The sequence below is a fragment of the Lathyrus oleraceus genome, chromosome 4 (genome assembly GCF_024323335.1).
Source record: "Lathyrus oleraceus cultivar Zhongwan6 chromosome 4, CAAS_Psat_ZW6_1.0, whole genome shotgun sequence".
NCBI classification, from domain to species: domain Eukaryota; kingdom Viridiplantae; phylum Streptophyta; class Magnoliopsida; order Fabales; family Fabaceae; genus Lathyrus; species Lathyrus oleraceus.
In genome coordinates this window covers 186,136,838-186,208,926 of record NC_066582.1, presented here as the reverse complement: position 1 = coordinate 186,208,926, position 72,089 = coordinate 186,136,838, and the positions used below count along the sequence as shown (strand labels likewise).

General features: G+C 41.5%; 2 long non-coding RNA genes across 2 annotated transcripts; one reads left to right on the top strand and one right to left on the bottom strand.

The window, feature by feature from the left end:
* The first annotated feature begins 14,336 nt into the window (after nucleotides 1-14,336).
* Nucleotides 14,337-14,950, top strand: LOC127135330 (uncharacterized). The gene is made up of 4 exons (XR_007808516.1): nucleotides 14,337-14,441; nucleotides 14,561-14,655; nucleotides 14,752-14,839; nucleotides 14,933-14,950. It is a non-coding gene; the product is annotated as an uncharacterized LOC127135330 (long non-coding RNA).
* Nucleotides 14,951-44,051: 29,101 nt separating this feature from the next.
* On the bottom strand, nucleotides 44,052-45,481 carry LOC127074444 (uncharacterized). The gene is made up of 3 exons (XR_007786003.1): nucleotides 44,843-45,481; nucleotides 44,546-44,739; nucleotides 44,052-44,427 (listed from the first exon to the last, which is right to left on the bottom strand). It is a non-coding gene; the product is annotated as an uncharacterized LOC127074444 (long non-coding RNA).
* Nucleotides 45,482-72,089: the final 26,608 nt, after the last annotated feature.

Here is a 72,089-nt window from a genome sequence, read left to right as displayed (position 1 = left end):
GAGGGACTCGCTTAGGGAAACCGGGTCCCCAGCAGAGTCGCCAGCTGTCGCAACCCGAAAAAATGCGGTGTGCGAAAAAAACAACCGGCGTAAAAGAAATGACAGAAGAGTCGCCACCGTGCGTTATTTATCCCAAAGAAGGGAAAGGAAACGCTCGAAGTAAACCTGGAGAAAGGAAAGGAAAAGACAAGGTCTCGCAACCAAATCTTGGGTTCGGGAGTCGATTATGCGAAGGGAAGGTATTAGCACCCCTACGCATCCGTAGTACTCTACGGGATCCACTCTTGTTGTTTCTTGTCTAAAGGGTGTGTGTTTATCTAATGTACTATTTACTAAAAGGGAAAAGGGAAAAGTGACTCGCACGGATGTCGCATCCACTGCATACGTATCTCATCTGATTATGAGAATCAGAGTCTTCGTAGCTCAGCTACCTAAGGGTTAAGGATAAGTGTGCTCGCTAAGACATCGCGTCTTATGCCTACGTATCTCATCTGGAATGAGAATCAGAGCGAAACGTAGTTCAGCTAACTACGGGAATAAGGACCTCGATTGCAACTAGGGCAAGAGAAAGGGAAGGGTCTCGATCGCAACGAGGGCGAGAGAAAGGATCGCAACGAGGGTGAAAGCAAACAAGGATTAGTTGTTATTCGTTAGTCAAACTCGGCAAGACATCGCATCTTATGCCTACGTATCTCATCTGAACATGAGAATCACAGTTGCCGTAGTTCGGCTCACGCACGCCAAACAAAGCAAGACACACACAGGCAAACATGGAACCCGAATGCCAATCGCTGGACTTATATCGGCTTCCGAACCAAACACCCACACTGGAACCCAGATGCCACTTGATGGACTTATACCAGCTTCCAAGCACACAACAAGAACAGACAAACAACAAATTGCTAAGGAGTCGGGAACTCGAGCCTAGCAATCGTCAAACAAAACACACACAAAAGAAAAGAAAAAGTACCCGGAGAGGTCTCGCACGACCTCCTGCCTACGTACCTCATCTGGTATGAGAATCAGGGCGACGTAGTTCCCCTTCATAGGGATTGCCATCTGAATATGAGCTTACAAAAGGAGGACACCAGTTGTGTCAAAGGAGAGTGGGCAATGTGTTCACGTCCTAGCAGTAGGTGTCGCAGCTCGCTGAATCGAGTCTTAGGCAGTTACCTCTTTGCAATAGAACAGACTACATGCCACAAGATCGGAGACGCTCGGAAAGGTCTAGAAGTGGGGGAAGCGCTGCCCTAGAGTTGTCATGCAATATGTACTTAAGTGTTTAGGATTTACAAATGGGAATATCTACCTAATGTTAGCATGCAAAGGAATATGGGAATCCTACCTATGTTATCATACAAAAGGATATGGGAATCCTACCTATGTTATCATACAAAGGGTTCTATCTAATGGGTGCTACCTAATCGGAATAAGAATCGACGAATGGAGCAAGGAGAAGTGTTAGGTATAAGGGTAGATGGCGATGCATGAAGCAATCGACTTACAAGGTTGATGGCGATGCAAGAAGCAATCGACTTACAAGGTTGATGGCGATGCATAAAGCAATCGACTTACAAAAGGGTGGATGAATACGTGCTGGTTCTGTTAGGTTTTGAAAAATGATCACTCGACGTTGGATCGAGGTTTTGGTCTTGTTTCGAAATGGTGATCGGGTGTTCATTTTATTTCTTGTATTAACAGATGAATAAAGAATGAAAGAATATTATACATTTCATGGGAGAGGGATACATTTGTTATGAATGGGGGTTGACATGGCAATCAAGCAATATAAATATATGCCTCAAACACCATACAAGTAGGCCACAGTTAATCAAACAAGTAAGATATAAACAAGTATATAATCGAATCAAATAATCAAAGAATAAAATAATAAAGCATTAAACAATGTATGAGTGTAAGTGCAAAGGAACCGGCTCATTGTAAGAAAGCCCAAGAGTAAGCTATGTGAGGTCGATGGCGATGCTTAAAAAGCAATCGACTTACAAGGGTGTAAAAAATGGGCTCGATATTAAATCGAGAAAAACATGATTTTTATAGTTTTAAAATGGTTTTGAATTAAAATACAACAACTTTACATTATTAACAAAATGAACATATGAGTGTAATAAAGGCATAAATATAAAAAGAAACTAAAATGCTAAAAGAAAAAATAATATAGCTAAAAGAAATAAAATGCCAAAAAAGGTCACACATGAGTATTGAACCCACCCCACTCAAGAACATACACACTGCCCTTCTCCACCAGACCACTCAGGGTTATATGCTACTGAAGTACTACCTTAAATATATAAACCGGAATGAAAAAATAAATAAAAAAAAGATTAAGAACAAAACTAACATATAAAACCTTTTTTATGTTTTTGTTTATTATTATCTTTTATCTCTGTTAAACAAAACAAATTTGATTAAAAAATTAAATTAAAAAAAAGAAATGAAAACAAAGAAATGAAAACAAAAGAAAACAGAGACTCGTTGATCAGTCACCATTTATGCTAGACAGTCCACTATTTAACCGTAAATAAGTCAGGTAAACTGTGTAAATTGAAGCATTTTTAGTTAGATAGAAGCTCAATTCTATAATATTAAGTGTGTTGTTACTTATGAGTTTCTTGAGGATATTTTACACTTTTTGGTATGTTAGCAGGTAAAAAGCTAGTTTGGAAGCTCAGGAAATCAAATGTAAGATGCGAAATCGAGCCCGAGCAAGAAAACGGAAGAAAAAGCCAATTTTTGGAGAACCTGCTGTCCATACGCGTATGGCCTTACATGATACGCGTATGGACCTTCCCAGTACGCGTATCATACGCAAATGACCAGAGGGATGGAAAATTCAGCCAAAAGACCAGCTTCTGGTGATACGCGTACCAGTCTGGGCAATACGCGTACCAGTCTGGGCAATACGCGTACCAGACTGGGCAATACGCGTATCAGAGGCTGTGTTACGTGTAGTACGCGTTTGGGACCAGCCAATACGCGTATGGGACAGCTCAATACGCGTATGGAGCATAAAATCAGGAAAAATCCAACTGAATAGCTTTTAAGAGGCCAGACCACGATTTTCCGGGGGTTGGACATTTTTTGGAGAAAAAAGACGCGTTTCGAGAGCGGGAGACTCAACGAATATCAAAGGATTCATATGTTCAAGAGTTTTCCGACTATTGAAGATTGATTCCTCACGAAATTCTGTAATGACAACAGTATTAATCTTTGTTTTTACTTTTAGTATGAGTAGCTAAACCCCCATTGCTAGGGGGGTGACCCTGATTCTGAATGTGACAGATTTGATGTTTATGAAAGTATTGCTTATTTCTTCTTTTCCATTAATTTGTTCTTATCGCCGTTCTTTGTGCTTTATTCGTCGGACCAACGAATGATGATTAATATGAATAGTGTAAGCTGGACAGCAATTATTCATTGACCTGGATAAGAACTTTGGATAGTAAAAATAACCTAGGACTAGGGATTTTCTATCTGACCGGTAATTCTTGATATGTGAATGCTTGAGTATGAACCTAATTGTTTATGGACATAGTAATTAGGTTACATAATCAAAGGTCTATTACTAAGGACTTAGGACTAGAGACCCTTGAGGACCGGAATTAATTTGACAGGAATATTGTCTAAGTCTTCATAAATTATATCTGTTACAGGAAGATTCATTCACCGAACCCTAGCAATCTTCTCTCATTTGTATCTCGTTCAACCTTTTTACTTGTTTTCTTTATTTGAAATTGGTAGGATAATTACTCACCACACAAAAACCAAAGACTTTTGTCTAATTGAAACAATCTATAAACTCTGTATTGTCAAGCAGTCCTTGAGATCGACAAACGGGGAAATTCCCTTTTATTACTACAGTGAGAAAAATAGTACAGTTGCTATTTTCCCATCAAGTTTTTGGCGCCGTTGCCGGGGACTGCCAAAGATAGTAGAGTTTATTAAGTTATTTTCAATTAGAATTTTGTTGCTCTGCATCTAAAATTTTATTTATTGTTAATTGTATTTTTAATATCATTATAACTAACTTCTGTCTAATCTGTGTATGCGAGGTAAGGCCTCAGCTGATTTTCATTTTGACGCAGAACCAGAGAGAACATTGCACAAAAAGCTCAGAGAAGCTAGAAGAAAGAAACTGGCCAACTCTGACACCGAAGAACCGGCCACACCTGTCACACCAGTTTCTGTTCACTCCGAAAAATCTGAGTCAGACACAGATTCACATACAGATACTGAAAACATGGCTGCAGACCCACCTCAAGCGGAAAGACTTTTAGGTGATTATGGCAGACAGAATAACCCAGCAGTGCGGTTGACCATTGTTAACCAACCTGTTAATGTTGCTCACTTCCAGTTACATCCCTCAACTATCCGCCAATTAGAAAGCAAACCTTTTGCAGGAAAGATCAATGAGGATGCAAACAAGCATCTGCAGAGGTTTCTGACTATGACTACATCATTAAAAATTGATGGGCATTCTGAAGAGGCAAAGAGATTGGTCATGTTCCCATTCACGTTATCTGAGGACGCTGAGGAATGGTTCTATTCCCTACCCGCCGGAAGCATTACTACTTGGCAACAAATGGAAACAGCATTCTTGAACGAATATTTTCATGCTTCTGTGTATATCCGTAAGAGGTATGACATTGTGAATTTTAAACAGAAAGACGGAGAGACACTTGGAGATGCATACAAAAGATTCAAGAGATGTTTAGTTGCATGTCCTACACATAATCTGGATGAAACTGAACAAATGCAGAATTTTGTAAACGGGCTGAAAATGAAAACTAAGCAACTCATTGATACAGCTGCTGGTGGCTCATCTAATTTTTCAACAGCAACCGGTATCAAAAAGATCATCGAAGCTATTGCAGCAAATGAGCATTTGGAATTATATGACCGTACTGTGAATCAGCCAGAGGGAAAAATTGACTTGAAATTAGCAAATCAGGTGGTGAAAATGGAAGACCAGGTTGCTGCTGAGGTTGAAAGAAGATTGAAAGCTATGAATTTAGGTACCCAGACTGTTGCTCAAGTGCAACCGGTTCCGACCATGATTTGTGAGATTTGTAGTGGACCACACTTTACCATGCATTGTGTTGCAACCGCAGAACAAGTGCAAGCTATAAATTACTTGAGGCAGAATAATCCCTACTCCAATACTTATAATCCGGGGTGGAAAAATCATCCTAATTTCTCTTGGAAAGATCAGCAGGGTAATATTCAGAACCAAGGACCTCCACAACAACAACCACCGTACCAACAACAACCTTATCAGCAACAAGTTCCAAAGAAAGCTGATTGGGAGATTGCTATAGAGAAGATGGCTACCCAGAGTATGCAATTTCAGGAAGAAACCAGAAATAATCAAAAGAGCACCAATGCATCCATTAAAAATCTGGAGATTCAATTGGGTCAGATAGCACAACAGATAACAAATTCCCAAACACCAGGCGCATTACCTAGTGCAACAGTGACAAATCCGAGGGAGCACAATAATGTGAGTGCGGTAACAACAAGAAGCGGGAAATCTGTTGAAGATCTTAAGAAGAAGGATGAAGAAGAAGATCAATTGCTTGAAGGGGACCTGGAAATCTTAGAAAATAAGACACCAACTGAGGAAGAAAGTGTGACAATGCCGGTGGTGAAAGAAAAGCTACCTGAACCAAAACCCATCATTAAGCTTCCATTCCCACAAAGAAACAAAAAGAAGAAGCAAGATGAGAAAAATTTTCAGAAATTCATGGAGTTGTTCAGGAAACTAGAAATCAATATTCCATTCTCTGAGGCGCTCGAGCAGATGCCTATCTATGCGAAGTTCATGAAAGACATCATCTCCAAGAAGCGCACCACTGACACTGACCCTGTTATATTAACTGAAACTTGTAGTGCTATTTTGCAGGGTATGAAGATTCCAGTAAAGAAGCCAGATAGAGGTTCTGTGACCATCCCGTGTACCATTGGAGATAGGTCTTTTAAAAGGGCGCTGATTGATTTGGGGGCTAGTGTTAGCCTTATGCCTTTGTCTATTTACAGGAAGCTGGGAATTGGAAATGTTCAGGATACCAGAATGACACTTCAATTTGCTGACCACTCAGTGAAGAGACCTTTTGGGGTAGTTGAGGATGTTCTGGTCAAAGTTGATAAATTTGTTTTTCCTGTTGATTTTGTAATTTTAGAAATGCCAGAAGATGAAGAGATACCTCTGATTCTGGGAAGACCTTTCTTAGAAACAGGTAGAGGCATGATAGACATTGAGGGAGGTACCTTGACCCTAAAAGTATATGATGAAGAGCTCAGAATTGATGTCCGGGAAACTATGAAACATAAAGAGGAGATGTGTACAAACCACTCTGTTGAAGTAATTGATCAAATGGTAACTAGCACAATGCAAAGCAAGTTTCCTGAATTACCATTGGAAAGAGTTCTTAGTCTGTCGGTCAGAGAGATTGAAGAGAATGATGATGAAAAAGAAAAATAAGTGCTTGCCATGCTGGATACACAACCTCTTTGGATGAAATCCAAACCACGTCGGTGGGAGGATCTGAGATCCTCACCAGAATTAGAAAATGAAAAGGTAAGTAAACCAGGTATAAATTTTGAATTAAAACAATTGCCTGTAAATCTTAAATATGTCTTTCTAGGATCTGGAACAAATTATCCTGCTATTATCAGTTCTGAGCTAAATGCCATAGATGAGGAAAAGTTGATACAGGTACTAAAGAAGCATAAAAGTGCTATTGGATGGACTATTGAGGATTTAAAAGGTATTAGCCCCACAGTGTGCATGCATAAGATACTGATGGAGGATAATCAGAAACCAGTAGTGCAACCACAGAGGAGGTTAAACCCAGCAATGAAAGAAGTGGTAAGGAAAGAGGTTGTAAAGTTGTTAGATTCGGGAATGATTTACCCCATTTCTGACAGCTCGTGGGTGAGTCCAGTGCATGTGGTACCCAAGAAAGGAGGAACCACAGTAATTTTAAATGAAAAGAATGAACTGATCCCAACTCGCACAGTGACAGGGTGGCGAGTATGCATCGATTACAGAAGACTGAACACTGCAACAAGAAAGGACCATTTTCCTCTCCCGTTTATTGATCAAATGTTAGAAAGACTTGCAGGTCATGAGTATTATTGCTTTCTGGATGGATATTCGGGATACAACCAAATTTCTGTAGCCCCGGAAGATCAGGAAAAAACCGCATTTACCTGTCCTTATGGTATTTTCGCTTACAGACGGATGCCATTTGGGCTGTGCAATGCCCCAGCTACTTTTCAGAGATGTATGACATCTATATTCTCCGACATGCTTGAGAAGTATATGGAGGTGTTTATGGATGATTTCTCTGTGTTTGGTTCTTCTTTTGATAATTGTTTAGCTAACTTGTCTCTTGTTTTGCAAAGATGTCAGGAAACTAACCTTATTCTCAATTGGGAGAAATGTCATTTCATGGTGCAGGAAGGAATTGTGCTAGGACACAAAATTTCCCACAAAGGAATTGAAGTGGATAAAGCCAAAGTGGAGGTGATAGCTAACCTCCCACCTCCTGTGAATGAAAAAGGGATAAGGAGTTTTTTGGGTCATGCAGGTTTTTATCGCAGGTTTATCAGAGACTTCTCAAAAGTCGCAAAACTGTTGACTGATTTGCTAGTCAAAGACAAGCAATTTAATTTTGATAAAAACTGCATGGTAGCTTTCGAAACTTTAAAGAGTAAGTTGATCAGTGCACCTGTTGTAATCGCCCCCGATTGGTCCTTGCCTTTCGAAATAATGTGTGATGCAAGTGACCTTGCTGTGGGGGCTGTCCTAGGACAGAGAAAGGACAAATTATTGCATGTGATTTATTATGCTAGTCATGTCCTTAACCCGGCCCAAATGAATTATGCAACTACCGAAAAGGAGTTGTTGGCCGTGGTTTATGCTTTTGACAAATTTAGATCATATTTGCTTGGTTCAAAAGTCATTGTGTATACTGATCATGCTGCTTTAAAGTATTTGTTTGCTAAGCAGGAATCAAAGCCGAGACTTTTGAGATGGATCCTCCTCCTTCAGGAGTTTGATTTGGAAATCAAAGACAAAAAGGGGTGCGAGAACACGGTCGCGGATCACTTATCTCGCATGTCCCCAATCAAAGAAACTGAGGAGGACCATCCTATTCGGGACACATTCGTTGATGAGAAAATACTTGCTGTTCAGGAGATACCATGGTTTGCTGACTATGCGAACTATGTGGTAGGTGGGGTTATACCTGATGACTTTAATTCTCACCAAAAGAAAAAGTTTCTTTATGATTGCAGGTTATACCTATGGGATGATCCATTTCTCTACAAAAAGGGAGTGGATGGTTTGATCAGAAGATGTGTTCCAGAAAGAGAGCAAGCCGATATTCTGAAAGCTTGTCATAATTCAGAGTATGGTGGACATTTCAGTGGAGACAGAATTGCATCAAAAGTCCTCCAATCAGGTTTCTATTGGCCGTCACTATTCAAGGATGCAAATTCTATAGTACGAGAATGTGACAAGTGCCAACGAATGGGTAACATTACAAAACGGAATCAGATGCCGCAAAACTCCATGCTAGAAGTGGAGCTGTTTGATGTTTGGGGAATTGATTTTATGGGACCCTTTCCGCCATCATCTGGTAAGAATTACATATTGGTTGCGGTCGATTATGTGTCAAAGTGGGTAGAAGCTGTGGCATTACCAACAAATGATGCTAAAGTGGTGGTGAAGTTCTTGAGGCATAACATCTTCTCTAGGTTTGGGGTACCACGAGCTTTAATTAGTGACCAAGGTACGCATTTCATAAATAAACTCTTGGAGAATCTGTTGAAGAAGTATAATGTCAAACATAAGATAGCCACACCATATCACCCCCAGACGAGTGGGCAAGTGGAAGTATCCAACCGTCAAATAAAGCAAATCTTAGAAAAGACGGTAAGTGCTTCTCGGAAAGATTGGTCAGTAAAGTTGGATGATGCATTGTGGGCATACAGGAATGCATTTAAAACACCAATATGTATGTCTCCCTATCAATTAGTTTACGGTAAGGCTTGTCATTTACCACTCGAACTCGAGCACAGAGCTTTCTGGGCCTCCAAATTCCTAAACTGTGATCTTTTTAAAGCTGGTGAATCCCGAATTCTTCAACTTCATGAGTTGGAAGAATTCAGGAATCAAGCTTATGAAAATGCCAAAATTTACAAAGAACAAACAAAAAAATGGCATGATCAAAAGATACAGAAGAGGGAATTTCGGGAGGGACAACTTGTACTTTTGTTTAATTCCAGGTTGAAGTTGTTCCAAGGGAAATTGAGGTCAAGATGGTCTGGACCGTTCGTCATTAACAAAGTACTTCCGTATGGAGCAATAGAGCTTAAAAATGAGAAAAATGGCGACACTTTCAAAGTTAATGGTCAGAGGTTGAAACCATACAATCCAGGTGAAGGGGGACCAATTGAAACTGTTACACTCATCTGAGTATGAGGTGTCCCGTCGAGCCATGCGACGTTAAACGAAGCGCTGCTTGGGAGGCAACCCAAGGGAGGTTTGATTATTTTTGTCATTTTATTTTTGCCGAGTCGGTTATTGTTAAGAAAAGAAATTTTTTTAATAGAAAACAAAAAGAAAAACTTTTTTTGAAAATGAACCTGCCAATACGCGTATGGGTCTTTTAATACGCGTATTGGACACCAAAGATGCAAGCCTCTGGTGAAACACGTATGATACGCGTATAGACGAAGCATACGCGTATCATACGCGTAAGGGACCAGGCCATACGCGTATTACCTTATGATACGTGATCTGTTACGCAGATCATTTTTTACACTTGTTTCAGCAGCGTATGATACGCGTATGGCATAGTGATACGCGTAAGGTACGCGTAAGGGAGCCTGATACGCGTATTTGCAGCGTATCATACGCGTATCAGTTTTAGGGGTCTGCATATATAGTTTTTGTCCGTACGGATTTCATTTTCTCACTTTTTCATTACGTATTTTCTGCGTATTACTGTGATTTTTCTCTGTTTTCTTCTTTTTCATTCAGTCCACAGATCATTATCATGTCTCAATCACCAAACGAGGTCAACACATTCCGTACCACCTACCATGAAGATAGATATGAGCAAATCAAGAATTGCAACATGGTCGAAGAAAAACATTGGATGTATCAGAATGACACGTATCCAGAGGTCACTAATATTCTGAAAAAGCAAAAGCTGATATACTTCAATGACAAAATCCAACCGGTTTCACTGGATCTGATCTGGGAGTTCTATGCCAATGCACTACGGGTAACATCTGATGAGGAAGACCCCACAGGGAATGCATCGTTCGTTTCATGGGTAAGGGGCAAAGTGGTCAAATATGATGGGAAAACGATTAACAGTGTGCTGAAATGCAAATTTTATGAGTCCATTTGCCTGTTTGCCGAAATGAAACGATCAGACAAGAACTACTGGCCTTACACTGATATGAAGAACTCACTGATTAGGCCAGGTCACGATTGGGCACCCACTTCAAAAATTTCTCCGACGAAGATTATGGTGGTTGATCTCGCTCCGATTCCGAAGGCATTGGCCTATTTCATTCATCATAATCTGAGTACTAATCGAAGCGGGTCAGAATTGATATCCGAACGTGCCCTACTGCTCCATCAGATCCTGCATCAGAAACAAGTGAATATTGGACAGATCATAGCTGCTGATATGGATGACATCGCTCAGTCGCCTAAGAAATCCTTAGGCCATGCGACGGTGATTTACCTGCTGTGCAAGAAAGCGGGTGTTCCGGACTTTTCTGATTCGCTGATGTTGCGACCGGCTGCACCGCTGAACGCCAATTGGATGAAGGAGAGGACGGTCACAGATGATCCGCCCCGACCTCTGAGGCAACCACGAGACAGGGAGGGAAGCACCAGTGCTCCGCACCAGGAGGCTCAGCCGAATGCAGCAGAGACACAGCCACCTCAGCCTCCTCCTATTGATGAGAACTCCAGAGAGTACCGGATGCAGATGTCACAATTTTGTGTTATGCAGGACTTCTGCTTCCAGTATGGGCTATCAGGGAGAGTTTTGACTCATCAGACGGATCTGTGGGAGGAGGCACAGCGCTTCAGAGATAGATTCTCGGGACCGCCTCCAGCACCTCATTTTGGCCAGTTCACCTTTCCTTGGTGGAACCAGCCAGTTCAGATAGGGGGAGAGATTCCGCAGCAGCCACCGCAGCAGCCACCGCACCAGACACCCCCTCAGCAGCAGCAGTCTCCGTCGGGCCACACAGAGACGTTGACGCCTATCTCTGCCTTCGCACGAGGGCAGACTATCTTGGATCCGACAGATATGATTAACTTTGATACCCATATGCAGGACGGTGGTCAGAGTGATTGATTTTGCTTGTTGTTTTTGTACTTTTGGTTTTTTTGTGTAATTTTGGTTTTTTTTTTAGTTAGTTATTCAGTTTTTAATTTCTGTTGCTTTGATGTAACCACCTATTATGGGTTGGCTTATTCTAATGAATTTGATTTGGTTTACCTCCAGTTTCCTGTTTATTGCATTAGATACGTGACTATGTCTGGCTATTGGTTTTCTTGATCACGTACACCAACTACTTGGGCGTTCTCTCTTTCAGTCCCCTGACTGTAGATACTGTTGTTTATGATTGGACGCACTGGTTAAGATTAACATCAGAACCACGAGCATGAGCTTTGAACTCAGAGGCATGATAGAACAAGTCAGCTTAACCCGTCCTGGTGAGTTCATAAAAAGCCAAACACTTATTATCATATGAGCGATATCAGGTATGTCTTTATCAATCTTGGTTTGCGTACGTTCTTTTGTTATTATTAGCTGTACGAATACACACACTGAGGCATGTTTTTTGTTATCACCTAGAGCCTTTCTAGCCATCCCATTATTATTATTATCCATTGTTTTACCCTGTTGAGCCTTTAATCATTTATTGTTGATATACCCGTTTTTTTTTTCTAATCCCATGACCTTGGACCTATCCTACCCTGTTCAGAGTATGTGAGAATTGATTTCATATCTACGTTTCTATCTAAGTTTGGGGTTGCTGTTGGTATAGCAACCTTTAAGTTTGGGGTAGCTTTGCAGTACAGGAATAGTATGTGAATGTCGTATAAAAAAAAAGAAAAAGAAAAAAGAAAAAAAAATAATGATAAAAAGAAAGAAAGAGAAAAGCGAAGAGCAGCTTTTGAAAGATGCTACATTCACTAGAAAGAAAAGGCAAAGAGGATTGCATAACCCTACAGGAAGAATAGAAAAGAAACATAGTAAAAGAATGACTTCATGTACTCTGAACCAAAAAAAAAATAATAATAATAATAATAATAAACATAAACCCTAGGTTCCACTTTCATAGCCTACCTAAACCCAAGCCCCGTTACAACCCTAAAAGACCTCAAAAAGTGTGTGTGATTGTACATGTTGATAGGATGAGAGAATTTATTCAAACTGTTGATTTGATATTGCATATTGTGATTTGAGAGTGATAACACTTTAACCCAGAGAGACTTGGTGAGAGTGTGATATAAGCTGACAGGTAAAGTCATATCTCTGAGGGAAAGAGTTTCTAGCTCGGTGGCTATGTGGAAGAATCAGAAAACCTGAAAAACATCAAGAGGTCCAGTGCGAAAAATTTCAGCAGTATTGTGGTAAGAACTGTTTTACAGTAAGTTTGGGGTGACATGATCTTTGATGGTAATAAAATGTTACTTGAGGACAAGCAACAAGCTAAGTTTGGGGTTGTGATCAGTCACCATTTATGCTAGACAGTCCACTATTTAACCGTAAATAAGTCAGGTAAACTGTGTAAATTGAAGCATTTTTAGTTAGATAGAAGCTCAATTCTATAATATTAAGTGTGTTGTTACTTATGAGTTTCTTGAGGATATTTTACACTTTTTGGTATGTTAGCAGGTAAAAAGCTAGTTTGGAAGCTCAGGAAATCAAATGTAAGATGCGAAATCGAGCCCGAGCAAGAAAACGGAAGAAAAAGCCAATTTTTGGAGAACCTGTTGTCCATACGCGTATGGCCTTACATGATACGCGTATGGACCTTCCCAGTACGCGTATCATACGCAAATGACCAGAGGGATGGAAAATTCAGCCAAAAGACCAGCTTCTGGTGATACGCGTACCAGTCTGGGCAATACGCGTACCAGTCTGGGCAATACGCGTATCAGAGGCTGTGTTACGTGTAGTACGCGTTTGGGACCAGCCAATACGCGTATGGGACAGCTCAATACGCGTATGGAGCACAAAATCAGGAAAAATCCAACTGAATAGCTTTTAAGAGGCCAGACCACGATTTTCCGGGGGTTGGACATTTTTTGGAGAAAAAAGACGCGTTTCGAGAGCGGGAGACTCAACGAATATCAAAGGATTCATATGTTCAAGAGTTTTCCGACTATTGAAGATTGATTCCTCACGAAATTCTGTAATGACAACAATATTAATCTTTGTTTTTACTTTTATTATGAGTAGCTAAACCCCCATTGCTAGGGGGGTGACCCTGATTCTGAATGTGACAGATTTGATGTTTATGAAAGTATTGCTTATTTCTTCTTTTCCATTAATTTGTTCTTATCGCCGTTCTTTGTGCTTTATTCGTCGGACCAACGAATGATGATTAATATGAATAGTGTAAGCTGGACAGCAATTATTCATTGACCTGGATAAGAACTTTGGATAGTAAAAATAACCTAGGACTAGGGATTTTCTATCTGACCGGTAATTCTTGATATGTGAATGCTTGAGTATGAACCTAATTGTTTATGGACATAGTAATTAGGTTACATAATCAAAGGTCTATTACTAAGGACTTAGGACTAGAGACCCTTGAGGACCGGAATTAATTTGACAGGAATATTGTCTAAGTCTTCATAAATTATATCTGTTACAGGAAGATTCATTCACCGAACCCTAGCAATCTTCTCTCATTTGTATCTCGTTCAACCTTTTTACTTGTTTTCTTTATTTGAAATTGGTAGGATAATTACTCACCACACAAAAACCAAAGACTTTTGTCTAATTGAAACAATCTATAAACTTTGTATTGTCAAGCAGTCCTTGAGATCGACAAACGGGGAAATTCCCTTTTATTACTACAGTGAGAAAAATAGTACACTTGCTATTTTCCCATCACTCGTCTTCTTCTCTCCCACCTCACAAACTCAACCTTCCCCCAACAATGGCAATCTCACGAACTCGCACCTCTCGTCCCTCTTATGACATCAACAAAACCCTCTCACGCTCTCCAACTCAGTGAATCGAACTCTCTCAACTCTCACAAATATTTTCAACAACAAAACAAGAGAAGGATAACAAGAAAGAAAAAGAGTCCTTACAAAGTGTCGCGGCGGTGGTGGTGAAGGACGCGAAGAAGCTGGCCTCCAGGTAATTGATTTTGGGATCTTAGGGTTCCTTCTCAGATTTTCGCCTTCAGGTCTTTGTTGTTCTCTAGGTTTTTTCTTCGTCCCTCACTGATTTCTCCCTTTTTATAATCCCATTGCTAGGGTTTGGATGAGATCAAAAGAGTATGGAATTGGAAGTGCTTTCTTTTTTGTGCTGCTCTGTTGTCTATCCCATTTTGGTGTTTGCTCTGAAAAAGGTAACATGTACCTTGTACTTCTTCTGTGAAAATGTTTCATTTTTGTGGCTTGTGAATTTTTTACCATCTTACCGAGTTGTTGTGATTTTACTGCAGTGAATTTTCTTGCAACTTTGAGGCTTCTGTTAACAACACTCAACCTTGCAAGAGTAGCTTGTTTCTCCATGTGAAAACTTCACTGTTGGTAAGAAACAAATTCACCACTGTAACTCACTTGAATATATGTTTTCTCTTTTTTGGAATTGGACTGATTTTGGTGTGTTGTTGTATGCTGCAGGACATGGTTGTTGGTGATGCTGCAGAAGGCATTGCCTTGGTTCATGTTGCACCTTGCATTGGTTTTGTTGGCAAGATTGAACCAATGTATTGAATTGGTCTTGCTGCAGGGTATGGATTTGTCAATTGCTGGTTTCTATCAATGTATGTTGTGCACAACTAGTTCCAGTTGTGGTTTGACTCTCCTCATATGATGCAGGTAAGGCCAAAGTTAAGCTGGAAATAGCCAGGGTTTGGAGGTGGTTGTGGAGTTCTCCATTTGGCAAGAAAAAAAGTCCATTGAGGTAAGTGTACATGCTATTGGCTGCTGCATTGACTCAAGCCAAGGTTTGTGATGCTTGCTGCAGCCTTGTATTGTAGCAGGTCAAGCTGGACTTAGTTAGGCTACTGCTTGGTCGAAGTTTTGATGGCTTAAATTAAAGTTTTCATGTGTTGTTTGCTGCAGGATTGATACCAGTTGAGATGGTCAAAACCAAATGCCATGTAGTTAGCAGCCTATGCATCCTTGGTCTATTTCTGTTCAAGACCCTATGGTAATATACTGATTTTACAGGCCAATGTCATGTATGTCTGATCTTGCCAATCCACTGCCTGGTATGGCCTTATTTGGATCACTGCAGTCATGATTTGGTGTTGTACAGGACCAAGGTTTTGATGTTGTATACCTGCTATTTTGGCCATGATTTGCATGAATCTACAGGATGATGACAGGGTTATGGCTGCTGCAGGACCACGATTGCAGGATGCTTGCCAAGGTGAATTCAGTGCCAAATACACATGAGTTGTCTTGTCCAAATAACCACTGTAAGTGCAACATATGATCATGTGATTGTGGTGTCTTGTTTGTGGTGAATGCAAGGCCTGGTGGTAGGGTGAGGGTTGGCCTTCTTGTTTGCTGAATTGGTTTTGGTTTGCATTGTGTGTAATGAATAGCTAGTTCAACCTATGGCTTGGCATGCTTCATGGATAAAAATGGTTGTGTCTTTCAACTGATCCAAGAAAAACAAAACATTTTGGCACTCATGCTGTAGAATAAATGCCAAGTTTTGACTTGGATTCCCAGGTGTGATATGGATTTGAATGTCATTCTGTCATTGATTCTTTCCAATATTAATGTTGCTCTAGGCCTAGCATTGACTTGCTTGTTATTTGTGCAGAATTGTCATTGCAACATGCTGGTGTAAGTCTGAGCATGGTATTGGTCTATCTTTGCTTGAGTGCTTTTGCAACATAGCAATGTTGGTTGCAAATCATCTCATTTGGCATGTGTACCTATTATGGCATTGCAACAGCAAGAACTGGCTTAGGATGACTTGGATACCATGATATGATGAATCTAGAGTGGTATACTGCTCCAAACTCCAACTTGGCTAATGTCCCTGCAGTCGGTAAGACGTTCCTTGGTTTTGCTTATTGAACAACTGAGTTTGTCATGTGTGTTGGCTGTTGTAGTAGTAGGATATTCATGTACAAAAAAAACCTTGGTTGTCATACCTTGCAGCATCTCTGAACTGGTTTTATAAGGCTATTGTACCTTGATGCTTTAACTGTAGCTGGTGCATTATAGCCTGACTATTGGTATGGCTTGTTGATAGTTTTTGACATGTCATGACTGAGTTTGGTTATGCTAGATTATTTCTGCAGGGAGGTGTCATGCTTGCAGCAGCAGGATTGGTATACAATGCGTTTGTGACTGCAGGCTTATGGTCTGCTGTACAAGCTGCAGGGTGTTGGTTTATGGGCATAAACATGATGTGTGGATTTTGCATTGGCAACAGCAGCAAGCAAGGCATGACAATGTTCTTGCGCCTGCAGCCATGGTGAGATTTTCCATCTTGCTGAGTTTTGGATTCAGTCAGGCTTCAATGTGCGCTTCAAGGTATCTCAGGTCATGTTTATGTGATTGCAGGACATGTTTGGCCAGATGGAGTTAGGGTTGGAAGTGCAGCAACACATATGACATGGTGGACATGAAATTGAACATGAGTCAAATTACTTAAAAATGAAGAAACCAAACAAAAGTATATCAAATCAAAACCTTTGGATGAAGCATCAAGGCCAAATGGGTTAGATTAGGTTTTTGATGGTCAAGAAATGGGGAGGTTGACTTTGGTCAAAGTTGACCAAAAAGTCAACTGTTGACCAAAGTCAACAATAGGCCAAAACTTCATTTTTTTTGTATTTTCTTTGTAAATGGAATTCAATGGACAATTATGGGTGAATTTAGGGTTTAATGAAATTGGGTTGACTTTGGTCAAAGTTGACCAAAAAGTCAACTGTTGATCAAAGTCAACAGTTGGTCAAAAATGCCAAATTTTGTATTTTTTGTATGGAGTCAAATGTAATGAAATAAAATTGAAATGGATTAACAAAATGGTTTGAAGTTGGTTTCACAATTGGTTTAATCATGACTTGAATGTTTGACTTTTGAAAAAAATAACTTGACTGATAATGTGTATGAACAAAAACATGAAATGAGACCATAAGGTTAGGGTTTTGGCATAGTATCCATGAACCAATAACATGACTAGTAAGTGGCTTGCCACACAAGAAACCAGGTTGTTCAGATGACCCAGACCATAGAAATATCCACAATCACAACACCAAAACTTTTGGATAAAAAAACAAACTTCATATGAAACCCAAGTAAGGTTAGGCCAAGCATGCCAAACAAACATCAAAGATTTAGGACCAAAATCGGGGTATGACAAGATGTATGCATGCAAATGGTAAAACTTTGTAGGGATATGTGTCCACAAAGGCAACGATCAGGAGGGAATCGACAATCCCCATGAATAATTCATTCTATGGGGCAGAGACTCTACCGGGGAGTAAAGGGATGAAAACGCGTGAGCAGGTCACGACCTGAAACTTGCTAAGAGACACGGAGAGAATCAATGAAATAAATCAATGGAAGGACTCGAGCTGACTCGAAGATGCATGTATTGGGGAATATGCCAATACAGCAAAATTATTCGCAACGGATACTTCGGATAAAAATCCGGACTCAGGTGGGGATGTCTGCTAAGGACTCAGCTGAGGAAATAACAAATGAGGTATTACCGGTTACTGGGTAATAAGCTCAAAAAGAGATCATGTAATCCCACCGGCATAAGGGTGAGGGGAAAACATGCTCAGGGAGAATGAATATCTAAGACCGGTATAAGGGTGAGAGATATCAAACATCCAAAACGTCTGAGGACGACCTAAAAGGTATATTTCAACTCAGGAACATCTGACTCCACAAGGGACAAAAAAGTCATAATAGGGAGCAGAAGGAAGGAACACCAGGGATGCCGGTTACTGGGCATATAATAGGTGACCAACCAAAGCGTGAATTGAGGAATAATCCCAAGACACTCATCATCCAAAAAGAGGGCAAAAAGCAAACTCGATTACGGGATGGACATTCGATTCCACAAAGGGATACGAATCTTACTCAACTAGGGAAGAACAAAAGGCTTCGACCAAAGAGTGCATGAGATATATTATCTATTACCGTCAGAACGTAGATAATATACTCGCATGGAAGATTATACACAACCGGTTACTAGGTTAATAAAGGATAAATCGACCGTGAGAGAAAGGCATCGGGATACCGAAACTAAGTATATAATGACGACCATTCAAAGGGAGCAACAAATATTACTATAGCGGGGTATTCGTTACCATTGGAGATATTGACTAAATCCAAGGTAAATCATACAAAGTCGAGTCGCCACCGCACTTCTATTTATCCAAAGGAATGGTTAGAAAGCGAACAAAAACCTAATAGTTTTAACAAAAACTAGTAAAAAGAAACAGAGATCTGGGTAAGGGGGTTGGTTATGCAATGGGAAGGTGTTAGGCACCCAAAACATCCTAGGTACTTGAAGCGGTGTATTCGTTACCATTGGAGATATTGACTAAATCCAAGGTAAATCATACAAAGTCGAGTCGCCACCGCACTTCTATTTATCCAAAGGAATGGTTAGAAAGCAAACAAAAACCTACAAAGTTTTACAAACAAAACTAGTAAAAGACAAAGATCTGGGTAAGGGGGTTGGTTATGTCATGGGAAGGTGTTAGGCACCCACAACATCTTAGGTACTCCTAGGGAGCCCTTTTCACACATTGTTGCAAAGGTTATTGTTTATGAAATTATTTTGTGCAAACATGATTGAAGAGATGAGAGAAGAATATACAAGTTTATTTACATTTTGTGTTTGGATGGATGAACCCATTGCCTACGTACCCTCTCATGAAAGATAAGGATCAAAACCCCGTAGTTCGGGTAAAAGATTTCAAAACAAGTGAGTGAATTGATTTTAAACAAAAGCTTTAAGGTATTTCGTTATCAAAGGGAGAAAACTCGGCCTGAACCAACAATCCACCATGTGAGGAGGGCTTCGACATACTAGTGAGGGGTTAACCCTATAATAAGTATGGAAGGCTTACAATCCAACCACTAAGGATGCGGTGAGATTTACATCAACCACTGAGATAACTCAAACCTATGGCTAATGCATGAAAGATTTGATTAAGAAGTGGACATATGAGAACCACCAAAAGCAATTGAAAGTGAGTTGAATTTACCAATTAGAAGTATGTACAAAGATGGTCAAAGTTGACTTAAAGATTCAATTCAAAATGAGTATTATGAAAAGAAAGTTTGAAAATCAAAGGCATAAGGCCTAGGTTTCTAATGTTGAAAACAAGTTAACTGTTTGCACAAAATTTTTTTGGTTTCGGTTAAGGATGGAGAAAGGTTAGCAAAAAGGTGAGAGTTAAGGGATTAGACCACAAATAGGAGTTCCTTTCTCAAGATCATAGAGATGATCCAAGTAAGTTCCTTTGGAATAAGCACAACACAAGGTAAAAGCAAAAAGTTCATAAGAGAACCACAAGATAAGAGGAAACAGAATGCCAATCAATGGACTTACGTCCAACTCCAAGCACAAACAGGAAACAGAATGCCAATAGATGGACTTATATCTAACTCCAAGCACAAACAGGAAATAGAATGCCAATAGATGGACTTATATCTAACTCCTCAACACAAACAGGAAACAAAATGCCAATAGATGGACTTATATTTAACTCCTCAAAACAAACAAATGAGCAAAAGCAAACATGTGCAAAGCAAACAAGCAAACAATGTATCACACACTATATACAAACAAGAGGCTCAATCAAATAGGTGGGCTTTAGTCAAGAGGGGTCATATCAACCTCGACAAACAAGCCAAACTGCCATGGTAAGTTGTGAGCTCTTAACCACTAACATTGAGAGTTAGGGTGAAGCTGATCAAATATGGAAATGAGGATGAGACCTCATGCTCTTAACCCTGGCCTGGGTGAGCTTATGAAAAAGAAAGTGTGGGGATCCAGAATGTGGGATCCTATTCCACTTGACAGACTCTAAACAAGATCTTGGTTATTTGTTCAAGAGCATCAGCACGTAGTGCGAGCATAATGAACGATTCACTAAATAACAGGGGATTGATTGCTAATCCCTTCTATCTGTTAATTGCCTCTTCACTTAGGAGGACTTATCAAGTAACATGCCTCATTTAGAGGTCTTTGGCACAAATGTAAACAATCACAAACAGAGCCTCATAAGGAGGACTTCAGCCAAATGCCTGCCAAAAAGGTGACAGGATTTCTAGACTACATGGAGTAAGAGATTAGCTACCTAAGTGGTGTATCAACCACAATCCAAAGCTCAAGCAAGAGCTAAAAGCAAGCAACTAATGTACCTGTACAAAAGCTATTCAGTTAATATCTCAATTAGAAAACAAACAGACAAACAGTCCAACTGTTACACAATTCAATGAGCAATGGTCAAGCAATCAAATGAACAATGAGCTCAAGCCTATCACTTAGAATCCTACAAAACAGCAATGTGTTAGTACTCAAAGGCATTTGTATCTCACAAAGTGAGATCAAACCAAACATCAAAGCTAAATGTCCAAACCTGAAACACAAAGCACAATTAGTTTATGTACAAAACACTAGTACAAAGACTAGGTTCAAAACCAAATCAAATGATGAAAACAGAACTCAATCTTTTGCACAAAGCAAGTTCAAACATGTCATAAGATGTCCTCAAAAGAGCCAGCATCAATTCATATGGCAAAGGCATCAAATGATCAATGTAAAGCAAAGGCAAGCAAATGTGCACAATATGGACATCCAAGTTAGAAAATCCAAATCAAAACAGAAAAGCAAGAAATGGCTATGAAATTTTTTATGTGAACTCAACATGTTATGAACAAACATCATGCAAAAAATCAAATCCAGAAGATCTCAAATGATAGGTAAACAAAAATGCACAAATTGAATACCAAAAATGTGAAACAAATTGTCACAACATATCTCCATGTCTCCAAAACAGTGATAGCATATGATAAAAATCCCAAACCAAAACTCAAAAATCATATCAGTGAAGATCAAGCATGCAAAATTTCAGATCAATTGGATTAAAGATAAGCATTTCACAAAGCATTTATCATGGCATATCAATTTGGCATATGGTTCAAGTAAAAATTCACAATTAAAAATCCAGCAATCAACAAATCATGAAATAAATCCTATGAAAAAGTAGAGATCAAAACAAGATTATGAAAAAAAATTGGGATCAAATTGGACATTTCTACTATTTTTAATGATTTTTTAAAATTGAAGAAATGAAATGAAATAATGTGAAATAAATGGAGGGAAAGTGATATTCAAATAATATTCAAAATGATGCATGCTGCCAGGTTTGAACCCACGCCAGGCCAGGGAATTGAGAATTCAAAAATAAAATTCAGAAACGTGCATATCAGTAGGAATCAAACACGCGCCATGAAGGAAATGAGAATTCAAGTAATTAATTTCAGAAACACGCGAGCGAGGAATCGAACACGCGCGCTGAAGGATCAAGCCTAAGCCAAAACGCAGTGTTTCATCATGAAACTCTAGGGACTGAACCAGACGGCCGGAACAGTGTTTCCGGTCATCTTCTCCGGTTGAATTCCGGTGGACATTCATGCGAAATTTTCAGAAATTGATGAATCTTATACCAATCGAAAGGTCTTGCAACGTAGAATCTGAATATCATGTTCATTCAACCTAAATCTCACTAACACGCACGGATCTAAGGGAAACATTTTCATCAACCAAACTTTAAATCAACCATACGTGTTCATTTCTCAACCAAATCAAGATCTAAAACTATCAGCATTCTCAGCATAACACGATCTACATATTTATGGCAAGAAAAAGGCAAAAGGAGATGGTCGAGTTTTCACCTACTTGAAATGGCAGTGATTGAATTCGCGTGCTTAAGCTTCCTCCAGCTCTAGATCAAATTCCATTATCCTCTAATGAAGCTTTGTGCAAGAATTACCACCTGAAACCAACTGAATTCTCTTCAATTTCAGAAATTCATGTCCATGAAGATGTGCTCGATCTGCTTGATTCTGGATAGAATTCTTCAAACCAAACGTGGATTCCTACTCAGTGATGCACAATGAACAAGATTATGCAAAGAAAATGAAGGTTTGTGTGAAGAATTTTGGATTTCGAAGAGAGAGAATTTTTGGAGGGAATGTGAATTTTTCAGATCTCAAATGCTTCTTTTTTCAAATGCAGTTATGATTTAGCTTATATATGATCCCTTAATCACACTCAAATCACAATTAAGCCTTGGTTAATCTTGATTAAGGAAATATGAGGTGTAGTGCAAAAATGGCAAGTGTGCTTAGCATGTGGTCATGTGTACGTGAACAGTGCCATGTTATGCTTCAAGTTCACTTAAAAACATCCAGTAAACATGATGGAAGTGGTCTTTTGCTTGTATGATCAACCAAATTTGAATTATCAAATTTCCCTCCAAAATGCACACTTGAGGAATGATGAGCATATGAGATTCTCCCATGCAAGGCAATGATTGATCTGGAAAGTATTGGTCACAAGGAGCATTTTGCAAAAAGAGTGGACCAATTTGGAGTTTTGAATCAAAAGTTATGCCACTTTGAACTTCCATGCATACTTTGTGATCATTTGGCCATAACTTCTCAACCAATTATCAGATGGACATGATATAGGACTTTTTGAAAAGAGGAGAGAAAGATCTCCAACTTTCATGTTCACAAAATATCCATTTGAAGCTTCTTTGATGTTGGAAAGTCAAGTTGAATGTGGACCAAAAACTTGCCATTTTTGGAAACTTGAAATTACAGGTCACTTTCCATTTTTGGAAACTTTTGCCATGACTTCAAAATCTTCAAGATAGATGTTTGACATGATGAATAGGCCTTGTTTGAACATGAATGGGATGCTTCGAATCATTTCCCCCACCTTAAAGCCCTCAATTGACTGCACAGTTGATCATTTGGTTTTCAGATGACCTTGACATGCTTTGATGAACTTGAGCCTTTACCACTTAGGGAAATTGCTTCAAAGTGAACCTTAGCTCATGTAAGCTCAATATAATATCATGTGGTCCTCATCCCAAGAGAATATCATCAGCTCTTGTACAAAGGATGCTCTTGAATTGCTTGACCTGTGATTGCTTCAGCTACAAAACAAATGTTAATGACATATTTTTGGTGCTTTTGGTTAGTGATTAAAACAAGAAAAGCAATGATATACAATGCAAGCATGCCTGGTGATCTCAAACCACTCACAAGAGATCCCAACCCAAAGGGAAAGGAAGCCAAGATGCTCAAATGATCCTTGAGGCTATGATATGCAATGATATGATGCCATGAGGGATCTTAGGGACAAAATTGGGGTCTTACAGATGCCCTTATTTAAGGTCATTCTAGCCGGAGAAATGAAGGTTAAGATCTTCGTCTCGACGAGGTAGAATGGGCTTAAATAACAACAAAGAGACAAATTTTGGTCCTTGAGAGACCTCATGATGCAAATGTATGTATGCAAAACAAACTATCTCTGTGGGGATATGGGTCCACAAAGAAGAAAAGAAGTTAGGAGAAATTGAAAATCCAAAGGAGTAATACACTCACTGATGGAATAGAGACTATAACGGGACTCTTATGGGGATAAGAAAAAAAGAAAAATGCGTGAGCAGGACACGACTTGAAACTGGAGATTTTACTGGGGAGTAAAGGACTGAAACCGCGCGAGCAGGTAACGACTCGAAACTGTGGAAAGGAATTCCGAAGGGAGACAAATCCGATGGAAAGACTCAAGCTGACTCAAAGATGCATGTGCTAGGGAATACGCCAACACAGCAAAACTATCCATAATGGATACATCGGATAAAAATCTGGACTCGGACTGGGGAAAAAGCTGACAAGACAACTCTGCAGGGGAAAATGCATGTATTGGGGAATATGCCAACACAGCAAAAGGCGAATCACAACAGAAACTCCGCTGGGGAAATCCAAAAGATTCTCCAGGGGAAGCAAAAGGATGAGGTGTTACCGGTTAGTAGGTAACAAGCTCGGGAAGACTGAATATCTAAGACCGGTGTAAGGGTGAGAGACATCAATCGACCAAATCATTTGAGGAAGACCTGAAAAAAGGTACGTTTTAACTCAGGGAAATCTGACTCCACAGGGGACCAAAGTCATAATAGGGAGCAGAAAGGAAGGAACACTAGGGATACCGGGTAGTAGGTATATAATAGGTGACCGACCAAGGCGTGAATTGGTTTGTGTGCCAAAACACTCATCATCCTGAAGAAAGCTGGAAAAGTAGACTTGTTTATAGGATGGACATTCGATTCCACAAGGAATACGAATCTTACTCGACTGAGGAAGGACAGAAAGCTTCAACCGAAGAGCGCATGAGATATATTATCTATTGCCGTCAGAACATAGATAATATACTCGCATGGAAGATTATCCGCAACCGGGTTGTAGGTTAACAAAGGATAAATCAGCCGAAACGTGAATTGGTTTGTGTGCCAACACACTCATCATCCTGAAGAAAGCTGGAAAAGCATACTTGTTTATAGGATGGATACTCGATTCCACAAGGAATACGAATCTTACTCAATTGGGGGAAGAACAACAAAAGACTTCGACCAAAGAGTGCATGAGATATATTATTTATTGCCGTCAAAACATAGATAATATACTCGCATGGAAGATTATCCACAACCGGGTTGTAGGTTAACAAAGGATAAATCGACCGAAACGAAAGGCATCGGGATACCAAACTAGGTATATAATAATGACCAATCAAGAGGAAAACAATCGTTACCAGCAACAAAAGGGTAGACGAGAGATGACTCACTGGGGATAAATTGCGCGAACAAGGCAACTATCCAAACAGATGGGGGAGAATATTCGATTCCGCAAAGGGACAACGAATCTTACTCAACTGGGGAAACACAACAGGTCTCGACTGAAGAGTGCATGAGATATATTATCTATTACCGTCAAAACGTAGATAATACACTCGCATGGAAGATTATCCATAACCGGGTTGTAGGTTAACAAAGGATAAATCATCCGAAAAGAAAGGCATCGGGATACCAAAACTAGGTATGTAATGATGACCAATCAAAGGGGGAAGCACAAACATCACCGGCAAACGGTAAATGAAAGAGGACCCGCTGGGGATAAATTTGCTTACTCAGAGCAAACATCCACAAGAAAGAAGGAATATCAATACCGAATACTGGAGTGATAACCAACAAAGAGGGGATTACATCTACCGAAGACGGGGTAGAAAACCACGGAAGAGTAACCGTCATCGATTGGGATGAACAACAAGGGTTAACTCTGCAAGGGGAGAAAAGTAGGATTTACGACTACCGGATGCTGGGTAGAAGACCAAAGATTTCGCTGAGGATAAGGATAGGGTTTACAACTACCAGATACTGGGTAGAAAACCACAAATTCCACTGGGGATAAGATGAATGATTGTCGATTACTGAGTGAATATTCATTTATACCGCGGGGAAGCACAAACTCCGATGGGGAGGGTGAAACAATAGGATTTACGACTACCGAGCGTTGGGTAGAAGACCACAAAATCCGCCATCAACCAGAATGAACCACAAAGGTTACCTCTGCTAGGGGATGAAAGTAGGATTTACGACTACCGGATGCTGGGTAGAAGACCATACGGGTAGGACTTACAACTACCGGTTACTGGGTAGAGAGCCACAAAACTCCACTGAGGATAAGGTGAATAATATTGGCGACCTTACTGAGGAACACCAAAAACAATCTTAAAGGGCCAATTTAGGATCGAACCAAAAAGGCAAACTGAATCAAGACTCATCCTAATGAGGATATAACTCAACAGGGGAATCCATCCCAATATATGTGTTGGGAGGAAACGGAAACAACCGTCGTCCACGAGGATATAACTCAGTGGGGAAATGGCAGGAAAGATAAACACTTTCTGCTTAAGGGGTTGACCCTATATTGAAGGATCAGACACGCCCATCCGCTTGGGGAGATATACCACCAAATAGCAGGAGATAACAAACAATAGATATATGGTAAAAAATGTAACATGGATATCTGAATGTTATAGGTATGCATGTATATGCATGGTTTATGTATGATGAATGCTGACAAACAGACATATCTAACACAAACAGGCCCAGGAATCAAACGTCCGGTACTACATCTCAAGAGAGAAAGCCAAGATCACCAATGGAGAGTATCCAATCTGCTGGAGATCCGAGATGCTAGGAAGCAAAAGCTTTGCCAGAGAATACAGAGATATCAGGAAATCACCAAATCTCTGGGTGATAAATCATCAATCAATCCAGCTAGGGAAAAGAGTACACTGCACAGGAAGACACTGCTGAGGAGAACAGGACGCACGAGTAGAATTTGCTACACAAGCAACTCTACTGGGGATACTGTAGCAACTCTACTGGGGAATCCAGCTGCAACCCTACTGGGGAATCCACTGAGGGATAAGAGGAAACTGGTGAAATAAACACCAAGTACCAAACTCGCCAAGGAGATCACACCTGTTGGGGAGAAAAGATCGTCACTCTACTGCAGGGATAAATGATGAATACATCAACAAGCATACCACTCCGGGCTGAACCATCAATCTCTCCTGGAGAAAAGATTCAATGCACGGGCATAAACTGCCACAACTATAACTTTGTTGGGAAGGCAGTGAAATCACAAAATCATCGCAGGGATGAATCATCATTCTCAGTTTGGGAGAAGTGCTTAATTGTGCAAGTAGAATTTGTCACAAAAGCAACTCTGGTTGGGGAAATTGTCAACACAGGTAAGATCCACCATACCAACAACTCTACTTAGAGGATGAATTATCACAGATAAAATCCTCCACCAAAGCTCTGTTGTGGACCAGAGAAACAGCGATATCTCTGAAGGGGATAACACCATCATCGATAAGATCCAACACACCAACAACTCCGTTGGGGATCTATCTGAGGAAATGAAGGAAAATCTGGGGAGCGACCACCAAATACTGAACCTTCCAACGAGGACACATCTGCTGAAGAGGGAAGCACCATTGCTCTTCTGCCATGGGAGGAATCAATGAACATTCCAACCGGAGATAGGAGTTAATATGAGGCCACTTCTACCACATGAACAACTCTACTGGGGAGAAAACCACAGAAGGCTCCGGAGGAAGAGGATACAATCAAATGCCAGGGATATGAACGAATGTCTTACTCTGTTGGGAATCATACCACCCTTGGGAGAGCACTGAGGATCTCCTAAGTATCTTTTGATCATTATGAATGTTCACTTTGTCTAAAAACAATTTGTGAAAAATTTGTTTATTTTGAAAACAATGATATTTTATCAATTAAAACATGCAAAACATTTGTTGAATAGAAACAACTAAGAGTGCAAATAATTGGATAAAGGCTCAAATTTAATTGATGGAATGGTAGCCTGCAAATGGCAAGACTCCATAGATTTTTACAAGTTTGAAATTGGTGATATATATTGGAAAAGGGCTACATTGAACATAATGACCATTTCTCCACCAATTCCGGATTCGATGTATTCGAAGCTTCAGTTGACGACGAATGAACAAGAATCTTTGACGGATGACAGATGTAGAACGCAGTCTTGTCAGGATGCAGTTACTTGCCAAATCCCTAATTTTTGCCTAGATTGCCCCAGGATGAGGTACTCAATCTAGCGGGATGCAAATATTCGTTTTTCTATGTCTCTAACTTTTTCCTGGATCGCCCTTTCGGGTTTTCAATCCACCGAGACGCTCATTTTTGCCTAAGCCGCCCTTTCAGGTATCAACTCAGCGAGCTATTCTGTTTTTATTTTTAGGCAAAGTATTTCTTGACTGCATCTGAATTCACAGGACGAGTGAAATCCTCCCCATCCATAGTTGTAAGCATTAAAGCACCGCCTGAAAAGGCTCTCTTAACAACATATGGACCCTCGTAGTTTGGAGTCCACTTGCCCCTGGAATCGGGCGCGAAAGACAAGACTTTCTTGAGCACAAGGTCACCTTCTCGGAACACACGAGGCTTGACCTTCTTATCGAATGCTTTCTTCATTCTCTGCTGATATAACTGACCATGGCACGTGGCAGTCAACTGCTTCTCTTCAATCAGATTCAACTGGTCATAATAACTCTGAACCCATTCAGCATCAGTCAACTTGGCCTCCATCAAGACTCTCATTGATGGGATCTCCACCTCTACTGGGAGTACAACCTCCATGCCGTAAACAAGAGAGAAAGGGGTTGCCCCTGTTGAAGTGCGGACAGATGTACGATATCCATGCAAAGCAAATGGCAGCATCTCATGCCAATCTTTGTACGTGACAACCATCTTCTGGATAATCTTCTTGATATTCTTGTTAGCAGCTTCAACAGCCCCATTCATCTTGGGTCTGTAAGGAGAAGAATTATGGTGTGCAATCTTGAACTCAGCGCACAGCTCTTCCATCATCTTATTATTCAGATTAGATCCATTATCAGTAATGATCTTATCTGGCACACCATAACGGCATATGAGTTGATTCTTGATAAACTTCACGACCACCTGCCTGGTCACGTTAGCATACGACGCAGCTTCAACCCACTTGGTGAAGTAATCAATTGCTACGAGAATAAACTTGTGTCCATTGGACGCTTTCGGCTCAATCATGCCAATCATGTCAATTCCCCACATGGAGAAAGGCCATGGTGATGAAATCACATTCAGAAGTGTCGGAGGAATATGAATCTTATCCGCATAAATCTGACACTTATGGCATTTCTTCACATATTTGCAGCAGTCAGACTCCATTGTCAGCCAATAGTAGCCTGCTCTCAACATCTTTCTAGCCATGGCATGTCCATTGGAATGAGTACCAAATGAACCCTCATGGACCTCAGCCATTAACAGGTCTGCTTTGTGTCTATCCACGCATCTGAGCAGAACCATGTCAAAATTTATCTTGTAAAGCACTTCGCCATTGAGGTAGAAACTACCTGACAATCTCCTCAAAGTTTTCCTATCTTTCACAGATGCTCCAGGTGGGTAGACCTGGTTCTGGAGGAAACACTTGATGTCATAATACCATGGCTTATCATCTTTTACTTCTTCAACTGCAAACACGTGAGCTGGTCTATCCAAGCGCATCACGGTGATATTGGGAACTTCATTCCAATACTTGACCACAATCATTGAAGCAAGCGTAGCAAGAGCATCTGCCATCCGATTATCTTCTTGAGGAATATGATGAAAGTCAACTTCAGTAAAGAACGTTGAAATCCTCCTCGCATAATCTCTGTAAGGAATAAGACCAGGCTGATTCGTTTCCCATTCACCCTTGATCTGATTGACAACGAGGGCCGAATCACCATAAACATCGAGATGCTTGATCCTTAGATCAATGCACTCTTCCAATCCCATAACGCAGGCTTCGTACTCAACCATATTATTCGTGCATTTGAAAGTTAGCCTTGCTGTAAAAGGAATATGTGTGCCCTGAGGAGTAATGATTACTGCCCCAATACCATTTTCGTACTGATTTACAACGCCATCAAATACCATACTCCATCTGGAACCAGGCTCTGGCCCTTCATCGAGTGTAGGCTCATCACAATCTTTCATCTTCAAATACAGAATCTCCTCATCTGGGAAGTCGTACTGAACAGACTGATGATCTTCAATCGGCTGGTGTGTCAGGTGGTCAGCCAAGATACTACCTTTAATAGCCTTCTGAGCTCGATACTCGATATCATACTCAGATAACAACATCTGCCAACGGGCAATCCTCCCGGTTAAAGCAGGCTTCTCAAAGATATACTTGATTGGATCCATTCTGGATATCAACCAAGTTGTATGATTTATCATATACTGGCGTAAACGCTTAGCGGACCAAGCCAAAGCACAACATGTCTTCTCAAGCATTGAGTATCGAGACTCACAATCAGTGAACTTTTTACTCAGGTAGTAGATATCATACTCTTTCTTTCCGAATTCGTCTTGCTGACCAAGGACACAACCCATCGAGTCTTCAAGAACTGTTAGATACATGATTAGAGGTCTTCCTTCCACTGGCGGAGACAGGATTGGAGGTTCAGACAGATACTCTTTGATACTATCGAAAGCTTTCTGGCAATCCTCGGCCCAATCATGAGACTGATATTTCCGGAGGAGCTTGAATATCGGCGCACATGTGGCAGTCATGTGGGATATAAATCTGGAAATATAATTCAAGCGGCCAAGAAAACCTCGGACTTGCTTCTCAGTTTTGGGCGCAGGCATCTCTTGTATTACTTTGACCTTTGCAGGATCAACCTCAATACCTCTTTCACTGACTATAAAGCCCAATAACTTTCCAGAACGGACTCCAAATGTACACTTGTTGGGATTCAGACGAAGCCTGAACTTCCTCAAACGCTGAAAAAGCTTCAACAAATGCTCTACATGTTCAACTTCCGTTCGTGACTTAGCGATCATATCATCAACATAGACCTCGATCTCCTTGTGCATCATATCATGAAACAAGGTAGTCATAGCTCGTTGATACGTGGCTTCGGCGTTCTTCAAACCGAAGGGCATCACTCGATAACAGAATGTTCCCCAAGGTGTGATGAATGTGGTCTTCTCCATATCCTCGGGTGCCATTTTGATCTGATTATATCCGGAAAATCCGTCCATAAATGAGAATACATTGAATTTAGTTGTATTATCTACCAACATGTCAATGTGTGGTAGAGGGAAATCATCTTTTGGACTAGCTTTATTCAAATCACGGTAATCCACACACATCCGGACTTTTCCGTCTTTCTTAGGCACGGGCACAATATTGGCCACCCATTGAGGATACGTAGAAGTCACCAGAAACCCCCCATCAATTTGCTTCTGAACTTCCTCTTTGATCTTCACTGCCATATCAGGATGAGTTCTTCTGAGCTTCTGCTTCACAGGCACGCACTCAGGCTTCAAAGGCAGGAAATGTTGCACAAAGTCTGTATCCAGACCTGGCATGTCTTCATACGACCAAGCGAAGATATCGGAATATTCTCGTAGCAATTCGATCAACCCCTTCTTCACAGACTCTTCAAGGAGTGCCTCAATCTTCACTATTCAAACGCAATCCCCAGACCCTAAGTTGACTGTTTCCAGATTCTCAAGATGCGGCTGAATGATCTTCTCTTCATGCTCAAGAAGACGGGTAATCTCGTCGGGAATCTCTTCAACATCATCTTCCTCTGCCTCGAATACAGGGAATTCAAAATTGGGAGATGGCGTTGGATCATTATGTTCAATGGGTTTAGAAATCAACCTGTATAATGATTTTGGATATAAAAAGCTTTTAGAAATCAAACAAGACAATCATTATGCAGATGAAAAGATTAATTTTATTCTTGTTTTTAGGGTTTTTTGTGATCACCAATTTCATGCAAAAAAAGCAAAAAGGGAAAACAATTGGAAAAACAAACATTTAACATGAATTTATTGAATGAAAATATCATTGTATTAATGTTTGCCAACAATGTCATCACTTCTCCTTTTGGCATGGAAGAAGGGTTTTTAAACAAAGTGAATCATTACTCTGACTTATGAATGACTGTAGGAACTGTCATACCCCAAAATTTGCCCTCCTTTTCGCTTTTTCATCTGACTATAACTTGATATCCATCTAACCTCATTCATACTCATTCATGTGCATTCATTCATTCATCTGCTGACAGGCGTCACGGATTCAGGGTTTGTGGTTGATAAAATCGGGGTTTTAGATTGGAGTTTATGGCATTACACATCATAGGGATTAAATCCTAATTCATGACTTTGATAGTCAAAGATCTTGTGTACAAACGGTTGTTTGGTCGATGTTCACCTGAATTGATTCATGGCATTGACATAAGTCGTTGGTTCAGGATGGTAGGGTCCGTATTCGTTTGTCCATGAGAAGATATGCATTTTGTCTGTGTCGACTTTTTGGTCAACCATTTGACCAAAGTCAATCATTAACCTCTGAATTTTAATCATGTGATTCGTGGTCGTCCTGTCATTTTTGAATTAATTCTAGAAGTTGTGAACGGATTTTAAAGGCTCAAATTGGATTTAATTCAAAATTTGATCCTTGGGATTCCAACCGACTTTCGAGAATTATTTTGATTTCATGATCATTGATCTTTTTCTTTAACTGATTAATTTTAGAACATTATTTTTAAGTGCAAATTAGTCGTGACATTTTATTTTTGTTATTAGAATTTCATTTTTTGATCTCACTAACATCCGATAAATAATTCATCCATATCCATTCGTTAAATCCATTTTTTAAAACCATTTACAAATCCAAATACCCAAATATCCAATTAATCCCTTTTACCATTATCCAAATCCATGTCCATTTGACCAACTACCCATTTTTATTCATTATCCAATTTAATGGCCAATTATCCATTTATCCCATGATCTACATCCATAACCATTTAGATTCGTTGCTAATGTCCAAAACAATGCATAAGGCCATTTATTTTTTAGCTTTCAATTAACCAAATCCAATGCATTGCCATTTCAATAGCCATATTAACAAAGTACATGTTTTTAGCTTACGACTTACTAAGTCCCATTACATAATCCATAATAAAATGACAAGCCAAGTCACCAAATAATCAAAAGGAAATGAAGCTTCAAAGCGCAGGACAGTAGCAGAAAATGACGGCAGTGCAGGAAAAATAATGTGAAACAAAAGCTACTTCCAAGCTCCCACAAGCTACGAGCCACACGCCATAAGCCAAACCGGAAAACGCATAAGCCAGCTTCAAACGCACAATCAACGCCAAGTTGAAACGCATACCAAACTTCCAAATGAGCCAAGCGTAAGCGGCTACAATACAAGCCAAGCTACTTCTAAGCTCCAAGTTCTGCATAAAAAACGCACGTGCCAAAAACCATAACCAATCCATAACAGAAAATTCATAACTAACTAACAAACTCTAACAGAGAAATCTGCAAAAACAGGGCTCTATAAAGGGAACCCACGCATCAATCAGGTTTCTTCTTCAATCTTCACTTCTCGGCTTCCGGCTTCTTCTTCCTCTCTTCAATTCCTTCAACAAACGTAACAAACTCACAAAAACCGGTAACCGCCACTTCAACCTCCATTCACAAAACCTTCACCACACCAACCTTCAATCCATTTCATCACCTTCAATCCAATATCACTCTTCAATCATCTAACAGAATCCACCATGAAAAACAACAAAACATGCCATACAATGACTTAACAGAGATAAGAAAAACCTCATCCAAGAACCTGCAACAGAAGTAGGTGAGTACCTGAACCGGTGAATCCACAGCTTCGATTCTGCTTTCCATCTTCGAAGCTCCATTGCGCCACGAGTACGCTCTCCCTCTTCGCTCTCGGTTTAGCCGATGCTGCAGGAACTCACAGAACGAACAACCAACCGCACCGTCAACAAATCGATTCCGGTAGGTAACCACTCTCTCTTCAATTTCTTTCAATTCGCGCACAAGAAAAAGAAAGGAAGTTAATTCAGTCTCGGTCTCGATGTCGATTCAATGTTGAGAGTATCCGACGAATCCGATTGTTGTTCTTGATTCTTCATTGGAGAGTACATGAATTCGTGAGGTAAGACATGGAATCTAAAGGAGACAAGGAGCGTTATACGGATCTGAACATGCAACGGACTTGTGCGAGCTTCGTCGGAGTCTTCTTGGCCGCACAATGCGATGAATTCCTTCGGAGAAACTCCAGCTCATTTTCGACCCAGGCTAGTACGCAGGTGGATAAGAAGATCGGAGATCCATTCTTTCCTATCTGAAGCTCGAATCCCGGTTTTAGGTTAAGGCCCAAGCGGATCAATTCCTATCCACACTTCTCATGTTGGACCTACACCCCTTGTCTATTGCAAAGGCCCGGCTCCAGGATTTTTTGTTGTTTTTCTTAAGTTTTTGTTAAGTCCTTTAATTAGAACTTAGGAGTTAATCAATTAAGATTTAACTGTTTTTGGTTTAATTAGAATATTATTAGTTAGGTTAATTAGTTCCATTAGGTTAAATAGCTTAATAAAGAGTTAGATTTAGATTAAGATTTTAGAATATTAGAACAATTAGAATTAATTTTAGGATTTAGAATAATTAGATAATTTTAGATTAATTAGAAATATTAATTTTGGTTAGAATTTAGATTTAGAATTAATCAAGATTAGGTAATGATTTAGAGTGTTAGAAATATTCTTAGAAATAATATTAGATCTAGGTTAGGTTAATTGTCTTAATAGAACTTACTTAATAAAATAGAAATAAATAGGTATTAATTCATAATTGTGAAATGACGATTTTACCCCTAGTGTTAGAAATAGGCTAATTTTGCATGCTCCCTTAGTTTTAGGACTTATAGAATATTCTCATTGATCAATTAACCTAACTATTATTTCTCATGTGGTTAACCTTAGTTATAATGCATGTTTAGATAGAGTTTAGATTTTAGAATTAACTTTCATTTGAATGATTTTTACTTTCGCACATCCCTTGTATTTTACATGTACCCCTCTCTCCATTCCGATGTATGCTTTTACTCGCTTTCTTTTATTGCTTGTTAGCTACTCCTTAGGCATTAGGAACGTTCACCATTTCGCAACCAATAATCAAACCCTTGATCCAACGTCAAGTGGTTCTTTTCTTAAGTCAAAAACAATAAACAAACCCTTGATCCAACGTCAAGCGGTCATTTTCTAAACCAAACTCAAAAATATAATAAATGGCGATTAGGATCGTACGTCACGAGCCTTAAGCGATAAAGAAGGGATGAGACTGGAGCTCTCCTACACTCATCCTGAATGCTTCGAACACAAGACGTTCGGCTTGACCGTTTGAGGTATTCACCTTTATCCATAGTCTTTAGTGCGATTCGAAATCAATAACACTTTCTCAAAAACGTAAAAACAACTCAACGCATTCAAACCTTTTGTTTGAGCCTTAGGGCGACACAATCGAAAATCCTTCTTCAAGGTAATAAAATCAACAAAACAAACACAAACAATTTCAAAACCACGAACTACGGACGCTCTGATTTCTCACTTCAACAAGTGGGCATACGTAGGCACGAGGATCCATTCCTTGGCGAGCACACTAATTTAAAATCTACATCCACTCCGCAAACCTTTGGCAAGCAAGCATTCGATAAACAATACACACGTAAGCGTGAACATCCTAGATGGTTCCCATGGAGTACCATGGATGTGAGGGGTGCTAATACCTTCCCCTTGCATAATCGACTTCCGAACCTGTTCGTGGTTGCGACGACCATATTTTGGGGTTTTCTCGATATTTTCCCTTTCCTTTGGAATAAATAAAAACCGATGGCGACTCTGTATTTTTCGCGTAGCGACAGCTGGCGACTCTGCTGGGGACACCTCCCTAAGCAAGTCAAGCCTAATTTAGGTTGTTTCCTCGCATGTGTGTATGCTTATCCTTTTGATATTGCTTGTTTTATTTATCGCCTTTTGCTTTAAATTCTGTAATATTTAATACATAGTTCCTTGCTTCTATGATATCGGTGGATGGAAACTTTGATTGCAAGTAACCTTGTGGGAAAGACTCTCTACCCGAGTCTAGAGTGTAAACTTGAGATAGGAGAGGTTGAGTAGTATGGGCCACCGAGAAGCTCTTCTCGTAAGGGTCAATACGAGAACCTCGCTTAGAGTAGATTCTTTTGGAGACGTTGACGACCGTCAAGCTCTTGGCGTAAGCGATCAATGTCTTCATTTGGATCCATGACTCTAAGGACCTTTGTAGAACATTAAACCTATGACCTATTAAGGTTGATGATCGTGTAGTACGGGTCCCCGAGAAGCTCTTCTCGTGTGGGTCGGTACGAAGATCTCACTCAAAAGAGATTTTCTTGATGGAGTTGACGACCGGCAAGCTCTTGCCGTAAGCGGCAAACAGTCAAGGAAATCCATGACTTTGAGACCCTTGTCTAGAACCCGATGTCGATGGTCGCGTAGTGCGGGTCCCCGAGAAGCTCTTCTCGCGTGGGTCGGTACGAAGATCTCACCCAGAAGAGGCTCATTTGAGGGAGTTGACGACCGACAAGCTCTTGCCGTAAGCGTCAAACAGCCAAATGAATCAATGACTTTGGGGTCCTTATCTAACCCTAGACTTCAACCAGTGAGATCCCAGTTATGGAAAGCAACCAGTGTTATCCTTCATCCGTACCTCAAACTTTTGAATCTATGCGCTTGAATGTCGTCCATTCATTTATCCATTCATTCATACATCAAAGTGAAAAATTCGCATATATCCATGCATCATTTTGCATAGCATTTTCAAACCATAACAAAAACAAGCTCATTCATCCTTTGTCCATAACCCGCAGTTGATTTCCCGACACTCATATTGGACTTGAAAGATCATGGAACAAAATCAATTTGCGTCAAAGGCGGATGTTGATGTGATAAAGAATCAGTTGGACCAACTCGTGGAAGCTATGACAGCCTTGGCAAGGAGAGATGAAAACGTTCAACGGACGGTAAGAACTGAGAATGGCGTTCCACCTCAAGTAAACAATCTTGCCCAAACTCACCCTGTGCAGATCCCTGTCGAGGACCAGATTATACAAGAGCGTCCCATTGTCCGAGACGGACACTCCTCTTGTGATGCTATTGAGTATCATAGTTTTGCATTCTCTGCACAAAATTCCCAAGGGGCAGTCCCAGTGATGAAAACCAAGGATCCACGAGATGTGAAGGTTGCTGAAAGATTTCAGGTGTTAGAAGAGAAGCTTAAAGCCATAGAAGGGCATGATGCTTTCGGGTTGAATGCTTCAGACATGTGTTTAGCGCCTGGTCTGATAATGCCTCCAAAGTTCAAGGCACCTAATTTCGAAAAGTACAAAGGGGATAGTTGTCCAAAGCAACATTTGGTGATGTTTTGCAGAAAAATGACTTCCTATGTTCACAATGATAAGCTGATGATTCATTGTTTTCAGGACAGTCTCAGTGGAGCATCACTGAGTTGGTACATGCAGCTAGAAAAGTGCCACATCCGATCATGGTTAGACCTGGCTAACGCCTTTTTGAAGCAGTACAATTACAATTTGGACATGGCTCCCAGTCGTATGCAGTTGCAAGGTTTATCTCAGGAAAGCAACGAATCCTTCAGAGGATATGCCCAAAGATGGAGAGAGTTAGCCGCTCAAGTTCAACCACCACTTCGGGAAAAAGAATTGCTTGACTCATTCATGGATACCTTGCAAGGTCCGTACTATGAAAAGATGGTAGGAAGTACTGCACCTGATTTTTCTCACTTGGTGTCGGCAGGAATGCGCATCGAGAGCATGCTCAAAAGTGGAAAGAACCAAGACATCTCGAACATCCAGGCTAGTGAGGATGAATCCCTTGTCAGTTCCCAAAGGCAAGGGGAGATGGAAGTTAACGCAATCTGGGAAGCTCTACAAGCTCCATATCAGGCGCCATTCCCTCCACAAGGTCAATACCCTCCTGAAAATAGAGGATCTCCGTGGAATCAACGACAAGCTCCGCATCAGCAGCGTCAACACACTCGACAAAGGCCAAGGAAACCAATAAGGCATTTTGATCCACTTCCAATGTCGTATAGTCAAGTACTGTCGTATTTGATCAAAGATGGATTGATAGTACCGAAGGAACTGCGTCCAGAGATTCCACCATACCCACCAGGCTTTGATGTCAACGCCCGATGTGACTTCCATGCTGGGGCACAGGGGCATTCAACTGAAGATTGTAAAGTGTTGAAAAGCCAGGTGCAAAAGTTGCTTGACTCTAAGATGTTCTCATTTACGCCTCGAGGTCTTCAAATCAACAACAATCCTTCACCTAGTCATGAAGGTCCGTCAGTGCATGTTATCTCTCATATTGGTCTCGACGAGAAACTATGAGGAAGACCAGCCCGACCACAAAGCAAAGAGGAAAGTCTGGTTCCCCAACACTGGCAATCCTCGTATCACATCATTACTTTGCATTTGTAGTTTCTTTGTTGTTAAGTGCTACTTGCTTCTAAAGATTGTTGTTTATAAATGGTGGTATTAATAAAATGAGCATGCATGTTTTAAATGAATCCATTCGTATTCACTCATATGTTCTCATTTATTTACAAAAAAATCGTAAAAAAAAAAAATCCATTCACTTTATTAAACTGTTGTTTAGCAAGTATTGGAGGGAGGATGACGAAACAAGATACCCATAATTGTTGATTGTATGCTTTCAGATAAAACCTTGTTGATGATGTACAGGCATTGTTCCAAATCCCAAACACCGGAGAGATAAGGAGTTAATCCCTAGTTAACCACTTCGAGCCTAGAAGTAGGTGTTTCTTTCGGATCTAAAAACCCTTACGTTTAACCTGGGGCAGGGTAGTGTTCAGTTGATTCGACTATGCATTCGGATTACAAGATGAAATATCCCGTCTAGGGATCAACCACATGATGCTCTTCGCACACGTCCCGAAGCGTCGAATCCAAAAGCTATGATGGTGGTTCTTCAACAACTAATGACTTGGCAGTCACAACCCTTCAAAAAAAAACTTGAAAAAAGGAAAAAGCAAAAACCCGCTAAGTCGAACCCCCAAAGGGGTGACTTAGGCAAAATTTAGGGTAATCCCGGTGGACCAAAATTTTCGAAAGAAAGGTCCAGGCAAAAATTAGGGAGAAACAAAGACAAAAGAAATCAAAAGAGGTCGTTAAATCCTCAATAAAAGACAAAGAAAAATAAGGTGACCGCCATATCAGGAATCCAAAGGTCACTGACATCTGTGGAAAATAAGGTGACTGTCATTTCAAGCGAACCTTGAATCATCATCTTCACTCTTACATCGTCAAACTCTCTTGGATGATAAATGTGTGTGTTGAATTAGCTGAACGTAGGACTGGAGGACATCACGAAGAAGGGGTGGGTTAAAATCAAATTTGAGCCTTATATCCTTTGTTTCAATAACCGTGAACCAAGCCACGTTACAACCCTCAAAAGACCTAATTGAAGCAAGGTTTATTCTGAAAAAGCATACTACAGCAAGGTTGCGTAAACCGACTCCTAGATACTTGCTAATCTTTTATGTTGATATCATGTTTTCAATGTACCTTTCATGTTAGCAAAATCAGCATTACGTTTGGACTAATGGTCCATTTGTCATATGTCACTACAATCATCTCAAATAAATGATTCTTTTCAAAACTTGCATGAATGTCACATTAAAATTGCCATTGTTAAATGAACAATTTTAACTGCAAGTCAGTGCTTGACATCAAGGAGATTCCAAAGATCAATCAGAGAAGAGCTTGAACATTCGTCGAGACCGAGGCTATCCCGAATCAAGATTGTTTCATAACCCTATGGATCAGGGGCATGACATCCAACGAATGTGTTGACCAAAGAGTTGGGTAGTCTAAAGCAAATCTCCAAGCATCAGTTGATCAAGGAGACAGTTCGTCAATACCTGATTAATCAGGGGCAACTCCCTCAAGGGGCCATGCAAGAGCAGACCAACGCATATTCAGACACTGGGGCAAATCATCTCAGACCATGTCATGGTATAATCCCTCCCAAGGTTTCCTTTCAAGGAAGATTCCTTTGAATACCCTACTAACTGGGGCAAAACAAGAGCACAATCATTTTGCATTGATTACGTCGCTACGCTCATGCAATCATTTGCAAGCTTGAGATGATATACCAGGCAAAGAAATGGAAGTTCTCTTGGGAACAAAGATGCACCTTCGACCGAGGATCAAACTTAGGGCACCAATGGCATCCGCGTCTATCCTCCGATCATGGCATCTTCAAATATCGAGTGTCGGGAAGTCAAATCCTTTCCCAAACCACAAGTCCAATCTTTATTGGCAACTACCAAAATCCCAAAGTCCACGTTGGTGGCATCATCACCAATTCAAATCCAATCGATATTGGTACCCAAAGGATATCATCCTTAGAAAAGGGGGACCAACCCAAAGAGCTAATCACCATCTTGCATTTCCAAATGCATTGCATACAACATACATGCATAACTTTCCTGTCGAGGTAGGAAGTTCCATATAAAAAAAAAAAAAAACTCTCTCGCCGAGATGAAAAAAATTGCATCAAATTTACACGCATCATATGCATACAAAGTCAACCATCATCCCATCAACCCTTTGATGGTGACTATCTAACATCAACCCTTTGATGATGTCATCAACCCTTTGATGATGATATTACCTAAGCACCATTTCCATCAACTCTTTGATGACGTCATTCCACTTCCCATCAACCCTTTGGTGGAGATATCCCCTTTCGTCAACCCTTTGACGATGCCAATTTGGTTTTCCATCAACTCTTTGATGACGACCATCCTTTCATCAACTCTTTGATGACGACAATCCATTTCCCATCAACTCTTTGATGATGATAATCCTTTCCCATCAACCCTTTGATGACGACAGTCCTTTCATCAACTCTTTGATGCCGACGTCAACCCTTTGACGATGACAATTGTTAGCCATCAACTCTTTGATGACGACCTTCCTTTTCAGTCAACTCTTTGACGAGGACAATTGTTATTTCATAAACCTTTGAAGTCATATCCCTACAAAAAGCCTTATCCAAAAACCCAAACACACTTGGTGTACCCAAATACACCCAGACCATTGCATAAACTGCATCAACATCTCTCATAAATAATCACGCATTACATAACATTGCATCCCCAAAAGGACGTAGCATATTCCATCAAGATGGAGCATTACGCCAAATAAACATGCATAACTGCATAAAAGTCTTTCTCGAAAGCATAAAAAAGGAAAAGAAAAATCAGTTGTTGATATGTTCTTCCTCCCCAACGAGAACATCATCAAGGATCCTTGGATTGGTATTCCCCGCAGGTTTCCTCGAGATATTTCTTTGTCGTGTTGCCTTTGGCAAGTACCATTCTGAGACTTTCGTCAGTCACTTACCTTTCGTAAGTCCTTTCGGCCTCGTGCCAGTCCTCCTTGCCTTTCGCTTGGAGAAGATTATTGAGATAACTTACCTTTTGTGAGTTTACTTCGTTGCTTTGTGCACGAAATCACGTCTCCCCCTCGATGCCTTTCGCACGAGTAGGGTACCTTTTTCAGATCTTTGCATCCTGTTTGTTTAAACACTTGATGTAGGTTTGGTGAGTCCCGGGGGTTGGGTAGCCATTGTTTGAGAACTTCATCCCCGTCGTTGTGCCTGAGGGACAATATGAGGTTTTCATACCTATTTGCAAAGTTCCCCACCTGTCAGAGTGTGCCAAAGCCCAGATTTGTCTGGCAGATCCCCTTTAGTCTAGGTTTTACCTAGCAGGTCTTGTCCCACTCTTTGTTTTGCCTTGTGCAAATATTTGTGACCTTTCGTCCTTTACTTACCTTTCGTAAGTATTCCCTGCCTTTTGCATGGTAGGTCTTCCACTTCTAGCTTACCTTTCGTGAGTCCCCTTTGTGCCTTTTGCATAAAGATTGTTATCCCCAGCTGCTTACCTTTTGTAAGTCTCCTCGGCCTTTCGCTCGAGCATTGTCATTCTTGAACTTGCTTACCTTCTGTAAGTGATCCCTGCTTTTGGCCTGGAAATATCCCCCTACAAAGAAGTCGTTGCTATCTCTTGTATGGGAAGATTTTCCTTTTCGATTTCTTCTTAACCTTTTGTTAAGAAGTTTCTCATTACCTTTTGTATGAGAAATACCTTCCATCTTTCTTCTTAACCTTTTGTTAAGAAGTTTCTCACTACCTTTTGTATGAGAAATGCCTTCCATTTTTCTTCTTAACCTTTTGTTAAGAAGTTTCTCATTACCTTTTGTATGAGAAATCCCTTCCAATTTTCTTCTTAACCCTCTGTTAAGAAGTTTCTCATTACCTTTTGTATGAGAAATCCTTTCACCTTTCTTCTTAACCTTTTGTTAAGGAGCTCTCATTACCTTTTGTATGAGGGATCATGTCCATCTTCATGCGTCTTCTTAACCTTTTGTTAAGAAGTTCTCACTACCTTTTGTGTGAGAATCCCCAGCAGACTTTGTGTCTAGGAGTTCCCGTTATCTTTTGTACGAGAATCTCATACCCCATTCTCTTCTTAACCTTTTGTTAAGGAGTTCTCACTACCTTTCGTGTGAGAAATTCAATCATCTCTCTTCTTAACCTTTTGTTTGGAAGACCCCATCTCTTATGCAGAGGAGTCGTTGCTACCTGTTGTACAAAGAAATCATATCCCCCAGCAAGGTCGCATCATTCTTCTTCTTAACCTTTTGTTAAGGAGTTCTCACCACCTTTTGTGAAAGAAGTCTGTCTATCCTTGTTTTCTTAACTGAATTTGAAGATTCCGTTTCTCTTGCTAAGGAGTCGTTGCTTCCAGTTGCAAGAGAAGGTCGCTTCTCAATTGAGCTACTTGCCTTTAGCAAGATGTCTCTTTGCCTTTTGCAAGGGATCTCATTCCAATTCTTTCTACTTGGGTACTTGCCTTTCGCAAACACCTCCTTTACCTTCGCGGAATCCTGCGGGAACTCGATTACCAATCTCAAGCCAAAACTCGTTAGTGGAGGCAAAATAAGAAAACAGAATGGAAAAATAGAGAAAGACACAAAAAAAGAGATCATCCTACATGGCATATTACATATAACATGCATGACTTCATAAAGCATCTCATTGAATAACTTTCCATAAACACCCTTTACCTATATCTCATTCATTCACTACGGGCAAATTTCTTGGTTATTTTAGTATTTAATCATCTCCTACCATGAATGTTTGAAAGCAGTTGCTATTCATACCTTCAGGTCCGAGAAGATTAAATAGGGGCAGCTGTCATACCCCAAAATTTGCCCTCCTTTTCGCTTTTTCATCTGACTATAACTTGATATCCATCTAACCTCATTCATACTCATTCATGTGCATTCATTCATTCATCTGCTGACAGGCGTCACAGATTCAGGGTTTGTGGTTGATAAAATCGGGGTTTTAGATTGGAGTTTATGGCATTACACATCATAGGGATTAAATCCTAATTCATGACTTTGATAGTCAAAGATCTTGTGTACAAACGGTTGTTTGGTCGATGTTCACCTGAATTGATTCATGGCATTGACATAAGTCGTTGGTTCAGGATGGTAGGGTCCGTATTCGTTTGTCCATGAGAAGATATGCATTTTGTCTGTGTCGACTTTTTGGTCAACCATTTGACCAAAGTCAATCATTAACCTCTGAATTTTAATCATGTGATTCGTGGTCGTCCTGTCATTTTCGAATTAATTCTAGAAGTTGTGAATGGATTTTAAAGGCTCAAATTGGATTTAATTCAAAATTTGATCCTTGGGATTCAAACCGACTTTCGAGAATTATTTCGATTTCATGATCATTGATCTTTTTCTTTAACTGATTAATTTTAGAACATTATTTTTAAGTGCAAATTAGTCGTGACATTTTATTTTTGTTATTAGAATTTCATTTTTTGATCTCACTAACATCCGATAAATAATTCATCCATATCCATTCGTTAAATCCATTTTTTAAAACCATTTACAAATCCAAATACCCAAATATCCAATTAATCCCTTTTACCATTATCCAAATCCATGTCCATTTGACCAACTACCCATTTTTATTCATTATCCAATTTAATGGCCAATTATCCATTTATCCCATGATCTACATCCATAACCATTTAGATTCGTTGCTAATGTCCAGAACAATGCATAAGGCCATTTATTTTTTAGCTTTCAATTAACCAAATCCAATGCATTGCCATTTCAATAGCCATATTAACAAAGTACATGTTTTTAGCTTACGACTTACTAAGTCCCATTACATAATCCATAATAAAATGACAAGCCAAGTCACCAAATAATCAAAAGGAAATGAAGCTTCAAAGCGCAGGACAGTAGCAGAAAATGACGGCAGTGCAGGAAAAATAATGTGAAACAAAAGCTACTTCCAAGCTCCCACAAGCTACGAGCCACACGCCATAAGCCAAACCGGAAAACGCATAAGCCAGCTCCAAACGCACAATCAACGCCAAGTTGAAACGCATACCAAACTTCCAAATGAGCCAAGCGTAAGCTGCTACAATACAAGCCAAGCTACTTCTAAGCTCCAAGTTCTGCATAAAAAACGCACGTGCCAAAAACCATAACCAATCCATAACAGAAAATTCATAACTAACTAACAAACTCTAACAGAGAAATCTGCAAAAACAGGGCTCTATAAAGGGAACCCACGCATCAATCAGGTTTCTTCTTCAATCTTCACTTCTCGGCTTCCGGCTTCTTCTTCCTCTCTTCAATTCCTTCAACAAACGTAACAAACTCACAAAAACCGGTAACCGCCACTTCAACCTCCATTCACAAAACCTTCACCACACCAACCTTCAATCCATTTCATCACCTTCAATCCAATATCACTCTTCAATCATCTAACAGAATCCACCATGAAAAACAACAAAACATGCCATACAATGACTTAACAGAGATAAGAAAAACCTCATCCAAGAACCTGCAACAGAAGTAGGTGAGTACCTGAACCGGTGAATCCACAGCTTCGATTCTGCTTTCCATCTTCGAAGCTCCATTGCGCCACGAGTACGCTCTCCCTCTTCGCTCTCGGTTTAGCCGATGCTGCAGGAACTCACAGAACGAACAACCAACCGCACCGTCAACAAATCGATTCCGGTAGGTAACCACTCTCTCTTCAATTTCTTTCAATTCGCGCACAAGAAAAAGAAAGGAAGTTAATTCAGTCTCGGTCTCGATGTCGATTCAATGTTGAGAGTATCCGACGAATCCGATTGTTGTTCTTGATTCTTCATTGGAGAGTACATGAATTCGTGAGGTAAGACATGGAATCTAAAGGAGACAAGGAGCGTTATACGGATCTGAACATGCAACGGACTTGTGCGAGCTTCGTCGGAGTCTTCTTGGCCGCACAATGCGATGAATTCCTTCGGAGAAACTCCAGCTCATTTTCGACCCAGGCTAGTACGCAGGTGGATAAGAAGATCGGAGATCCATTCTTTCCTATCTGAAGCTCGAATCCCGGTTTTAGGTTAAGGCCCAAGCGGATCAATTCCTATCCACACTTCTCATGTTGGACCTACACCCCTTGTCTATTGCAAAGGCCCGGCTCCAGGATTTTTTGTTGTTTTTCTTAAGTTTTTGTTAAGTCCTTTAATTAGAACTTAGGAGTTAATCAATTAAGATTTAACTGTTTTTGGTTTAATTAGAATATTATTAGTTAGGTTAATTAGTTCCATTAGGTTAAATAGCTTAATAAAGAGTTAGATTTAGATTAAGATTTTAGAATATTAGAACAATTAGAATTAATTTTAGGATTTAGAATAATTAGATAATTTTAGATTAATTAGAAATATTAATTTTGGTTAGAATTTAGATTTAGAATTAATCAAGATTAGGTAATGATTTAGAGTGTTAGAAATATTCTTAGAAATAATATTAGATCTAGGTTAGGTTAATTGTCTTAATAGAACTTACTTAATAAAATAGAAATAAATAGGTATTAATTCATAATTGTGAAATGACGATTTTACCCCTAGTGTTAGAAATAGGCTAATTTTGCATGCTCCCTTAGTTTTAGGACTTATAGAATATTCTCATTGATCAATTAACCTAACTATTATTTCTCATGTGGTTAACCTTAGTTATAATGCATGTTTAGATAGAGTTTAGATTTTAGAATTAACTTTCATTTGAATGATTTTTACTTTCGCACATCCCTTGTATTTTACATGTACCCCTCTCCCCATTCCGATGTATGCTTTTACTCGCTTTCTTTTATTGCTTGTTAGCTACTCCTTAGGCATTAGGAACGTTCACCATTTCGCAACCAATAATCAAACCCTTGATCCAACGTCAAGTGGTTCTTTTCTTAAGTCAAAAACAATAAACAAACCCTTGATCCAACGTCAAGCGGTCATTTTCTAAACCAAACTCAAAAATATAATAAATGGCGATTAGGATCGTACGTCACGAGCCTTAAGCGATAAAGAAGGGATGAGACTGGAGCTCTCCTACACTCATCCTGAATGCTTCGAACACAAGACGTTCGGCTTGACCGTTTGAGGTATTCACCTTTATCCATAGTCTTTAGTGCGATTCGAAATCAATAACACTTTCTCAAAAACGTAAAAACAACTCAACGCATTCAAACCTTTTGTTTGAGCCTTAGGGCGACACAATCGAAAATCCTTCTTCAAGGTAATAAAATCAACAAAACAAACACAAACAATTTCAAAACCACGAACTACGGACGCTCTGATTTCTCACTTCAACAAGTGGTCATACGTAGGCACGAGGATCCATTCCTTGGCGAGCACACTAATTTAAAATCTACATCCACTCCGCAAACCTTTGGCAAGCAAGCATTCGATAAACAATACACACGTAAGCGTGAACATCCTAGATGGTTCCCATGGAGTACCATGGATGTGAGGGGTGCTAATACCTTCCCCTTGCATAATCGACTTCCGAACCTGTTCGTGGTTGCGACGACCATATTTTGGGGTTTTCTCGATATTTTCCCTTTCCTTTGGAATAAATAAAAACCGATGGCGACTCTGTATTTTTCGCGTAGCGACAGGAACATCCACAGCGACCCAATTGTTGCAGATCCCTCCAGGGATGACAAAATTATCAGAGTCCTCTACATCCTCTTCCAAGACAGCAGCAACTTCCTCGCTCTAAGCAGTGTGGATGAAACCTCCACTCTTGAACAGCCTTTTCTCGTTGAAGACTTCAGAAGAAAAGCCAATGCCAGCCCGGGACTTGTTGTCTTCGAGCTCAATCATTTTTCCTAGACCAGCAACTGCACCACATTCAATGGCCAATTTCGCATCTCGATAGGAAGCAAATGAAGGAGTTCTCTTCTCAACAGGCTCGGCTATAGATAAAGCTTGTAAAGGCATTCCAACTTCATCCTCAACATCTATGTATGAGAAGGAAGACAAGTGGCTAACCAGGAGATCCTTTTCTCCCCCTACCACAACCAGTTTCTTGTTCTTCACAAATTTCAGCTTCTGGTGTAGGGTGGATGTCACGGCGCCAGCCTCGTGAATCCATGGTCTGCCTAGGAGACAGCTATAGGATGTGTGGATATCCATAACCTGGAAGGTAATCTGGAAATCACTTGGTCCAATCTTGATTGGGAGATCAACTTCCCCAATCACAGTCTTACGTGACCCATCAAAAGCTTTCACAACAACTCCACTCTGCCTCATGGGAGGCCCTTGAAATGACAATCTTGAAAGAGTGGATTTTGGTAATACATTCAGGGATGACCCAGTGTCCACCGGCATGTTGGACATGGCGTCGTCTTTGCAATTCATGGAAATGTGTAATGCCAGGTTGTGGTCTCTTCCCTCCTCAGGGAGATCAGAGTCACAGAAACTCAAAGTGTTACAAGCAGTGATGTTTGCAACAATGCTATCGAACTGTTCTATTGTGACATCGTGATCGACATATGCCACATCCAAGACCTTCTACAGAGCCTCTCTATGCGGTTCTGAATTCAGAAGTAATGATAGCACAGATATCTTGGATGGTGTTTGTAGAAGCTGGTCTACAACACTGTACTCACTCTTCTTGATGAGCTTCAGCATCTCATCATAGTCTTCTTTCAAATTGCCACTAGGGCCAACAGAGGTAAGAGTCTTTTGTACGGAGGAGGGTTTAACAACAAGTGCCGGGTTCGGAGAATTCACCGCATTCCCAACCGGACGCTCAACAGAATCAGCAACAGCCTGAGGCTTCGGGGGTGCAGAAAACACACGACCACTACGGGTCAACCCACTCACATCAGCAATACTCACAACAGAGGAGGACGAAAGAGTCACCTCTTTCCCATCTTCCACAGCAACAACATTGTATCGGAATGGGATTGCCTTGTCAGAAGAATAAGGCACAGGACCGGCAGGTTTGATAATCAGGGCAGGAGAAACCTTCTGCTTGCTACCATCATATTTAATGACAACAGGCTCAGGGATCCGAAACACCGGAGAAATCACATTGACTTCTGGTTCGTCTTCATTAACATTCCTGTTTTGAAGGATCTCAATGACTCCTTCATCCAGCAATTCCTGAAGATCCTTTGCGCACTTGGCGACAACCCAAACGGTTAACAGAGCAGATTCAGCATTTATCATGATCGTGCTCCAGATGATTGTACTCACACAGTAGACGATGCAACTCGACCAATGACTGTCGAATATGGCTAACATATTTGACCTTGTATTTTCCAGGGCAACCCTGGACCATGTTAACTGATTTCCCATGCTCGGGCAATGGGTTCTTCTTAACATTAGGACCTGCGTCCTCAAAGCTCAAAATGCCGCACCTCATAAGGTCTTGAACCTTAGTCTTCAACTGAAAGCAGTTCTCCACATCATGGCCGGGAGCCCCCGAGTGATAGACACAATGCAAATCAGGCTTATACCACCACTGAGGGTTAACCGGTATAGCTGGAGGGTCCCTTGGAGTAATCAGTTTCCTCTCTATCAAAGAGGGATATAGTTCTGCGTATGACATCGGAATCGGATCAAAAGTGATCTTCTTCCTTTCATAACTCGTACTGGCTTGATTACTATTGCGAGGCTGGTAGGCCTGCTGTTGAGGACGATGTTGTTGCTGATGATATTGCTGAGATGGTTGTTGATTATTGATGTGCTGATGGTACTGTTGGTTGTCTCTAAAGATAGGTGCTATATGCGCCACCTGATGCTGGTTACCGGCTGGACGCACGGTCTTCCTCCTCACAGAGGGTCTTCTGGGTTTCACATGGGAGGTCATAGCATGTGCCTCTCCATCTTTCTTCTTTGCAAACACCCCATATCGTTTGGTAGAAGAGCCTTCATCTTTGGTTAGCCATCCTTCACGGACTCCTTCCTCTAGACGCATCCCAGTGTTCACCATCTCGGTGAAGTCGGAAGGAGCGCTAGCAATCATCCGCTCGTAATAGAATGAGCTCAAGGTCTTCAGAAAGATCTTGGTCATTTATTTCTCTTCCAGCGGAGGCACAATCTGAGCTGCCAACTCTCGCCACCTCTGGGCGTACTCTTTGAACGTTTCCTTGTCCTTCTGGGACATGGCCCGCAACTGATCCCGATCGGGAGCCATATCCACGTTGTATTTGTATTGTTTGACAAAGGCTTCGCCAAGATCATTGAAGGAACGGATGTTCGCATTGTCCAAACTCATATACCAACGCAGTGCAGCACCAGACAGACTGTCCTGGAAATAATGGATGAGCAGCTGATCATTATCTGTTTGAGTTGACATCTTCCTGGCATACATGACCAGGTGGCTGAGAGGGCAAGTGTTCCCCTTATATTTTTCAAAGTCAGGGACCTTGAATTTCACAGGAATTTTAACATCGGGAACTAAACACAGCTTGACAGCAGATTTGCCAAAGAGATCCTTTCCTCGAAGATTTTTCAATTCCTTGTGCAGCTCAAGAAATTGATCATTCATAGCATCCATCTTCTCATGAACATCTGGGCCCTCAGACGGCTCAGAATGATAGATGGTGTCATCTACCCTATGAACGGTATGCACGACAGGAGGAGGAATAGCAAGGACCGGGCTAGATGCCGGCATCGAAGCAAACGTTGGAGTAGGAATCTCGGGCATAAAGTTGGGAGGCATCCCCCACGGAAACCCGGCTGGCATGGCTGTTGCAAAATGTGCACTGGCAGCAGGCACAGTTGAGGAAACAATCTCAAAGATGACTGTCCTCTGGGGAGGAGTTGCAGGTGGTGGAGACGACTGGCTCTGGGCAGCCAAGAACGATTCCATCAAAGCACTCAGTCGGGTGACTTCCTCTTTGAGCTCACGGTTCTCTTGCTCAAGATGATCCATCAATCTGGAAGAGTTGGCTCTGGTATAGTACCGGTGAGTCATCTTGTCTTCAAAATAAATGAAGAGCAACAGAGTTAGACCACAAGACCAGAAGCTGAGAACATCACCTGCTTATGCAAATGATGCATGCAATGCTCGTGCATATGATTTGTTTTTATTTTCAAGGAACTTTAGGGTTTTATTTGCAAATTTTGGAATATTAAGCATTTTATCGCATATGGAAATATCTCATCAAATATATCATAGAAAAGAAGTACAGCATTGTCAATTATTACAAGAGAAAAGGAAAATAATCATCCTATGGATCCCTAGAAGCTCGGGACACAGGAAGATAAGCTGCACGAAGCTTCTTCACTTCTCTCTCGTAGGCTGCTTCCATATCCGCCTTCTCTTTGGCGAGCCGATCATACCTCCTTTTCCAAAACTTGAAAGATTGAGGAAGTAGAGAAGTCCATGCATCATCAGGATCATCAATGACCTGATGCTCGAGGAACTCGATCATAGCATCTTTCTCCTTAATCTGTTGAAGCAACTCTTCCCTTTCACGGATCCAGGCACGTGATAGGTCTTCGTCTCTCAACTCCTCTACTCCTTGGTTAGGGAGGGTTGAAGGCCCAGCCATAACCAAAGGTGTAGGTCTTGGATAGTCGTAAGGCATGAGATACTCGGACACTCTCTTTCTTACCCAAGCAGTGTAAGGCTCCAATGCAATGCAATTCTTAGGACCCAATTCATTCCTGCCTTTCTTATGGATCTTGCGCCAAGCGCCAACCATTCTGCCCTTCAAGCCTTGGGGATCTTTACCCTCCTGAAAGAACACACCCTCTAACAGAATGTTATTAGGTTTATCCTTTAGGGGGAACCCAAGCTGACGACGTGCTAACACAGGGTTGTAGCTAATCCCACCACATGTACCAAGAAGAGGTACATTGGAGAATTCACCACAAGAGTCGATAATCTGCACACCATCATATACACGGTTATACCAAGAGATATCATCATTAGTGAGAGACATAAGTCTCGTGGACCACCGTAGACATCTCTTATTCTCCTTGAAGGCGACCGTCTGAGGTAAGTGAGAAATAAACCACTTATACAACAGAGGCAAACAGCACACAATAGCACCACCACCCTTTGCATTCCTCATATGCAAAGAGAAATATGTATCACCCAACAGAGTCGGAACGGGATTAAGAGCAGAGAAAATCCTAATAGCGTTCACATCCACAAATTTGTCGATGTTGGGGAACAATACCAATCCATAGATGAGCAGTACAAATATGGCTTCAAAGGCATCCTCACTCATGGCCTTCCCATAAACGGTAGCTTGAGCAATGAGGAACTCAGAAGGGAGACCTTGAATTCCACCTTTGGTAGTCATATGAGCACGAATCAGAGATTCATCTATGTGCAACAAATCTACTATCTCTTGAGAAGTAGGAATACTCTCTAAGCCACTGAACGGCACCTGATCCAGAATCGGTATACCCACGAAATAAGCATACTCCTCAAGGGTAGGCAACAGCTGAAAGTCCGGAAAAGAGAAGCAACGGTACAGAGGATCATAGAACTGTACCAACGTACTCATCAACCTGAGTAGTCAGAAGAGGAAGAAGCTTCCCAAAACGAGCTTCGAAACCCAAGGGATCTAGTACATAGGATGTCAGATTCCTTAACTCTTTCAGATTGTCTGAAGCTGTACTTCTTTGTATTCCTTCTTTGTTTTTCCATATCTGAAAATTTTGTAAATAAACCCCTTAAGTTCCTTGAAAATTTTCTTCTTTATCTGATGATATGGATGCAGATGAATGCATGAATGCATGGATGCAACAATCGCACTCAAGGATCAAGCAAAGCACACCAGACAAAGGTCATGGGATGGCTCATATTATCCTTAATATCTGTAACACCTCAAAATTTGCCCTCCTCTCTTGGGACTAGCAAAACATATTACATATCATTTTTAGGTCATTAGGCATTGCATATTGCATATCATGTGGTTACATTGTGCCAGTTATCCTCACAAGTCTTGATCAGAAGATGAAGAGGTCATGATGCAAGCTAGGGTTTTATTGACTGATCATTGGCCATCTGAGGATTGGGCTATGAATTAGGGTTTCATGATTCTCAAAGGATATTGGTCTTCATCTTGATTGCAAAGATTCATCATCATCATCATGGTTTGATATCATCAAGTGTTGAAGCAGATTCTTTGAGATTAGGGTTTTGACCACTGGTCAACCCTAATCAGTTGCATTGGGCCAATCAGGGCATGAGCAGAAGATGGGGTCTATGATGGAGATGAGGATCATATTATGTTTATATGGAGCTAATTGAGGCTAGGGTTTCATCCTTGGGCCATTTCATCAGAAGATTGGGGCTCAGATTGATCTATGCATTGCCAGATTCATCTATCAGCTGAAAAAGTCAACTGTGGTCGACTGTACATGATCTGATGGATTTGGAGGTAGAAATGAGTTGGATACACTTCATTCATGTTGAAACAAGTGTTATTTGACATTTCAAAGCTTAAGAATGGAGAAAATCAAGTCAGAACAAAAATTGCCAAAAATAGAAAGTGACTTGTAATAGAAGTTTCCAAAAATGGAAAGTTTTTGACCTCAAAATTACTTGTCCAAGGAAGCTTCAAATGAAAATTTGTTCAACATGAAAGTTGTAGATATTGTTATCACCTTTCCAAAAAGTCCAAGAACTTGAAAATCCCATGTATGGTTGGCAAGTTATGGTCCAGTCAATTTCAAAAATGACCCATAATCAGAGGGGCATAACTTCCACATGGAGTGTCCAAATTGGGTGATCTTTTTATGCACAAAATCCATTTGACATGTACTTTCATGGTGCATAATTGGATTTCTTCAAAAATGGTCAATGCAAAAAGTCAAATTTCAACTGTACAGTTAAAAGAACCAGGGGCAAAATTGTCCAACTTGAGAAATAATGAGAATTTTTGAATGGGGATTTTTGCAACACTTCACAAATGGCATTTGAAACTTGTTGGAATACTCATAACATGCCAAGGCTTCATGGTTTGAAAATTGGCTTTTGAAATGGACTTGAAAATATATGACATAGCCATCACATGTGGAAATTCTAAAATACATGTCCAATGAACATGAAACAAGTGGCAACAGCTCATGACAGGTGTTTAGGGTTTGTGTGAGCTGTCAATGAGCTGGCATTGGCTGACATGTGAAAGTACATTTTTGCCCTTGGCTTGAAAATAACACTTATGCTAAACACTTTCCATTTGATTAATTAGAGTGATTAAGGCATGGATTAAGCTGGAATATATAAGGCTAATCATAACTAACTCCAACAGAATTACAATTTCACAAAATCAAGATCCAAATTCCCTCCAATTTCTGAAAATTCTTCAAGAACACATCACACAAAATTCCATCAATCTCTCTCAATTCGTGATCATTCTGCGAAATTCTTGTTGGTTTGATCTCCATTTCCCTTGTGCTTCAACTGTTTCGTGAGATCATCCTCAAACAAGCACCACACGCGACTGTTCACATATGATGCATCAATGGTGAATTGAGGAATTCGTGCAATAGGAGCATATTCAACCGAACCTGAGCACTTCACTCACCTCACACATCATCATTCTCAATCTGTTTTGGATCAGGAGGCTCAAACATCTTCAAATTCATCGCTGCCTTCGAAGTAAGGTGAGATCTCGAATCTCACGATTTTGTGAATGCTTATATGCGTTTTGAAGTATGATTCATGTAGATTTCAATGCTACTTTTGGTTTATAGAATGGTGAAACATAGAGAGAGTTATGTTGAATTTTAGTTAGGATGCAAAACCCTAAGTCCTTCGATTTGTAGAATATATGAACAATTAGGTGAAATTAAGGATATATTTGAGATCCTGAGAGTGAGACCTTTCCAACGGATATGAGTTTGTGAGTTTTCATTAAGATTTGAGCAAAAACATAGTTTGGACATGGTGAAGTGTGTATGCTGCGAAGAAGGTGATGAAATCTGGAAAAGGTTTTTTTGTTTGATCCGTGCGCGCGCTGTCCCAATTCAAATTGGTGTTTCCCTCCGTTTGTGGCCATTCACACGCTGACAACTCAATTAGTGAAGCTGCGCGTTTTGGTCCCTGAGCGCATATTTACAGGATTGCCATTGCCTTAATTAATTTAAATAACACACTTAAATAATTATTTAAAAATCATTACAAACATTAAAAAAATCATAAAAAATGTTTTAATGATCAGAAAAATATGTGGTTTTTTTTTGGTAGCTTCCATTTTCCCTGTAGAATTTTATGAGCATATTTTTAGAAATTGTGCTTGGTGAAAAATTAGTTTGACCTAGGGTTGTTTGACTTGTATGCAATTTTGACACATTTTGCCATTTCCATTGTGAAATTATCATGCCTTAAAAGAAATGTCTGAAATTTTTTGTGGTGATTGTAGACATGTCAATGGTGATTTACATATAAATTTTGTGAATTTTGGATATTTGTGGAGTGAGATATGAATTTTTGAATCTAGGTGTGACAATTTGTGTCACACCTAGCTAGGTCAACTTTCTGGATTTATTTTCATGACCTAGGCTTGTTGAAATGACTTGAAATTTTATATGTGTGATCATTAACATGTTAAGATGCTATGTGAATATTTCTGGATTTTTATGTGGCATTTTCAATTTGATTGGTATTTTTCACCTCTGTTGGTCAAATGTGCAAGTCCATGTGATACATGTTGGCATTAGCTTTGTGAAATCCTCATATGGTATTGGATGATGATGAAATTTGGTATTCTGGTTATAGACACATGATAGGACATGATGATTTTGGTCCCATTCATTTCTTTATTGTTTTCATTGACTTATGAATTTTTGAAGTGAATGCTTGTGTTGGTGCTATGAATTGGCTTGAATAATTGTATCTGTATTTCTTGATTTTCATTGACATGGTTCCTTTTGTCCAATTGAGCTGAAAATTGACATGCTATACCTTGAATATGTCCTGTTTAGGTGTAAATTATTTGAGGATTTTTGGAATTGTTTTGATATGCTTTTGATTGAAGTTATTCTGTTTGGATGTTTGGTGTTATGTTTGACCTAGTTTGGATTGTTTTGGTCATGAAATGAATATGGTAAATGATATAAGCATGGGACCAATTGCATTTGCTTTTGTTTGGCATTAACTTGATTTTGGTTGAAGATTGCTTGCTGTTTAGACATTTTTGCCACTTTTGGACCCTAGGCTTGGCCTAGTGGTCCAGTTTCTCACATTTGCTTGATTTTTCAGGATGAAAAGCAGAATGCTTAAGGAGATTGAACCAAGTCAATTAAATTGGATGTGTTTGATGTTAAGAACTAACATGAATTTGTTTTGTAGGTTGTGAAGCTTGAGCTTGAGCTTGTAGCTTGCATTTATGTGCTTGTGTTGTTTGTATAGATTAACTGATTAGCATTTGCTGCTTATTGTTGTCTGTCTGAGTACTGATGATACTTGATTGTTTTCAGGTACATTTAGTCGCTTACAGTTCTTTAAGAACTTGCTTGCTGCTGCTTGGTTTTTAAACCACTTGAGGTAGGACTTCTATTCTTCATGTAGTCTGGAGACCCGGTCTGTTATTTGGCCGGGCAAACTGTCTGAAGTCCTCCTTAAGAGGCGATGTTTGTGGTTGTTTACATTTGTGCCAAGCAGGTGAAAGACCTCTAAGAGGCAATTGGTGGAAGCTAGGGATATGCAATCTATCCCCCACTATTCTGTGTGTCGTCCCTCTGCTCACACTGCTGTGTGTTGATGCATTGGGACACAAACCCAAGATCTCGTGCTGTTGCACAATCGAGTCAGAGTCTTTGAGCGTAGAAGGGTCCCTCCATTCTGGACCCACGCTCCTTTGTCTAAAAGCTCTCCCTGGTCAGGGATAAGAGCTGTGAGGTCTCATCCTCACTTCACCTTCTCATCTGCTTCACCTTAGCCTCGTAATGGCAAGGTTAAGAGCGAATCTACACATGTACAGATGAATTGCTTCGGCAGTTAAACCCATTGTGTGAGCCCACTTGATTGGTTATAGTGTGTGCTTTGTGAATATTTGTCTGACATGTTTGATGGAGATGCTTGTTTTGTTTGTATGCTTGTATGCTTGCTTCTTTCCTGGATAGGATTAGCTTGCAGTTGCGCAAGTAGGTAGAAACCTGAACGTAGGGTAGAGATGCATGACAACACTAGGCTCGAGTCCAGCTCCCTGGTAGTGTGTCTTCCCTCGGTTTCTGGCTAGATTTTCTTTCCCTTGAGGGGGAACTACATCGCCCTAATCCTTGTTCCAGACGAGGTATGTAGGCAGGAGGTCGTGCGAGACCTCTCCGGGCACCTTTTTTTTCTTTTTGCGTGTGTTTACTTGTTGTCTGATTGTGTTTTGGCTCGGATGCCGACGTAAGTCCAGTGATTGGCCGTCGGGCTCCACGTTTGCCTCTTTGAGTATGTTTTGGTTCGGATGCTGACGTAATTCCATCAAGTGGTTGTTGGGCTCCATGTTTGCCATCTGTTTGTGTGTTTTGTGTTGTTTGGCGTGCGTAAGCCGAACTACAGTGGCTCTGATTCTTGTTCCAGACAAGATATGTAGGCATAGGATGCGACGTCCTATCGAGCTCCCTTCTCCTAACCCCACTTGCGTTCCCTGTGTGTGTGTGTGATGTTTAGCAACCTATTCTTTATTTTAGAACGTGGATCCCGTCGAGTACGACGGACGTGTGGGGTGCTAATACCTTCCCCTCGCGTAACCGACTCCCTTACCCTTTCTCTTTGGTCGCGAGACCATTTTCTTTCCAGGTTTCTCTGAGCGTTTCCTTTCCCTATCTTGGGATAAATAACGCGCAGTGGCGGCTCTGTGTGTGTTTTTATTTGAATCCCGCCGGTTGTTTTTTCGCAGGATGCAACAGCTGGCGACTCTGCTGGGGATAACGTGTAGACCTATGCTGGTCCATGGTCCCTAAGCGAGTCTCTCCTAGCGTTCTAGGATGGTTTAGGTTGCTTGTTTTGTGTGATTTATTGCATTTATTATTCTAACTTGTATATATTTGCATAAATATTTGCATGCATCATACTGTCATGTTGTTGCCGTCCTCTGTGCAGGTGGTTCCTCTGTTTGGGGTGGGTGTTCTGAGTGGGGCTAAAACCCAGGCCCGAGTATACACCTAGGACTAGTGTGGTCTCATGTCGCCTCTTTCGTGTTAGGTTAACATGTGCCTGGCGGCGTGATGTACCACAAGCCGGACGAGGTTCATTTGATAGTGCTTTCCTCTGTGGAGTATCCACTTTGGCTTAGTTACTTCATCTGAGCTGTTGACTCTGGTGACCGATCATTTCCCGGATTTTTGGTTTCGATGATCTCAGGAGAGCTACAATGGCACACCCGAAAGGGCAAACCCATTGAGTATCTCTGCCCGATTGTCGAGACTATTATCCGCCTTAGGATGACCTGTTTAGAATTTACCTGTGAGGGGCGGGTGATTCTTTCAGATGCATGATCAGATGGTGACTTTTGTTCCGTGGATCAGAGTTCTATTTATAAGTCGGAATTATGGCCATTTATTGCCGAGACGCCGGAGTGTTGTCCGTGATTTATCAGTGGGGATCCGTTTATTTCAGGATTCCCCGGGCCGTGGTATTTATCAGTGGGGATCCGTTTATTTCGGGATTCCCCGGGCCGATTCAGAGGTTATGGTATCTGATCAGAGATTGATGGTGATGGTGTATCTTTCTTCCGTTTATTTCGGAACCCGTAGGTCAGATTTGTGGTTACACATTCCTCAGATGGTTATGATCAGTTCAGAAACCAGGCTTCAGTGCAGATGATCAGATGGCTTAGAGGATGGCAACGCATTGCATTCATTCATCAGCATCATTACATCTTGCATTAATTGCATCTAACACATGTTTATCCATATGCAGGGACACTTTTGATTGAGATTCTGGTTGAGAGACTTTCTGCTCAGATATGAGAACCGGTTTGAAGCATGATGTGGTCTACAGTTTCTTTGACCCTGAGATTGCTGCGCTGAAGGATATGGTAGCATTGATTACTCCCGACCATGTGGGGATGTTCAGAGAGGCATACGGTAGTATCCTGAAGATGGTTTTCAGACTCACAGACAGCGACAGAAGTGCCATTCATACTCTTCTCCAGTTCTATGACCCGGGGCTGAGGTGTTTCGTATTTCCAGACTATTTGTTGGGACCTCTGATGGAGGACTATGCTAGCATCTTGAGTATGCAGATCCGTGATCAGATTCCTTTTCATGTCACTAGGGTGGATCCAGATGTCCTTGGGATTTCCCGTGCTCTTTATTTGAGTCCGGAAATGGTCAAGGAAGGTTTGAAGGAGAAAGGGAAATTATCCGGTTTTCATTTGAGTTTCTTGGAGGCTAATGCCAAGGAACATGCTGCTATGGGTAACTGGAAGACGGTTTGTGCTCTGATTGCTGTGAGCATTTATGGGATTGTTCTGTTTCCTAATCAGAAGAATTTTGTGGACCATAATGCTATCAGATTGTTCATGCAGGGAAACCCTATTCCTACTCTGATCGGAGACGTTTACTACTCGGTTCATAACAGGAATGAGAAGCGGCGTGGTGGTCTGATCAGGTGCTGTGCTCAGTTGCTCTTCAGGTGGTTTATGGGGTATTTGCCTTCCAGAGGTGCCTTTGCTCATATTGATCCCACTGTCAAGTGGTCATTCAGGTTGATGGGTCTGCGGGCTGATGATATTGCTTGGACTCATAATGGTTTGGCTGGCCGGGATTTCATATATAGTTGTGGGAGTTTACCTAATGTGCCTTTAGTGGGAGTTCAGGGTTGCATTAATTACAACCCGGTGCTTCTCAGGAGACAGATGGGGTTTGCTGTAGAGGGTCCTCCTCTCGGGCGAGAGATTCAGGAGTCCTTTTACTTCCCGATTGATGGTAACCAGGCTAAGCTGAGGCAGGTATTGGATGAGTGGCGTGATATTCAGAGGAAGGGCAAGGTTCCTTATGGCAAAGTTAACTGTCGGTATTTTCCTCTATTTGATGACTGGTTGCAGAAGAGGATTGAGGTTACCCTTCTACCATTTCCTGGAGGCGATCTTGGGTGTCCTATGATTGAGGGTCCAAGTTCTTCTGTCAGCATGGGAGAATTCCTTGAGATGAAGAGGGCCAGAGATCAGTTGCTTGCAGAGAAAGCTGAATTGGAGAGAAGTGTTGCTCGGTTTCAGGCGGCTAATCAGGAGATCAAAGTGAAGATGGAAGATCAGGACAAGCGACATGCCTTGGAAGCCAAACGCTTTGAGATGGATACTGCCTATTATGGGAAGATTAGCCAAGCCTTAGCATCGTCCAACAGGGAGCATGACATCACCAAGGAGAGATTGGCAAGAGCTTCAAAGGTCATTGAAGATGAGAAAAGAAGGCAGATTTTGGTAAGAGAGCAGAGGGATGATAGAGTTAGAAGTTTCATTGCTGAGTGGGAGGCAAAGCTGAAGGCAAAGGAGTCAGAGAATTTGAAGATCATCGCCGAGAGAGATCACTACAGGGTTGAGAGAGATCACTACTTCAGGCAGATGAAGATTCATCAGAAAGAAGTGGGGAGATTGCAGCAGGAGAACACCGAGCTCAGGTTCGCCGCAGAGTTCGCGAGGATGGAAGATGAGATAGGGCCATCTGTGGGACCCTCATCTGGCTAGATCTTTCATTTGTTTGGATTACCGTCAGGCTTGTTGACGGAATTCACTTACTTGTATTTCTTTCCTGATTCTGGAGGATTGTATTTGAATTTTATCTGGTTTGATGTATGACTATGGCACTGTTTGTGCACTTTTGGTTATGTAATGGTGATTTTTCATTCAGTGATTGATCTTCAAGCTTTATTTGCTTTACCGTATGCACTCACACACGCACACACATGGTTGGGGGTATCATGCTAAAACACATATCTCCGATCTGCACGACAAAATCAGATGCTGAATATCGGAATATTAATGCCGGATTATTATTTGTCTCGATGATGCCAGGATCGAGAGACAAAGTGTCCTTCATATGGATAGACACTACATTCATGCATTGATCATAATAACCTGTGTTTTATTTTGCAGGTATCTGCTGCTAACGTGCTTGATTGTTTCAGGAATCATTGCTCGTGCTCGAAGAACGGTACCTTTGCATTCAACACGCCCTCACAGATATTATACCAGACGCAATACTCCCAGACTCATGGAGCTTCCTAGCGCAGATATTCTCGAGCTAAAGGACAAGATGACCGAGCTGATCAACATAATGCAAGGCTTTGCAGTTGGTCAGAAAGCGTTAGCAGACAAAGTTGAAAAGCTCGAGCGGGCTTCTGCAGCAAACAGCGGAGTTAACCTGGATGGAGTCTCCAACCAGGGGCAGGGGTCTCGAGATGGGGGAAAGAGGACAATTGTTGGTCTTGTGAATAATGCTGGTGGTTTCGGTGGTGCTGGTGGCCAACTAGGGCAGAATCAGAAAGATAATTTTGTGCCTCCGTTTTATGGGTTTGATGAAGACCAGGAGGAAGACAGGGAGGCTGACCAGTTCTCAATGCAGAATGAACCTTTCGTGCCTTATAGTGCTCCACCTCAGAATAAGGAGATCCAACTGCTGGCTGAGAAGATTAAGTGCTCGAGAGCTATGCCACTCCCGGAGTGGTGAATATGTCTAACATGGGGCTGGTCGAGGGGATTGTGATCCCACAGAAGTTCAAGGCGCCCACGTTTGACAGGTACAACGGGAGTTCTTGCCCAGAGACGCACCTACAAGCTTTCGTCCGCAAGATCTCAGCGTATACAATGGACCAGAAGCTGTGGATGTACTTCTTCCAGGACAGCCTGTCCGGAGGTTCCCTGGAGTGGTATACCAAGCTCAAATCTTCTGATATAAAGAACTGGCAGGATCTTGGGGATGCTTTCTTCAAACAGTACCAGTTCAACGCTGACATGGCTCCGAGTCGTACCCAGCTGCAGGGTATGTCTCAGAAACATAATGAGGGATTCAAGGAGTATGCTCAGCGTTGGAGAGAACTGGCTGCAAGGGTGCAACCTCCTCTTGTGGATAGAGAGATGTCAGACCTATTCATGGGGACCCTGCAGGGGCCGTTTGCGGAGAGAATGGTTGGATGTCCTGTCACCAACTTTTCGGACATTGTGGTAGCTGGGGAAAGGATTGAGAGCTGGTTAAAGCTTGGAAAAATCCAGGGTACTGCTTCTGCGTCTTCTTCCGGTTCAAAGAAGCCATTCGGTAATAATGGTGGGCAGAGGAAGAAAGAAGGAGACACCAGTGCAGTGTATTCACAACGAGGACCCAGTAGGGACCGTTACTTTCAGCACACTGCTGCGGTAACTATTCCTGCTGAGCCTCAACCTGCACCGCAACAACAGCAGCAACAACAACAGAGACAACCCTTCCAACAGAGGCCGCAGAGGGCCGGATATCAGGTCCGGGGCAGAGCACAGGACAGACAATTTGATAGGCCTCCGGTAACTTACTCCTTCTTGTTCAAGAAACTGACCGACTTGGGGCTAGTGCAAACCAGAACCCTGGCACCTTTGAGACCTGATCAAAGGCCAGCCAATTATGACGAAAATGCAAAATGTGAATTCCACTCAGGTGCGCCTGGGCATAATATTGAGAACTGTAAAGCTTTTAAGCACACAGTTCAAGACTTAGTGGATTCCAAGGCAATCAATTTCGCACCATCTCCCAATGTCAATGCCAATCCCATGCCCGCGCATGGTCAGAGGGGGGTGAACGCCATTTCTGTGGAAAACCGAGTTGGGCTGTCTGCTGTGGATCAGTTAAAGACGCCTTTGGCTGAGTTGAAGAGTCAGTTACTGATGAATGGGGTTTATCCGGGCTGTGGCCACGAGTGTGCTGAGTGCACTATCTCTGTCAACGGTTGTGAGCTTCTGAGGAAGCGTGTCCAGGGTCTGATGGACGAGGGGATTATCATGGTTGAGAAGGTTGATAAAGAAGAAGATGAAGTCTCCACCATAACGATTTATTACGACCCGGTGGATTTGTCGAACCTTGTTGAAGAGGCTCCAGTCACCATCACGGTACCTGGGCCAATTCCCTACGACAAAGATAATGCCGTGCCGTGGCATTATGGTGGGGAAGTTTATTGCAATGGGGAGAAGTTGGAAGAGCGATCTGCAAGTGAAACCACCGTGCTAAAGGTGGATAATGCCGGTCCCAGCGGTTTCACTCGCAGCGGTAGGTTGTTTGCTCCTGATGCGTCGAGGAGAGGAGAAGAAGAAAAAGATAAAAAAGAAAAGGCTGAGGCTTTAGCCAGGGAAAAAGGGAAGGCTGTGGTGGATAATAATACTCCAGTGGTGACACCGGCGCCTGCGGGGTCGGATAATAAACTTGATGATGACGCGGAAGAATTTTTAAGAATCATCAAGAAATCTGAGTATAAATTGGTGGATCATCTGCAGCAGACTCCTTCCAAAATCTCGATTCTATCTTTGCTGTTGAGCTCTGAGGGGCACAGGGAGGCTTTATTGAAAATTCTGAAGAATGCCTATGTTCCTCAGGAGATCACCATCAACCAATTGGAAACTGTGGTGTCTAATGTTCATGCCAGTCATGGGCTGGGCTTTACGGACATGGACCTAACAGTGGATGGAAGGAATCACAATAGGGCGTTACACATTGCTATGGAATGTAAAGGGGCTGTGCTTTCGCATGTGCTGGTTGATACCGGCTCCTCGTTGAATGTGTTGCCAAAGAAGGCCTTGGCGAAGCTAAATTGTGATGGGCTGATTTTGACTCCTACAGATTTGATAGTGCGGGCTTTCGATGGGTCAAAGCGGGCCGTGTTCGGGGAAGTTGAGCTGCCAGTGAAGATTGGACCTGAGGTGTTCAAGTCGACATTCTACATCATGGATATTCAGCCGGCATACAGTTGCCTGTTGGGTCGCCCATGGATCCATGCTGCGGGAGCAGTTACTTCGACTTTGCACCAGAAATTGAAATATATCTGGGAAGGTCAAGTCGTCACGGTGTGTGGAGAGGAGGACATTTTTGTCAGCCACCTGTCCTCATTTAAGTATGTGGAGATGGATGGTGAGATCTGGGAGACACCCAGTCAGGCTTTCGAAACCGTTAAGGTGGAGAATGCTCTGTTTGCTAAACAGGAAGAAGAAAAACCGTCCATCGCTTCATACAAGCAGGCTGCGGAGGTGGTCAAGAGTGGAGAAGCTCCTGGTTGGGGCAGAATGATAGAGGTCCTTGCAAAGAAAGACCGATTTGGAGTTGGATATCAGCCGGGCCGAGGCTCAGGACAAGGAAGAGGACGTCGTACGTCGGTAACCTTCACAAGCGCCGGAATGCTGGATCCGGATCACATCTGCATGATGGGTGAAGATATTGATAGTGACTGCGACATTGACCAATGGATAAAGCCGTGCACACCAGGGATGGAAATCCAGAACTGGAAGGCCGAAGAGATCATCCGGGTCACTCTCCTTGAAGAGTAATATTTTTCTGTTTTTGATTTTATATGCATGCAAACCATACGTGTTGCCCGACACGTAATGGTTCATTGTAAGGGCCTCCTCATGTTTAAATTTGCAAATTCGCATCATTAATAAAGGATGTTTTTCAATTAAAAGCAGTGTTCCCTGTTTTTCATTTATTTTTGCAGTTTAAAAATAAAAACAAATAAAAATGGCAATGTTTTCATTTTTCTTTTTCAATTTGTCTCACACCGGTTCTAAAGCAATGCATGAATCAACATTCATGCAGATGCGATTCTTCTCCGGATCTCATTGATAACAATCCTGTTACGCCCTCATATGACTTCGACAATCCAATCTATCTTGCTGAAGAAGAAGACGAAGAAGATTGTGAACTACCAGGGGAATTAGCCAGGTTGTTAAAACAAGAGGAGAAGGTGATTCAGCCGCACGAAGAGCCGATTGAGGTCGTAAATCTGGGTACCGAAGAGGTTAAGAAAGAAGTGAAAATCGGGGCTGCTTTGGAGGAAAGTGTCAAGAGCAGAATGGTGGCATTATTGAAAGAGTATGTCGACATCTTTGCCTGGTCTTATCAAGATATGCCAGGGTTGGATACCGATATCGTTGTGCACAAGCTACCGTTGAGGTCAGATTGTCCTCCAGTGAAGCAGAAGTTGCGCAGAACTCGACCTGACATGGCAATGAAGATTAAAGAAGAAGTGCAGAAGCAGTGGGATGCTGGTTTCCTTGCTGTCACTAATTATCCGCCATGGGTTGCAAACATTGTGCCAGTCCCGAAGAAAGATGGGAAAGTGAGAATGTGTGTGGACTACCGAGATCTGAATAGAGCTAGTCCGAAGGATGATTTTCCGCTACCTCACATTGATGTGTTGGTAGATAATACAGCTCAATTCTCGGTGTTTTCCTTCATGGATGGCTTTTCTGGCTATAATCAAATCAAAATGTCGCCAGATGATATGGAGAAAACAACGTTCAGTACACCGTGGGGTACCTTTTGTTACAAGGTGATGCCATTCGGTCTCAAGAATGCCGGTGCTACTTATCAGAGAGCAATGGTGACTTTGTTTCATGATATGATTCATCATGAAATTGAATGCTATGTTGATGACATGATAGCAAAGTCCCAAACAGAAGAGGGGCATTTGGTAGATCTGGCCAAGTTGTTTGACCGGTTGAGACAGTTCAGACTAAGGTTGAATCCGAACAAGTGCACGTTCGGAGTGCGGTCCGGTAAACTGCTGGGGTTCATTGTAAGCGAGAAAGGAATCGAGGTTGATCCTGCAAAAGTAAAAGCAATAAGAGAAATGCCTGAACTGAGAACGGAGAAGGAGGTTCGTGGTTTCTTAGGTAGATTGAACTACATTTCACGGTTCATATCTCATCTAACGGCCACATGCGAACCGATTTTCAAATTGTTAAGAAAAGATCAAACGGTCAGGTGGAATGATGATTGCCAAGCGGCATTTGAAAAAATAAAAGAATATTTGCAGGAGCCTCCGATTCTGATGCCTCCTGTGGAGGGAAGACCATTAATTCTGTACCTGACAGTCCTCGAGGGGTCTATGGGGTGTGTATTGGGGCAGCATGACGAGTCTGGTCGAAAAGAGCATGCCATATACTACCTTAGCAAATAGTTTACCGACTGTGAAACCAGATATTCACTGCTCGAGAAAACTTGCTGTGCTTTGGTCTGGGCTGCTCGCCGACTAAGGCAGTACATGCTGGTTCATACCACTTTATTGATTTCCAAGATGGATCCGATCAAGTACATTTTTGAGAAGCCAGCATTGACCGGACGGGTTGCGAGGTGGCAAATGATTTTGGCTGAGTATGATATACAGTATACATCTCAGAAGGCGATTAAGGGGAGTGTATTGTCTGATTATCTCGCCCAGCAACCTATTGATGATTATCAACCGATGAAGTTTGAATTCCCTGATGAGGACATCATGTTTCTCAAATCGAAAGATTGCGAGGAACCAATCCCGGAGGAGGGGCCTGACCCTGAATCCGAATGGATTCTGATGTTTGATGGGGCCGTTAACGTGAATGGAAGCGGTGTTGGTGCTGTTTTGGTTACACCGAAAGGATCCCACATTCCTTTTGCTGCCCGGCTAACATTTGAATGTACCAACAACGTAGCTGAATATGAAGCTTGTATATTGGGGATTGAGGAGGCGATTGATTTGAGAATCAAGAACCTTGTCATTTATGGAGATTCAGCTCTGGTGATAAATCAGGTTAACGGAAAATGGTATACGCATCAGTCTCATTTAGTGCCGTATCGAGATTATACGAGGAGGTTGTTGACGTTTTTCACCAAGGTGAAGATGCATCATGTGCCTAGAGAGGAGAATCCTTTGGCAAATGCTTTGGCTACTCTGGCTGCCTTGATTAAGGTACAGAGGTGGAATCAGTTCCCCAGTGTTGAAGTGGGTCGTCTGGATAGACCGGCTTATGTGTTTGCTGTTGATACAGCGCCTGATGATGAGAAGCCGTGGTATTACGATATCAAGCGCTATCTCGAGACGCAAGAGTATCCTGAGGGAGCGTCGAAAAAGGATCGAAAGACTCTGCGGAGGTTAGCTATGGTGTTTTACCTGAATAAGGATGGGGTTTTGTATAAAAGAAATTTTGATTGGGTCTTGCTCAGATGTGTGGATGATGCGGAAGCAAACCAATTGATGAAAGAGGTTCACGAAGGATCGTTCGGTACCCATGCCAGTGGGAATGCAATGGTAAAGAAGCTGCTGAGAGCAGGTTACTATTGGATGACAATGGAGGCCCAATGTTTCAATTTCGTGCGGAAGTGTCATAAATGCCAGATTTATGCGGATAAGGTGCACGTGCCTCCAAATCCGTTGAGCTTGATGTCGTCTCCATGGCCGTTTTCTATGTGGGGCATTGATATGATCGGAAAGATAGAACCTACGGCTTCGAATGGGCACAGGTTCATATTGGTGGCTATCGATTACTTCACCAAGTGGGTTGAAGCAGCCTCTTATACGAATGTGACGAAGCAGGTCGTAGCCAGATTTCTCAAGAGAGACATCATTTGCCGATATGGGGTTCCCGAAAGAATCATTACTGATAATGGTTCTAATTTGAACAATAAGATGATGGCAGAATTGTGCCGGGAATTCAAGATTGAGCATCACAATTCTTCTCCCTATCGTCCGAAGATGAATGGGGCGGTTGAGGCAGCCAACAAGAATATAAAGAAGATTGTGCAGAAAATGGTGGTAACCTACAAAGATTGGCATGAGATGTTGTCGTTTGCATTGCATGGGTATCGAACGTCGGTGCGTACATCTACTGGGGCAACTCCTTTCTCATTGGTATATGGGATGGAGGCTGTACTACCTGTTGAGGTTCAGATTCCCTCTCTGAGAGTCCTGATGGACGTAAAGTTGCAAGAGGCTGAATGGGTCAGAACCCAGTATGAAGAGTTGAGCCTGATAGAGGAAAAGAGGCTAGCAGCCATCTGTCATGGGCAGTTATACCAGCAAAGGATGAAGCGTGCTTTTGACAAGAAGGTGCGACCTCGGGTGTATCACGTGGGTGATATGGTGCTGAAAAGGATCCTTCCTCCTCAAAATGATCGAAGGGGCAAATGGACACCAAATTATGAAGGTCCATTCGTGGTCAAGAAGGTTTTCTCCGGTGGAGCCTTGTTGTTAACAACCATGGATGGCGAAGATTTTCCATCCCCTGTGAATGCGGACGCAGTTAAAAAATACTTCGTGTAAATTGACCCGCTGGACGAAAAGAATAAAATAGTCCAGGCAAAAATGGGCATCCCGGCGAGCCAAAAACAGAAAGAAAGGTTTGGGCAAAAATTAGGGATAAAATGAAAAATGTACACCCGGCAAGTCGAAAACCTGAAAAGGCGACTTGGGCAAAAAAGGGGTATCCCGGTGGACTGAAAACCCGAAAGGGCGGTCCAGGCAAGAGAGGGATTGAAACGAATAACTGCGTCTAGCATGATCGTTTGTGCTTTGGTTAAAGCATCATGGATAATACCCGGTGGGGATCAATCAGAATCGTCTTGTTCAGAAGGCAGAAAGCAAGGAGAGTCTGAGGACATATGGGGTGTAACCGAGTTGGAACTCGATGAGATCATGGGTTTCACATTGCCATTAGGATAGATTTTTCCTTTTATGCGCAATTACCTCTTTTCAGGAATTGTTTCCTTTGTATTGCTCAATTTGAGCCACACTTTTTCCAATCAATAAAATGCATGTTCAGTCAAATAATTTTGTTTTTGTTTTTCATTACCGCTTTGATTGCAAAAACATCCAGATATTTTTGATAAAGAATCTTGTATTTTAAGACATACAGGTTCCTTCCAATGCATGTTTATAAGATTGAAAGCTGGAAATCTTATTCGGAAGGTTGAGCGGCCCAAGTGTTGAAATCTTGACACGCCTGGGGCACGGTTTTATCTGACGATCTGTTTTGCAGGAACTGTTAGGTATTTCCACTCACTTGCAGGTTGTGATGTGGAAGCTTTGTAACAAATCCCCAGAGAGTTCGCTCAGGGACGAATGAATGAAAATGACGAAGTGACGTTGAGGCGTACGACGATCCTTGATGATAATCAAGAAGACTCTTCAAAGTCGGAAGATTGGAAAGTCTGTAGAAATTCCCCGCAGAGTCTGACCAGAAACGAATGAGGACGACGAGACGTCCGACGACCTTTGAAATTAATCAAGAAGACTCTTCAAAGTCGGAAAATTGAAATTTCTATATAAATCCCAGGAGTACGCTTCCCGTCGAACACGGAGCGATTTGGAATACAAGATGATGGAGCAGAAAAGGTCCAGACGAGTCTGGGAATTCTCAAAAGTGGAAAGCTGATACGAGATTGGAGGTGGGTACCGTGGTTCGACGAGTCGATGGGTGTTGTACCAACTGTTCTCATTTTCCAGCTAGGTCCCCGAGCAGAATCAGAGGGCCAATTCCCCTGCAGATCCAAGGGCTGTGACTTCCCTGGCCGAGTCAAGATGGTTATCCCCGGCAGGTTTACAACGGTGTTTCCTCAGCAGCCAGGCCAGAAGGTTGCTATTCCCCGAGTGGAGCGGGTTTCAATGGAATATATCTCCAACAGTGTTCATCCTACCAGTGGATTGGACAAGTTCCCGTAGAGGAAGGATATTTGCATCCCCAGCTGAGTTGATTCTACCTATGGATTGCATGGGTTGTCCCCAGCGGAGTGGCATGCGCTTCCCTAGCAGGGTCAGGATGGTTATCCCCAGCAGGTGTCAAATCAATGTTTCCCCAGTCGACAGGCCTGGAGATTGCTGTTTCCCCAGCGGAGTATCTGTGAGCACTTCCCCAGTAAAGTCGTCAGGTATCTGTGAGGGTTTCCCGAAGCAGAGTCAGGATTGCTATCCCTAGCAAGTCAAAGACTGGTGTATCCCCACAGAGTGTTGGTGGTGCTTATCCCCAGTAGTTTCTCGAGCGGATCGGGTGCAAAGGAGGTTCTTCCCCAACAAGGGTTGCCTTATTCCCAGCAGCAGTGCTATTCCCCAGCAGGGTGGAATAGGGGCAGTGGCGAGTTCCTCAGCAGAGTGTCTCGTATTCCCCAGAGGAGTCCCTTGAGGGGGATGTTTTTTATGCATTCATCATGTAGAGTAAGCATAGCATATTGCATAGAAAAATAAATAATCGCGTAGCATTTCCATAATTATGGAGTATTACGCAGAAAAATCAATCATGCATCATTGCAAGCATCGGCTAGTCTCAAGCTGTGGTTACTGTTTGAGAGGTGGTTTTATCCGCAAAGCAAGATGTTGCTCCGAGGAGTTTAGCCTCATGATTTGATCAAAGGTATTTCCCCAGTAGTGCGATACTGGAAGAGTTTTTTCTCGTCGTACAGAGATGGAAATATGACGCGATCAGCGCGACTCAAGCCGTGGTTACCGCTTGAAGTTTTGGTGCACCGGGTGGTGAGGATGTTACTCTGAGGAGTTCAGCATCATGACGTCAGATCAGCAGTGTTCCCCAGTAGTGCGATATTGGAGGAAATGTTTCCGTCGGACAGAGATGGAAATAATATCAGAAGACGTTACGCGATCAGCGCGATTCCGGGGTTCAAATGGAGAAAAGGAGATACTGAGGTATTTTCTGGGGTTCAAATGGAGATTGGAGTTGAAGATTATATCCAGGATGAGGTCCGTAGGATTATCTTCTGTTCATGTGTCACCTTAGACTCTGGCTGAGGCCAATGGAGGTCGTTATAGGTGTCTTCTGAGGAAGAGATACACATGCTACCTTCTTTTGTGAAGGTATACCCTCTGACATGTCGCCCTCAGAGTGGTGTTTGGTGTTATTTCCGACGTTGCCAGCGGAATTATCACGAGATATTGGAGATCGGGGTTCAAATGGAGAAAAGAAGATGTTGAGGCATTTTCTGGAGATGAGGTTCAAACGGAGAAAAGGAGATGTTGCGGCATTTTCTGGAGAACGGGGTTCATATTGGCGATCGCGAGTTATCGTCAGGCGACTGGGGTTCAAATCGGAGATTGGGGTTCATTATTTTGGCAAACAGGAGAACGGGGTTCAAATGCAAAGATCCGAGGATCATTTGCGTAAAGAAAAATTTCGGGGTTCAAGAAAATGAAAAAAATAGAGAAAACTTCGGGGTTCAAGAAAAGCAGAAAAAGAAAATAACAATCCCCAAGCGGATGTGGCGTTCATGTCATGGTTATCCCTGTGTTACCATTTATTTTGGTATCCAGGTCGATGTTGTTGTTTCGGTGATCAGGCCGATTTGCTCCGTACCAGACGGATTATTTCGAGTTTGTTTCTTCGCCGATTCTGACAGGCGTTGTTAATTATTTTCCATCAGAGTGCAAATTGTTCGTCTGTTTCTTGGTATTCAATCACTCTTCATCCTGATCATCTGAAAGCCGAGGCTATTCATATCGACAGGTTCACAGTGGATTGAATAGGGGCAGCTGTAACACCTCAAAATTTGCCCTCCTCTCTTGGGACTAGCAAAACATATTACATATCATTTTTAGGTCATTAGGCATTGCATATTGCATATCATGTGGTTACATTGTGCCAGTTATCCTCACAAGTCTTGATCAGAAGATGAAGAGGTCATGATGCAAGCTAGGGTTTTATTGACTGATCATTGGCCATCTGAGGATTGGGCTATGAATTAGGGTTTCATGATTCTCAAAGGATATTGGTCTTCATCTTGATTGCAATGATTCATCATCATCATCATCATGGTTTGATATCATCAAGTGTTGAAGCAGATTCTTTGAGATTAGGGTTTTGACCACTGGTCAACCCTAATCAGTTGCATTGGGCCAATCAGGGCATGAGCAGAAGATGGGGTCTATGATGGAGATGAGGATCATCTTATGTTTATATGGAGCTAATTGAGGCTAGGGTTTCATCCTTGGGCCATTTCATCAGAAGATTGGGGCTCAGATTGATCTATGCATTGCCAGATTCATCTATCAGCTGAAAAAGTCAACTGTGGTCGACTGTACATGATCTGATGGATTTGGAGGTAGAAATGAGTTGGATACACTTCATTCATGTTGAAACAAGTGTTATTTGACATTTCAAAGCTTAAGAATGGAGAAAATCAAGTCAGAACAAAAATTGCCAAAAATAGAAAGTGACTTGTAATAGAAGTTTCCAAAAATGGAAAGTTTTTGACCTCAAAATTACTTGTCCAAGGAAGCTTCAAATGAAAATTTGTTCAACATGAAAGTTGTAGATCTTGTTCTCACCTTTCCAAAAAGTCCAAGAAATTGAAAATCCCATGTATGGTTGGCAAGTTATGGTCCAGTCAATTTCAAAAATGACCCATAATCAGAGGGGCATAACTTCCACATGGAGTGTCCAAATTGGGTGATCTTTTTATGCACAAACTCCATTTGACATGTACTTTCATGGTGCATAATTGGATTTCTTCAAAAATGGTCAATGCAAAAAGTCAAATTTCAACTGTACAGTTAAAAGAACCAGGGGCAAAATTGTCCAACTTGAGAAATAATGAGAATTTTTGAATGGGGATTTTTGCAACACTTCACAAATGGCATTTGAAACTTGTTGGAATACTCATAACATGCCAAGGCTTCATGGTTTGAAAATTGGCTTTTGAAATGGACTTGAAAATATATGACATAGCCATCACATGTGGAAATTCTAAAATACATGTCCAATGAACATGAAACAAGTGGCAACAGCTCATGACAGGTGTTTAGGGTTTGTGTGAGCTGTCAATGAGCTGGCATTGGCTGGCATGTGAAAGTACATTTTTGCCCTTGGCTTGAAAATAACACTTATGCTAAACACTTTCCATTTGATTAATTAGAGTGATTAAGGCATGGATTAAGCTGGAATATA